The sequence below is a fragment of the Cryptomeria japonica genome, chromosome 3, assembly GCF_030272615.1.
Source record: "Cryptomeria japonica chromosome 3, Sugi_1.0, whole genome shotgun sequence".
In the NCBI taxonomy this organism is placed as follows: Eukaryota; Viridiplantae; Streptophyta; class Pinopsida; order Cupressales; family Cupressaceae; genus Cryptomeria; species Cryptomeria japonica.
The window spans coordinates 169564518-169636606 of record NC_081407.1 but is presented as its reverse complement, the minus strand read 5'-3'; the positions used below and the strand labels follow the sequence as shown (position 1 = coordinate 169636606).

General features: G+C 34.1%; 1 protein-coding gene across 3 annotated transcripts; it reads left to right on the top strand.

Moving 5' to 3' along the window:
* The first annotated feature begins 39516 nt into the window (after positions 1 to 39516).
* LOC131029195 (F-box/kelch-repeat protein At1g55270) lies at positions 39517 to 40812 on the top strand. Of its 3 annotated transcripts, XM_057959590.2 has the most exons (3): positions 39517 to 39681; positions 39822 to 39920; positions 40004 to 40812. In XM_057959590.2, exons 1-3 carry the CDS (start codon positions 39524 to 39526, stop codon positions 40023 to 40025), a joined length of 279 nt encoding a protein of 92 aa, XP_057815573.1. In that variant the 5' UTR covers positions 39517 to 39523; the 3' UTR covers positions 40026 to 40812. The 3 variants fall into 3 exon arrangements, with proteins under 3 accessions (XP_057815573.1, XP_057815572.2, XP_057815570.2); XM_057959589.2 differs by having other exon boundaries at positions 39822 to 40812; XM_057959587.2 differs by having other exon boundaries at positions 39517 to 39920.
* Positions 40813 to 72089: the final 31277 nt, after the last annotated feature.

Below are 72089 nucleotides of genomic sequence, written 5' to 3'. Positions count from 1 at the left end.
AGATGAAAGATAGAAGAATGGTTAGTTGATTAGAGATATAGATAGGTGATGTGAAGATGATATTGAGATAGAATATGAGAGAATGAACCTTAGAATGAAATAGAACAGTGCTAGATGATAGAAAATGATTTAGAAAGACATGACGAGAGAAGGATGTTTAGAAAAGAATATGATTTAGAAAGAAGATGGGAAATCAACAAACTACCAAGAAACAAATGAGATGAGAATTAAATTGAATGAATCACAAACCTGTGTCACATAAGTTATTTTGCAATATATATTCATCACTGAGCCTTATTATTGAATAATGGAGCTTAGCCCATTAGGGTATAAGGAACCAAGATGTAAAGATATCTCATTGAAGAAACAAACACGTAGCAGACAAGGAACAAACAAAGAAAAAGATAATGCCCATCATTGCTCCTCTAGTCACTTGTGGACATCCCTGAGTAGCATAGGAACATAATTTGTTGCCAAATGATAAAAGATAAAGACTGACCCGAACAAAATTCAGCAGCTATACTGACTGTGTGCCTTCGTTCTCAATTGCTTGATGTGATGGTTGATAATGTCTGATCTCAGAAAGTTGCGAACCCCGTTTAAGACTGACCTGTCTGATTTCGAGTGTATCCTCTTCTCTTTAAGACAAGATAATGATCACTTGATATGGATATGATACGATTGATAAGACAGTTTGATCAGTTGATTGTAAATGCTTGACTGGATAGTCGTATCCTTTGTTAACTTCGTGCGAAGCGTTTGCTGGATATCTGCTAAGGTATTTGTTTCTTGCAAGACATTTTATTGCAATTTTTTTGATTGATTTTTTATTTTTTAGTTCTTTTCCAAGAGCTTTTTTATATTTTTGGATTATGTGGATTGATATTTGAATGTTTTTGGATTCTTTTCAAGATCGTATTTGAATGTTTTTTGCATTATACATTTTTCACTATTTTTGATATTTTGAGTTTTTCAGTGTTTTTGGTATTGATGAAGCATGACCTGCCATTAATTGATAAAGATAAGACTAACTTGGACAAAATCTAATAGTCATACTGATCTATGTCATTATTTTGATTTGTCTGATCATTGATAGGAATGTCTAGTTTGAGGGAGTGAATACCCTGTGTAAGACCGATCTGTCTGGTTTCGAGTCTACCCTTCCCTGTATAACACATGTTGATGTTTGATAGAGTTTAATCAATAAATTGATTAACAAGACATGTGATCAGTTTGATTGTATAATTTGAGAGTTTTTCTATTGTTGATTTGATTTGATGGATGGTCTATTCTTTCTTGCTTTGATTTTTTGATTTTTAAGGGTTTTTTCAGGACATTTTATGACTTTTTATTTTTATTTTTATTTTTATAGGATGTTTTCAGGACATTTTCTATTTTTTAGGATTTTTTCACGACTTTTTAGGATTTTTCAGGACTTTATATGACTTTGTTTGGATTTTTTTAGGACTTTATATGATTTTTTAGGATTTTTTCAGGACTTTATATGATTTTTTAGGATTTTTTCAGTTATGCCCCCAGTGTGCAAACCTGTATGACGTGATGATATGCATACTGCATGTGGAGATAATGAATTTTTGACATGACCTATGTTAATGCAATATGCATGATGAAGATGCATTTCCTACTCAAACAAGATTGACTATGTTTGTTTTAGCATTTGTGATACACCAATTGAAATGGAGGTGCAAAACATTTCATAAATAAGCGGTCAATCGATCCTTAAGGGCCTTTGGAACATTCAAATTAACACACTTAGTGACTAGGATTTACAAATGGAGATGCGAAAAACTTCCCCATTGGTTCTTGAAACTTTGATCTTCTTTTGCCCATGTGTATGCAGATGAGTTAATTCCTACTCTGTATTCACTAAAGATCCTTAGCATCCTACATGACTAGCTACATGGATTATCGTAACTTCAAAAGCATCCCGAATAGAGCCTCGCTGCCAGCAAGATTTTAGAGCTCTGACGAGATTATAGACTGTAATTTCTCAAATATTTCTCCATTGCCAGTAGGCATTCATAGCCCTGATGGAGTTACTTGCATGTTCCCATAGTCAAGCTTTTTGTCTTACTTTGTATGCATGATATTTCTATTATATATCATTTCTCTTTTGCCTTGAGATGAATATTTGGCATAGCTCTTTGTCTTTTTTTATTTTATTTCTTTGACTTGTAAGTAATGAAACCTACTTGGGTGTGACAATTACAGCAGTACTGAAGTAGAATTGTAGATTTTTCACTAGTCATATGATCAAATTAGGTGTCTAGAATGAATTAGAGATCTTCTTAATATGTTTTAGATATAGCAATTCATATATTTTGGGTTAACAAGTCTCAAAAAGTTAAATCACTACCCAACCATAAGTAAAGTGTTGTCACAGGGTAATGTTGAAAATGAATGACCTTAGGAACTCAAAGACTTCATGTTTGAATATCTAAGAAAGGAGATGACCCTTGCTTCTCTTAAATGCAAATAGATGATAAACTTAGACAGTTGCCTTGTGTTATTGGTGTTGCTATATGTAAATGCAGAAACTATATGCCATGAAATTTGTGAATGTGATGTGCTTGGAAAGAAAATATTTGTGATGCAGTTCTTTGAATAAAATGATATGCAATGCAGAAAGTAAAACCTAAACTAACTTGGCCCTTAGATATAATATCGTTTAAGGTGCATGTTGTTCATAGGGTCAAGGAGTTTTGTGTGGATAGTTCATTGGTATTTGTTTGAAGAGTTGGATAAAGATGTCTTTTCCAATAGGATATAAGGACTCAACTAAGTGTATATGTTCAACATCTCCAATGTTGATTTCTTTAGTTTTTGGATTTTGTGGATCATTAGAGGGAAATCCAGCTCTAGAACCCATGAATTCAGCTATAGCGTTATCATTTTTAAAGCAATCCAACTGTGGTAGATTCTCTTGCCCCCAATCTTTCAAGTGTGGGTATGTGAGGCAAATAGATTCTAGTTCTGAAGTTGTGACATGAGCGGGTGTTATGGTTGTTTTTATTGATGCACTTGAAGAGGATGATGAAGCCAACTAGGTGTCGATCTTATTAGTTGTTATTATGCTTGTGCTTGAAGAAGATGATGTAACAATTTGGGTGTTGATTTCAATAGCTAGTGCTATGCTTATTTTTGTCACGAAATTGGCATTTGATGATGGTACACATACAATTTTTGACAAGTTGCTCTATGTAGTATGATCTGGATTGGTGATTTCATTGATAAGGGGTTCATGAACAACTTGTGTAGAGGGTTTGGGATCATGAGGGCGACTAGGAAAAATGGTAAGTTCATTTGAGAGGGAATATTGTGAAGAACATGGAGGATTATGACATGGAGATGAAGGGATGGAGGGACCTTGATCAAGATTTGGAGAAATAATGAGATCTTGTTTAGGACATGAAGGTAAAGGTATGCTTTGATCTTGGTTTGTAAAGGGATTATTAGGGAGGATGGAAGGGATGTCTTGATCTTTCTTAGGAGGTGGATGTTGGATGGGACTTGAAAGGACACTTTGTTCTTGAGATGAAAGGGTGTCATTATGAATGGAATAGAAAAGAGTGAGGGGATCATCATAATATTCTTGGTCGGTGGGGTCTTGATCAAAAATTGGGTAGGATGGAAGAGTTTGTTCTTGATCTTTATTTATTTTAGGACTCGTTTCTTTTGATTTTGGATCATCCTCTTGACATGAGGAAGGAGTTTGGAAACGCATGGGATATTGTTGGAATGTTTCAACATTTTGGCCTGATGAAGAAGAATTTTGAATAAGATCCTTTGAATCGTGACTTGAATTAGCTTAAATTTGTATGATGGATAGCCCTTGGGAGGTTGTGTTATTAGATAGAGATTGCATGGATTGGCCTTGTGTGACTTCAGGGGATGATGAAATGGTGGATGGATATGGTTGATTTGGGCTTTGGTTGGAAGGGATCTGATTTTGGTTGAAAGGAGTATGATTTTGGGTGAAAGATGTTTGATTTTGGTTGAAAGGGGTTTGATTGTTGGGTTGACATGATTGGTATGATTGATATAGTGGGTTGAAAGAAAAAGAAGGTTTAAATGACTCTAATGTTGGTTGAACTGAGGTAGGAATAATTTTGTTGAAGAATGAAGGTTGGCATGTTTGAATGGTCTCATAAGAAGAAAGAGGTTGGCTTGATACTAATTTCCTCATGGTCATCACTTCTCTCATCATGTTTCCTAACTAGCCCCTATGGTTTTTAGGACTATTCATGTCTATCACTTGTTGTTGCAAAGTATTGATCTATTGAGCTAAGGTTTCTATGGATGGTGATGGAATAGGAATGAAAGGGATGAATCCTCCACCTTCCCTACTAAATGTATAATGTCAATCCATGATGTTTTCTTAATTGGTTTGGAACTAGGATCACAACATGTAAGATGTTTTCTCCATTTCTCTGTATGCGATAATGTTTAATTTGTTGAACTTGACAAACTTGTTTGAGTTGAGGTTGAGTTTGATTGATCTTGTGATTGTGATTTGGACGTTTAGGGTATGACTTTCTAGGATGATTATGCAAATGATGACGGACTAAGACAAACGTATATGAGGTCTATATGAAGACGTATATGAGGATGATAATGAGGATGTAAAATAGAGATTATGGAAGGACTAAGGACGATAATAAGGACATAAATGAGTACTATGCAAGGACTAAGGACGATAATAGGGACATAAATGAGGACTATGCAAGGACTAAGGATGATAATAGGGACGTAAATGAGGATATGCAAGGAGTAAGGACGATAATAGGGACGTAAATGAGGACTATGCAATGACTTCCTATGGTCACAAGTGTGTAAAACTTTGAGTTTGCAGGAATGTCTAATGTTTCAAAATGGACCTTGTTTTCAGTAATTTTGTGTGTAGGACACATTTTGTGGTTTTCCAAGTCTAAGAATAATTGTTTGGAGGTAGATATAGCTAACTGAACTGGTTTTTTTCAAACAATCTTAGAGAATTCAGAGATATGCATGATAGGGCCTAAAATAGCCCAAATAACTGACTCAATACTTGTCTGATACAACGATACATAAAAAAGCACAGAATACAATCTTAGGCTAGAAATTGGAAACCATTCAATGAGGCCCTTATGAAATATCAAAACAAAATGAACAAATAGAGAGTCTGCAGCACTGGCTCCACTTCACAACACACACTTCTCGGGCATGCCAGTCTCTCTTACCCCGAAGATCCAAAGATCTTATAACCGAGGGATTTCTATATCATAGTGTAAGGTACATGAAGGGTATCTATGGGGTATGATCCGCACTCTCGGAATCACTAAATGTAGAGTTTTGGGTTACTAAATTGGTTCTTATTGTAAAATTTTGAGGGGTCCCGATCCAACAACGGATTCTCAGAGTAAGCCACTTAAGACTTTAGTTGAGCTTATCGGTGCAGGGAAGGCCACCACATATGTTGAATTCACTCAACACTCTAGCCGCCTGACCAGTATATTTATATAGCGGCTCAAAAAACCCGCTTGAGAGTACGCTAGGAGAGATGATATCCCCAATGCATCCCAATTCGAAGTACCTCTGTGGGGTGATGAAATCCCAAGTCAAAGATACCCCTCACTACGTGGAATAAAATAAAATTGGATGTCGTTATCACCTCCTTCCTTTCTCCCAAGACCCCAAAGGCGGGTGGAAAGTTAGTTAATGCAATAGTAGGTCCACCCCAGACACGATAAAAGTTCTTTCCCTTAAGAAAATCAAATGTGATTTAATCTATATGTAGCCCAATTCATGTTCATTTTAAAGCCAAAATTGAGGTGTTGAGTACGCATGTGCATGTCCATTTTAAACACCAAATTGAATTGTGAAGGCATGAATGTCAATTTTAACCATTGTTGATTTTAAGCCCAAATCGAAGTGTTATACATGCATGTCAATTTTAAGTATCAAAAGATGAAGTGTGATATTATGCATGCATGTCCATTTTAACTATTGTTGATTTTAAGAACCAAAAGATGAAGTGTGAGATTATGAGTGCAATTGATCTAATACTAATACGATCCTTTCTGTAAATTCGCCACAGGCTGCAAACAAATGATTAGCAGTAAAATCGAATCAATAGAAAACATAGAATCAAAAATTGATAGAAGTGAATGTGTGATGATACCTGCCCGATTGTGTGACACTGGATAAGCGATTACGTAATTCTGTTAGGTTGAATGTGTGATCCTGATAGGGCGATCGTGTGACCTTAATAGGTCGATTGCGTAATGATAACAAGATGATTGTGTGACACACAAGCAGATAACGCAAAAAATAGAAATTGAAACTCAACTTGGTCAGAAACCTACAAAACAGATTGTGAGGCCCTAGCTAGATCTCTCATCATCCATTCAATGTTAATTAAATCATATTTAACTCAATATGAGAGAACCAAGATATTGTATTTGTCAATTGTTGGTTGGTCTTCCCAATCTTGTATTTTCTTTTCTTCTTTGAGAATCCTTTGATAGCATTTGGCATGTCTTCTTTGTTCCTTTGTCCTTCTGACACTTGAAATCCTGAATTGTACCTTACTTGCCATAAACTGTTATAATAAAAACATGTAATACAAATAATCTATTTCCAGATTTACTCAATTTCATGCAGAATTAAATAGATCAGAGAATAGAATAGGTATGAGAATAAAAACAACAGAACAATAATTTTCCCTAGAATGCGTGATACTAAGAGAGTGATTGCGTTACCCTGACAGGTCGATTGCATGATGGGTTCCGCTCAAATGCATAACCCTGTTTGGTCGATTACATAGCCCTGTCTATGTGATTGCGTGATGAGGTAAGAGCAATTGTGTGATGGAAATATCTGTTTTCAAAATCCGTGCAACCTGCAAAAAAAAAAAAAGAAGAAGAATAAATTAGTACGATTTGCGAAAATCACACAGAAAAACAAAGAGGTTAATTAGTTGTTGTTCATGCTAGGTTCACCAAAATGTGCTATGCTCAAATTCATCATTGCTAAATAGGAAATAAGAAAAATCACGAATTCCTTAACTATCTAAGCAATTCAAACATAAAACCAATGAAATAGATGCAAAATGGAATTAAATTAAACAATATGAAACTCCCTATTGTGCATCATGGCTTCCATTGTTCTTTTCCTCTCTGTGGTATGGTGGCTCTCAGATATTGCATTGGCAACCTGCAATTGACACAAAGATTCAAAGTTCGTGATTCAGAGGAATTGTGAGGATTGAATGCTCAATTTATAGATTTTTTGAGAAGATTGATTGAAAGGTGGAACAAAATGATCAAGAGGTGGAACTCAGGTGAGCTCACATGCTGATTGATAGTTGAACTATTGACTTGGAGGTGAAACATAATAGATTGATAGATTGAATAGATTAATTGAGTTAACTGATTGAGAAAAAGATGACTAAAGGAAGAAAAAGAATGATTGGAGGAAAATTAATTGATGGCAAAGCTAACTAGAAGATGGAAATAGAGATTGGAGAAATAAATGATTTAATTAATTGATTGGTTGAATTAATTAATTTAGCATGTGCTTGCACTTTAACTAAGATTTTCAATTTAATCTTTGCATGAGATTTTAATTCAAATAATTGAAATTATTCAATTCAATTTAGTATTTGAATATATTTAGAACTTGACTTTGATTTTCAATTTGGTTTTTGAAATCATGCACATGTATTTGAAATTAGAAGAAATTAGAAGAATTAGTTAAATGAAATTAGAATTTGAAGATTTGGAAATGGAATTAGAAGAATTAGTTAGTTAATTAAAACTTTAAAGAAATTATTTAATTATTTTGGAAATAGAATTTAATTAAATAATAAAGATTATTTAAATTAAAGGATTAAATCGCAATTAAGTAAATAATTAATATTTAATTAATATTTAGAAAAGGGTTAATGATTAGATGATTAGAGATAGAAATAGAAAATTAATTTATTTAAATAATGAAGAGTATTTAAATTGGGGAATTAATCAAAATTAATTAAATAATAAATATTTAATTAACATTAGAAAAATAGTTAAAATGATTAAGTGATGATAGAATAGGAAATAGAATAATTAGTAAAATGATGAGGAAATATGAATTTAGAAGAATAAGATTAATTAACTTAATTAAAGAATTAAAGAATTATTTAATCAATTAGATGAATAATTAGTACATGATCAATGAGACATTTTTAGGTGTCTATAGTACATATGAAGGATGTGGATAATCATGTGATTGACTACTATTGTTTTCTCGTCTGTCTATGGGTGAAAGGTTGTGGACTTTGTGAGTTTTGTATCCATCATTGCCCAAAGTGTTGACCAAAATTTTCCAACAAACCTGATATCTCTATCTGAGATGATGCTCTATGGTAACCCAAAATGGACCCAAGCATGGGTGAAGAATAGCTTGGCAGTGTCTTCTATACAAATTCCTTTCTTATAGGCTACCATAAGGGCCATCTTTGAAAACCTATCCACCACTACATACACGTAGTAATGACCATGCTTAGTATTGGGTAAACCACACATGAAATCCATGGAAACAAATTTCTAGGGTCTATAAGGAGTGGGAAGGGGCATATATAATCCTTTCTTATGATTTGCAAGCTTTGCAATTGCACAAGCTACACGTGACTAAATATATGAAGAAACATCATATTGCATCTTGGGCCAAAAGAAATACCTTTGAAGCACAACAAGAGTTTTGTTAATGCCAAAATGTCTTGTAGTGTGTCTATAATGTGCCTCCCATATTATCTTCCCCCTCTCTTTTGCAAGAACACATATATGACGCATATAGCAAAGAATGTCATTTTGTAGGTAAAAATTAGGAACATGCTTACCCTGTGTCATTTGAGTGTAGGATTTATAAAAATAATCATCCACGCCATACATACTAGGCCAAGTTGTTGTCTCATGTCCACAAGAGTCCAATACTATGAGTAGTGATGCAATTGGGGGTCTACTCAGGCAATCTACAACCTTGTTGTTGCTAATCTTTTTGTGATGAATAGTAATGTGGAATTGTTGCAAGTATGCTAACCATATTTGAAGTCTATTATTTTGCAACTTCCCTTGTGTTGGCAAGAATTACAAGGGTTTATGGTTTGTGTGAATGATAGTCTCTTTCCCTAGAATGTAGTACTTCCACTGTTTGCAGGCTTGCACAATCGCATACATCTCCTTATCATATGTCAAATAATGATGAACTGTATCAGAAAATGTCTCACTATGATAGGCCACCCGATGATAATGCTACATGAGGACTGCCCCTAGAGCATAATTAGATGGATCTGTCTCGATTTCAAAGGGTTGTTGCAAATCTAGAAGTGTCAAAATCGGTGTTGAACATAACCTACTCTTCAATCCCTCAAAAGCTCACTCTTGTGCCTCTATCCAAACAAATTTTGCCTTAGACCCACCTCTAAGTACTTCATTCATAGGTCATGTCAAATGAGAGAACCCAAGCATAAATTTGCGGTAGCAATTCGCCAATCCTAGGAAGCTGTGTAGCTATGCGATATTTGTAGGAGAAGGCCAATCCTTGATAACTTGAATTTTTGCAAGATCTACATGAACACCCCTCTTGTCCACAACATAACCCAAATATTGAATGCTCTCCAATTCAAAATAACACTTTTCTCTATTGGCATAGAGTTTGTGTTGTTGCAATGTTGAAAGTACCTGCCCAACATGTTGTAAGCGCTCATCCCATGTTTTACTAAAGAAGAGTATGTCATCTAGGTAGAGCACCACAAAAGAATCAATGAAGGGTATGAGAACATCATTCATCATCCTTATGAAAGTGGTAGGGGAATTAGCTATCCCAAAAGGCATCACCAACCATTGAAGTAACCCTTCTCTAGACTTGAAACCAGTCTTCCAAAACAGGATCAATTGGTACTTGGTGGTATCTATTTTGGTGAAGAACTTAGCCCCACGAAGTTGGTCTAGGAGATCATCAATTTGAGGGATTGGATATTTGTTCTTCATAGTGATATGTTTTAAAGCATGGTAGTCAATGCTTAGTCTCCATGAGCCATTTTTCTTCTTAACCAACACGATTGAGATAACACAAGGAGATGCACTTGGCTGGATATGGCCCTTTTGAATCAGCTCCTCAATTTGGCATTTGATCCCATCATTTTCTAAAACCGACCTCCTATACATTGGGCCATTTGGCAAGGGTGTTTCTGGATTAATGTCAATTGAATGCTTTACCTAAAAATGCTCAGGAACCCCTACTGGTGAATTAAAGATATTTTGATATTTTGCCAATATTGAATCCATTTGTTTATGTTGAGTAGAGGTGGTTGCAATTCTAGTGTTATTGTTGCCTATGATTTTCTTATCCCCTTCTGACCTTATCATTAGCAATGCAAAAGCACCAGTGTGGGCAATCAAATGTCTGCATTGTTTTGCACTAATTAAAGAAGCAAATTTTACAAGGCTTACCTTAGGAATCCGATAATTTTGTTCATTCACCCTAACAATGACACTGCGTGGCCTTAACTCATATACACCATGGCATTGATACATATATGGTTGTCCTAGCAACACATCACATACGTCTAATGGTGCTACATCATAAACAACCTCATATTTGAATGATTTGATGGAATGAGATAAGAAACACTACTTGTTTACCTGGATGTCCCTTCCTTGACTCACCTAGCCCATGGTTTATGGTTGTGGATGAGGTTTTGTCTTTAAGTTTAGTTTCTTTACTGCTTCAACAGAGATTAGATTCTTCTGACTCCCACTATCAACTATGAAATGTAAGGCCTTTCCATTCACCCACATCTGTGAATGGAATAAACACTCCTCATCTTCCTGGTGTATAATTTTTGTAGTGGCAATAGTGACATAAGGATATGCTTCAATAATTGTTTCACCAATTTTTTGTTCAAAGTAGTTTGTGGGCAACATGTCCGCCTCTTGTTCTACTTCATGTGTTTCTGTCATCAATGTTTTTTCATCCCTACAATCCTTTGTATCATGTCGAGAGCTTTTGTGGATATCACACCACATATTTGCATCTTTAGGTGTGTTTTTTGTTCCCATGCTCCATACTGGTGATTGAGAAACAGACTTTCTAGTGGCAACTTGTTTTCCTATGAACTTGTTGCTATTCTCCCCCTTGAATTTATTATTTGTAAAGACATATTTCTTCTCCTTTTCCTTGAACTTCTCCTCAATTTTTCATAGCATACTTATAAGTCCCCAATGTTTCTATATTCAAGAAAAAAATCTCTATTTGAATTTATCTATGCAATCCACTACGATATTTCAAAACTCGGTGCTTCTCTAAATGTTGGATACCAAGCTTTGTCAATAAAGCATGAAACTTATGGGTGTGATCTTGTATAGTTTGGTCATTCTTTTGCCGTAGTAATTTCCACTCCATATATTTTTGTTCATATGCATCTTTGGGAAAATACTCCTCTTTGATGAATTCAACAAATTTATTTCATATAGGGTCATTATCTATTATTCCATTCAATCCATTCTCCAAATTCTTTGTGGTGATTTTGTTTTCCCATGATTGCTTCACATGTGCCTTGGATTTTGGGAAAGCAAAGGTTATCTTTTTAGAATTCAAAAGGTATTCACAAAAAAATACCTATCCAGTTTTGTAATCCAATCCTCCATAGCGTCTGCATCAATTTTTCCTTCAAAATTTGGAATATCAAAATTTACTTTCACCTTGAAAGGGGTATGGGCACTGAATGATTTTCCTCCTTCATTTGATTGTTGGGGATTTTGTAAAATTTGTGAGAATTTCCTCATCATTTCTTCTCTCTTCTTATTCAGTGTAGTACCCCGTTTTGATCAGACTTATTAGACTGATTTTGTGTTTCAGTTTACTTTTCAGTTGGCACTTGATTGCTCGTCATTTTGCAGACGTATTTGATATTATATCATGTTTATCTGGATATTGGATGCATGAGTTACTTTCAGTATTTCAGTATTGGTGATTTCTAGTGTTTCGTGGATTATGGCTCGCACTGACATTTTACTTTATCTAGTTGATGTGTCATATATATATGTTGCGTGTTTGCTATTGTATTGGATGCAAGGGGACGATTTTCCTTCACTCGTTTCGATGAGACAGGGAACGTCGCGATTCTCCTTCATCGGTGTGCGTGCCGTGTATTCTATATCTATATGCATGTATGTGTGCTTCGGTGATGCAGGATATTGCAGGTACAAGTACCGGGTAGGTACGGGGTATCGTCTCCACCTGGCTTCACAGGTCTGAGCGTGCCTTATATGTCCGATGGGAGTGGAGGAGATAGCTTTTGACCCTAGTCCTTACCTCAGTCTGTTATTGTGAGTGCTGTCAGTCGGTCGTTCATCCCCTTTTGTCTGAATTTTGAGTCTTTTTACTTTTCCTCGATTTGTGTGCCTTGGTGGTTCGGTTAATTATTTAAGTTTAAGTTGTCATTATTGTTGACTTGAGCGATTCATTCCTTATTATGCCTTATGTTTTGAATCAAGCGAAATTGATTAGTTATTAAATTTTAACTGTTAGTTGCTTATTTGGAAAAGAAATCGTGTTTAGATCCAACGAAAGAAATGGAATAGATTAGTTAATTGCTTTTAAATATATTCAATTAAGTTAACTCATTGCTTTCCTATTTAGTAGAAAAATTGATTAAATTGCTACTTATGAAAATGTAATTTTCAAAAAAGGGAATTTTTCATTTATTGTTTTGAGAAATTTGAAAAAAAAAGAAAAATAGAAAAAAAAGAAAAGAAAGTCAATGGGGAATTTTAATATTTTTTTTAATAGAAATTTTGGGCAACCTAGAAAATTAGGTTAAGAGATTTTTCTTACTAAGCCATTTTGGAGGAGATTTTGGGGGTCATGCTTATTTTGGAGGAGGAGAAAGAAATTTTGGAAACTTGGCTTGAAGGGTGGATTTGGGTGTGAACCAGTTGGGATTCTTGCTTGGAAATCAAAAGGTTGGTTGAATCCTTGCTTATTGCAACAAAAAAATCATTGCTTTCCTTCCTCTTGCTGTTAATTGTTTAAAATCTTGAAGTGTTTGTTTGTTATGGGTTATGGAGGAAGAATTCAACTATTTTGGTTATCAAATTTAAACTTAATTTCTTCCCATGTAGTTTCCTTAACTGAATTCTTAATGTTTCATCTTTGCTATGCAAGAAATTTCTTGGTTTATCATGTTGTTTGTAATTAGGAATTTGATGGATTTTGGTAGTGTTATGCTGGCAAAATTTTGCCAAGCATTCATAAAATATCTCCCCTAAAAATTTCCAGTTTTAAAAATGATAGTTATGAGTTAAAATTCCTTGTTCATGCTTGATTTGAAACAAATAGTTTCAATTGGGGTTTGGGGATTTAGTCTATTCCCATTTAATTAAACTTTTAAAGCAAACTGGGCAAATTTGAATGAAATATTAATGCCCCTGTTTTGTCTCAGAAAATTGGTGATTGCTGGTAAAATTGTGACTCCTTTTAAGTTAATTATGTTTGTTTGTATGTTGATAAACTTGATGGCTGGGAGTTTAATTTTATTTATTGTGTTTGACAGAGGTTTTCACCTCTGTCTGTGTCTTGAGTTTCTGTTCTATTTAATCCTCTGTCGTTTTTATTTGTAAAGGTTTTTAACTGTTAAATTAAATAAAATTTAATTTGTTAAATTTAAATTTAAATTGTGTTGGGGGCGGTGGCGGGGAGCTGGGCTCGACCCAGCCACGCACCCCCCCTTTCCCTTCCTTTCCCCCTGCTCGCTGCATACCCAGCGTGGGAAAAGGCAGCAGCGCTGCTTTCCCCAAGCTGGGAATGCAGCTCGCTGCATTTCCCAGTTTGGGAAAGGCAGTGCTTGCTGCCTGTGGGTTCGTGGGGGCCCACGGGGCTTTAAAAATTGCTTATTTTAATGTTTTTTTTTGTTAGTTTTTAAAAAAAAACGAAAATGATAAAAAGTTAAGTTAGTGGTAAGTAATATAATTAGTGTTATGGTATATTTAATACTATATGATAAGATATTGTTATTTTATTAAAAAAATAATAATAATATGTTATCATGTAATATTAAATAACAATAATATGTTAAAGGTTTTTAATAAATTCTATGCGCGTTATTCGTTTTAGTATTAAGCAATAATATATTGTTATTTTAACAATAATAACAATATGTTATTATTTAATATTAAATAATAATAATGTGTTAAATATAGTTTACGATGATGTTAAGATTAATGAGTAATTCTTTTGATTTAGTAATGGGGATTAATTGATTGGTATCGTGAAAATAAATCAAATGATTTAGAGGTTAGTGGTAATGTTGGGATTAAGGAAAGTCGGATTAAATTTAATATTGGTGTTTGTTATCCAAGTATTATAAAATAGTTGTATGAGGATTGTATTCGTCAAATAGATGTTATTTTGGAATTATTTTATAATAGCTTGTATACATTTGTTCAATTTGATTTAAATGTTGACTGCTCCAAGAAAGATTGTTTGTAGTGTTTTTATCATTGCAGTCTAGTCGTTTTAATGTCATCGCATTATGTTTAAAATGGTCATTATGTTGTCGATGTTTGCCCTTGGTCAGGTGTCGTTGTTCAAACCTTGAGGAAGTGGGCTTTTATGTGATATGTCCCTTATGATTAACTCTGGGTTTGTGACTGTGAGTCCTACACCTGTGTTATGTCTGGATAATTTATGGTTGTAGTCCACCATAGAGTTCTCATAGATAGCCTTATCCAGTTAGTGACCTAGTAGAGAGAGTGGCTTTCGGGCGGGGGCCGCACCCAAAGTGGATGGCAGGATAACCCCTCGAAAGTCAGCTATTAAGTGATAACCTAATAATTGTTTAGGGGGTGGGTAGTTATTAATTTAATTAAGATAATACACCCCGTACACGGTTGAGTGCTTGTATAGGCTCAAGGTGTTTGGGAAGGCCTGGAATGGCAAACCTACCACCTTGTCTTCACGAAAGGATGGTAGGGTCCGCATGATGCTTAGATGGAGCCGGGGGTTCGGGAGAGGTTACCAGGATAACCCATGATGGGGGCCGGGACCTATGGAGACCTTCCTAGGGTAACCATGTTAAGCCATGTGATGACACTCTCTCTCTAGGGTCGCTAGTGTTTTGTGAGTCGAGTCACTTGTGTACTGCGGAGTCATGTGTACTGTTGTTCTTTTCTTGCTTGCTTGAGGGTCGTCTGCTATCTCCTAGCACGGTGGGGTGGTTCCATTTTGGGATCACATGGTCGGGTGGTAGTGCCACTTCCCATCGGATGCCTTGTTCCTACCTTCACGCGAGGATTGGCTTCGCCGGTGCATCTTGGTTCGTGCTTCTTGTAGCACTTATATTCTTGATTTCGTACTATTGAGGCCGTGTGGTCATTGTATCAACAACTTGTAAAAATTGTAATTTATTGTTCTATGGAAGCCATGTAATTTTATGGAATATTGTAAATTAAGTCATGGGATGTATATTGTTTCAGTTATCTTTCCTATTTGTATAAATGAATCTTTGGAAGTATGTATGTTGTAATTCTGTAAGCCTATCTTTTGAAGATCAATTTATGAATATGAATTATTTTATCGTTATTGACTTTCCTAAATTTAAATGGAAGATTGGATTAATATTGTGATGTGGTTTTTATTTTGAAGTAATCTTCGTTGGTAACCCTTTAGGATGTAGTGTTAGTCTTCCGCTTATGTTAATTATTGAGCAAGGTTATGATTATTTCCCTTAATCTTTAAAAAAAAAAAATTATTGCGCCTTTTAGTTGCCTTATTGTGTTGCTATCCTTTAGGGTTCCTGGCGGGGCATTACATTCAGGGCTTCTTCCACCAAGGTCTTAATAGAATCTACGTTTGGGTCTGTCATCTTTGGATGATTACGCCTCAAGGGAAGATAAATTGATGGATTATGTGTTTATAATCCCAACCTCTAATAACTAGACCATGTACGATGTGACATACAAGAGCGTACCAACTCTAATTCTCTGATACTAGTGATCTGAATTCAATGATGAATTCGTAACAATACAAGTTAAGCAGGAATCTATAAGTATTGTTGAATAAAATGGACAATAGAAAGAACTCAAAAAGCTAGAGTTGTATGCATCAAAAGTCACATAATATCATCCAAAACTGAGTTTTAAACAAGACATGGAATTCCAATAGTATCTAGAATCCAACATATTAAAAAATGAAGAGTCTATGCAAAATCAAATAACAAACAAATTACATTTTTTTCAAAAAAACTAGGAATTTAGGTACCCCAACTTGGCGGGGCCATAACTTTTAGCTCACAACTCAAAATTCAGAATGACTTACACAGTTGAAAAGGTCTCAAAGAGAAATAATTTCAGTCCCTCAACACCATGGCCTTTGGCTTATCGATTTAAGGGACTGGTGACACTTTCGACCCCAAATTCTGCTCTGAAGACCTTCGAAAATGTGATTTACTAAAATGTAGAAAATACCAAAAAAATAGCCTTCAATCATCTAAAATTAGTTATAACTTGGAAAGAGTGTTTAGTAATTTAGTTATAACTAAGTGCCTTCAATCATCCATTTCCTTTATATTAATAGTGGCTCAAGACTAATAAAACCCATGAATTTTGTAACTTACTTCTCTTTCTAGGGAAAGCTATCTTGTTACAGTTTATTGGAGCTCAATGTACTACTGAATGGAATATTTCAGTGCATCTATCATGACTCCATATTTAATTTCTATAGATAATGAAATGTATATACAATACTGTACTATAATTCCATTAAACTTGACAGAATTTCCAATAGGCACATTCACCTAGCCTTAGATTGATTTAGGCCTCATCATTTTCAATCCTTTTAAGATCCTTGAGAACAAAAAAAAGTCAATTTTTTGTTCCTCTAATTGGCCATTTTCAATCGATCTGAGGTGGATTTATGATTTTGCTAGATAATATAATCAATCGCTACTTTTGATAGATAATATGAGAAATTTTGTAGAGAACATGCAATTGAATCCAGAAACAGTTGATTGAGAGATCAATGTGTGGCATAAATCTAAAACTTTGAACAAATTTGTTATGTTTGGTGAAGTTGCATAAATTTGAACAAATTTGCTATTTTGGGGGAAATTGGCCGCTCTTGTTTGTCAATAGTTTTTAGTAACCAAAAAGTGTAATGTGAATATAATATTTATAATTGATTTATATTAAATCAAATTTCTTGTGCAATATGATGGACTTGTAAAGCACTAAGATGGGGGGGTGAATCAGTGACACCAAACTCAATACTACTTTAAACACTGACTGGTAGATATACTTACAAGTTTGTTAAACACTATGCATGCAATCCAAAATGATATAACAACATCCACAATAAGTAAAACATCCACCATAACACAAGTGTTTATATGTGGAAAACCCAAATGGGAAAAACCATGGAGAGATGGGACTCACAAGTTAACTATCTGCAGTAATAGATAACTCACCTGTTAAGGTCTACAAAAAGTTGCTCTGCTAGGAGCGAATCCTGTTAAAAGATCCCAAAGCTTAGTTAAAAGCTATACCGTGTTAAAGGTAGTACGTCCATGTTAGGAGTAACCTCAGTAGAGGATTTCTAAATCCAAACTAATGGATCACTTGGTTAGAGGATTTGTACAATGAATCTTGTTAGAGCTTACCCGGTTAGAGGATTTGACTGTTGCAGTGATTAGAAAACAACAGATGGTGTGATCTAGTAGTAGCATAGCTTGCTTGAATATATCCTCTTCTACGCACTCAAAACTTCATTACCAACATACTCTGCAACTTAACACTTCTACCTTCGTATCAAATCTTCTCATATCATATATCCTTTTCTCATATAAATAATTCATTGTGATGTCAATATATAGACATTTAGATTTCATTTCGGTCTTTATAAATCATATCACAATTTCTTGGGTGCAGTGTATTTGGTCAATCAATCATAACTCATCACAAAAATACCACCAAAACTTGTCAGTGAGGATAACTCAGCACATAATCAATGAGTATCGGTCGGAACAACAATATCGGTTAAAGTTAAACAAATAAACCATTTGTCCTTCGATGCTCCTTTGATAATCTTTGTTGGATCTTTAGGTTGATGTCGAGTTATGTATATCCATATATAAGTACACTCTGGTTGTCTCCATGTACCGGTTAGATATAAACCTCTAGTGTATCGGTTGCAATACAAACAACTTTGAAGTCACACCGATAGACAATATGTGTGTGTATGTGTTTCATCAATGACAGCATATAAAGTTATTCGTTACAATCATCATCAGGCCAACACAATATTCAATCTATAAAGTAGGCATATTTTAAAAAATTGTATATTGTTATAATGAATTAGTCATTCACTTAGCTATTTCTAGAATGTGTTTAGATTTGGATGTTGAAGATGTCATTTTATGTATTTCTAAACAAGTAATTGATAATCAAATTCAAATATCAATTAAATAAAGTAGTTTCTTATACAAATTGTTAAAAAAAATAGAGAACACTTCAAAAGAATATATAAAATTATTTGCATTAGGAACAACTTTAAAAAAAAATAGGCGTAAAAAATTATTTACCAAAAGGAACACACTATAAAAAGAAGGTCAAATGGCTAACAAAGGACAAGAAGCTACTTAACCCTATCCGCTAGCACAAGCTGGTCCAACAAATCTAAATAGTTCATAGGTAATTGGTCCTTATGCCAAATATTCCAATCCTGCATATGATCAGAGACCCATTTGGCCAAACAATCCACCACTGAATTCCACTCATGAAAAATATGAGAGAATATAACATAATCTAAAGATCTACTCAATCCGACAATTTAGTTGGTAACCATGACCAAATGCCAATTCAGATCATCCACTCGTTGAGCTTGCAATAGATTCACCACCACCTGAGAATTAGATTCACAAACAATCCTCTACCATCCCAAAGCATGCCCCCTTTCCAAAGCATATAGAATGCCTAAAGCTTCCATATAATTGTTTGTATGATATCCTTTATAGATGGAAAAGAAAAACTGCACATTCCCAACATTATCCCTACCAATACCTCCAACCCTAGCATGACCGAGATTCCCCCTAGAGGATCCATCGGTATTAATTTTCAAAACACCTTAATCTTTTGAGCCAACTGTGTACCTCTATTCCTTCTAGATAACTTACAAGCATCTCCTTGCCTTGAAAATAAGAGCATCTACAGGGTCCACAACAATTGAAAGGTCACACTTGCTGAAATTTTTTCTCGAATCATAAGCATAATTTTCCTCTGAAATACTTTATATCAAATTGTAAGTCCAAAGCTACATATTGAAGGTTGTGTTTGACACAATAAATTAGTCTTAATAATACTTGAAGGTTATGCATGGCACAATAAATTAATCTTAACTCAGTAATACTTGAAGGTTATGTATGACACAATAAATTAATTTTAACTCAATAATATGAAGATTGTGTATAACACAATAATTAATCTTAAAGATAATAACTATTATCTATTGAGTGGTAATGAATTCATTACATGTAACTTTTAGTTGGAGAAGTATAAAAAAATAAGTGTTGATAAGGTTGTAGATGCCATTTTGTTCCTTATAGAAATATAATTTATTTCTAACTGTGGGAAAAATTGATTAGTTTAGTATATTTTTCTGGCAATGCAATGAGATTTGAACTTAAGACCTCCCATTTGGGAGACTTGCAGCTAGTTGTTGTTGTAGTGTGGGATGATCCCCTAATTGTTTTAAATTGTTTAATTTTATTTATTATTTTATTTTATTTATAATAATTTCAAATAAAATCTAGTAAATATTTTATTATATATATATATATATATATATATATATATATAGAGAGAGAGAGAGAGAGAGAGAGAGAGAGAGAGAGAGAGAGAGAGAGAGAGAGAGAGAGATTTTATTTATTTATTTAAGTTATTTAATTTAATTTTTTATTTTATTTACACTAATTTGAAGTAAAAGCTAATTTATATTTTATTGATTTCTATTTATACTCTATAATAAAAATAATTAAATATTTAATTTGAGAACTCTAATTATAACCGGTTGACTGAATTAAAAATATGTAAATTAATTTTATTGAAATTATTTTAATTTTTTAATTTATTTATTATTTTATTTGATTACTACTATTAAATATTAAATTGATTCTAACGTGTTATTGTTAGCATTTGGCATTTCAACAAAGATATTGAGAAGGTTGTTGATGATTATGGATATAACTGATTAAGGATGTTTATTGTCTTAATATTATTATTTTGTCATTTATGTCAGGAAATTGATTTTCTAATTTAGTATGATGTTGCCATATCTTGAGAAGTATGATTTGAAGAGTATAAAGATGTCAGTAAAAGACACAGAAAGATTATGATGAATAAGATGAATAAGGTATTCAATGGGCAACTATTACCGAGTCAGACAATGATGAGATCGTGATGTTTAGATTGTTTTGACATCATACATATGTTGTAAATTGTAAGGTTAATACTATACTATGTTACCAAGTAAAGAACCTAGTCGATAAACCCTAAGGAACCTAGTCGGTAAACCCTAAGGTTATCGCTATCGGTTAATGAAGGTGGAATGTCTACCGAGTGAAGTTTAGTATTTACCGAGTTGTTACCGAGCTGTAACTAAATGCATTAAATGTTTACATGCGTTATTTAATGAAAGAAGTTGATGAGCTGGAATTGATTAAATGATTGGTATGTCGTAAATATAGTTTGTTAAGAATCTATGGCAATGGAAGATCGGCAGGAAGATCTACAGCTTAGATTGAACCGCAATACCCTAGCACAAGTTCCAAGAAATATATGCAAGTTCCAAGGCGAGGTAAAACATTTTTCAGATCGAAAGATGCATTGAACCTGGTCAAGCATGAAGATCTGATGGCTATGATTCATCATGGGAAATGTGATCAAGGAGATTAAGCAGTTAGCTAATTGTTTATAAATAGGGAACTATTGATAAACAATGTATGCGAGCAAGTGTATGCACAGGGATGCTACATAGTGATTACCAAGCATAGAAGCTTGAAGACCTGTTTGAATAACAGAGTATAGAAGCCCAGCAAATGGACAAGATTAGTTCTATGTCTAGATTGTATTGAGAAAATAAGAATCTGCTTTAGCATTTTAGATGTGAAGTTGCAGATAGATTTTATTACTGTTATTTTGTGAAAGTGACAGAAAATCTCTTAACTGAGTGGACTTAACAGTCTTATTTGTAAAACCCTCTAGCAAGGTGACATTCGGATTGAGTGTTTGAAATCCTTTAACAAGGTCACTTCTAACAAAGTGAAGATCCTAACAGATTTGAGGGAAATCCCTTAACCGGGTCACATCTAGCAATGTGTTTGCAATCTTTAACAGGATTTGCTTTTAACCAAGCATACTCTAGAAGAGTATATTTCTTAGTGGGTCCAAAATCCCACAATGGTTTTTTCCTATTTGGGTTTCCATGTTAAATCTGGTGTTATGAGGTTTATGATGGTTATATGCTTTTGAGTTTGTATGTTTAGCAGTTTTGTTTATATTACCGAAGTATATGTTACCGAGGTTGAATCTGATGTTTTTATGGAAGATTAAGTTTGTATGATTCACACCCCCCCCCCTCTCATCTTGTTGGCTATTGGATCTGTACTTACATTAAGTATGAGAACTATCAGTTACAATACTACATGTGCAATTTATTTTAATTTAGATTATTTAAAGTTATTTAATTTATTTTTAGTTAAGTAATAGTAAAACTAATTGTAATTATGAAGGGTGTCAATTTTAATCATAGGGGGTTTTTAATCATGCATATCTATCAATCCATTATGTGAGTATTAATACGCCTCTCAACATAATGATACATTTGAAAATGTTTAATATAAATTCATATAAATGAACATAAATTAATTTATTTATAAAATGATTAAAATTTTAAATAAAAATATTTAGAATATTTTCTTAGAAAAATTAAATCTTTAAAATTTTATATTCTTTTTTATTTAGGAAAAGAATTTCTCATAAGATTCATAAAATGTTTTTCTTAAATTTATATAAATAAATATATTAATATATTTATTATTAATAATGAAAATAATGTTACAATGAAATTATTACAATTTATATAAAAATATATATTGTGATTATTTTTATTTTTATTATTAAAAAATAATATTCTATTTTTAAAATATTATTATAATAAATCTAAAATTAAATAAAAAAATATTTTTTAAAATAAATTTAAAAATAACAAGTGTCACATAGTAACAAGTACTTGCCTTCATAGTATTGTGATAAAATATTTGTTGTGATTCTTAATTAGTATAATTTTTAATTATTGTTCATTTTTAGAAATGATAAAGAGGATTTGATTTGGGGTGGTTCAGTAAAACTTCTTGATGGCACAAACAATAATGTCTAATGCATGGTTCTTCTTGGCAAACTTAGGCCATGCAAAAGTAAGAACCTACAAAACATCGACATTGAGGGGGAATCTTTAAATATGGTGAGAGTAGTGATGACAAAATCTCCACAAAGTTGGAAATCATAGATGTGGATTGAAAGAGATTGTAATTTACTAAAAGAGGTTGAATAATATTCGATCACGTACATTTATCTTGAAGCAAATTTCCTCTCGAACCATAGAATCAACAAAAGCGTACCATCAATCATTTCAAATGATGTCTCGGTTTGGAAGGGATGGCAAGTAACTAATGTTGGGATTAGGAAAGAGTATGCCTCCACTACGCAGTTCTAAATTTTAGCAAGGTCATATTCGAGAAGGAGCCAACACAACAAATCAACGAAGTTTTGAATCTATTGCTAATATTCATGCTTTGAGATCACTAACAAGTTAACTATAGGTTGGGGACTGAATTTGAGTTGTGAATTGTGGAACTGGTATAATAGCAAGCTTGAAGAGGAAATGGGATTTCATCTCGCTGCCAAACTATAAGTGTACCTACAACCAAAAGTTGGTCAGTGATTAGTTTAATGGTGTTTTTTCTTTCACAGGGGACATTGAAGAAGATGTTATCAAAGCCATTGTAGGGGAGAAGAATATGTCAAGGGTACACATTCACAACACTAAGGTCTTGGAGAGGCATGTCTACAAGATAGTTTGCACAACAGGGAACCAAAAATACACAGTGGATGCCATCAAATGATTGGTGCTTCCATAGTTAAAAAACATGGCTCTAGATGCGGTGAAATGCATTTCACTGGAACTTGAATTGGGGCTTATTAGTGATGCCATCTGTACCAAATCTTGGAAGGAGATTGAACAAAACTATGATTAAAAAAAATATATGATTTTTAAAAAGTATTAAAAAAAATCATACAAAACTATAATTATAAAAGATAAATATTTGGGTTTATTTTTTATAATAGAAACATTTGCTATGTAATGAAATAATTTAATTATATATTTAAATTTTTGTTGTATTTTATTAAAATGGTGTTAATCACACCCCATACAACAATTAATTGATTTTATTACCTATATTTTAAAAAAATAAAAAATAAACTTATTATAATTTATATATATTTATACAAACTACTTTATTTACAAGAGCATCAATAAAAAATGAAAAAGATATTTAAAATAAACATTTATTTTTTTTAAATATAATTAAATCTAAGAAAAAGGCTATAAAATCTCTCATTTCTATAAATTTGCTTTTATAACACCAATTTTTTCATCCAATTGTAGATAAATAATTTTTAATTAATAAAATAAAGTTTTGAGCATAATCTATATAGACAAACCACTTCTCATATATAATAAATATTAATCTTTTAAAAAACTAAATATAAAATTTACTAAATAAAAAAAGTTTTTAGAAAAAAGAAATTAAAGTTAACTTGAGAAAACTAATAATAAAAAAGAAAAGAATTCAATCTGTTTATTAAAAATATATATATTTAAAAAATAAAATATGAAGAAGAAATTAAAACTAAATTAAGAAAATTAAAATTTAAAAAGCAATAAATCTACTCATAAATGTTAATCTTGTAAAAAACTCATTTTAAAATTTACCATATAAAAATAGTGTTTGAGAAAATTTTGTGAAATATTTCAGTGCATCTATCGTGTGAAATTCCATATTTTAGTGCATCTATCGTGTGAAATTCAAGATTCCATATTTAATTTTTATAGACAAGGAAATGTATATACAATAATGCAACAATATTGTACTATAATTCCATTAAACTTGATAGAATTTCCAATAGGCACATTCACCTAGCCTCAGTTTGATTTAGGCCTCGTCATTTTCAATCCTTTTAAGATCCTTGAGAACAAAAAAAATGTCAATTTTTGTGTTCCTCTTATTGGCCATTTTCAATCCATCTGAGGCGGATTTATGATTTCAGTGCATCTATCATGTGAAATTTAAGATTCCATATTTGATTTCTATAGACAATGAAATGTATATACAATAATGCAATAATATTGTACTATAATTTCATTAAACTTGATAGAATTTGCAATAGGCACATTCACCTAGCCTTAGTTTGATTTAGACCTCCTCATTTTCAATCCTTTTAAGATCCTTGAGAACAAAAAAGCATCAATTTTTTTGTTCCTCTTATTGGCCATTTTCAATCCATCTGAGGCAGATTTATGATTTTGCTAGATAATATAAGCAATGCTACTTTTGATAGATAATATGAGCAATTTTGTAGAGAACACACAATTGAATCCACAAACAACTGATTGAGAAATCAATGTGGCATGAATATGAAAATTTGAACAAATTTGTTATGTTTGGTGAAGTCGCATAAATTTGAACAAATTTGCTATTTTTGGGGAAATTGGCCGCTCTTGTTTGTCAATAGTTTTTAGTAACCAAAAAGTGTAATGTGAATATAATGTTTACAATTGATTTATATTAAATCAAATATCTTGTGCAATATTCTATCTATAAAGTACGCATATTTTAAAAATTTGTATATTCTTATAATGAATTAGTCATTCACTTAGCTATTTCTAAAATGTGTTTAGATTTAGATGTTGAGGATGTCATTGTATGTATTTCTAAACAAGTAATTGATAATCAAATTTAAATTATCAATTAAATAAAGTAATTTCTTATTAAAATTGTTAAAAAAATAGAGAACAATTCAAAAGAATATATAAAATTATTTGCATTAGGAACAACTTTCAAAAAATAAAAAAATTGGGGTAAAATTTATTAACCAAAAGGAAAACACTATAAAAAGAAGGTCAAATGGCTAACAAAGGACAAGTTACTTAACCCTATCGGCTAGCACAAGCTGGTCCAACAAATCTAAATAATTCATATGTAAATAGTCCTTATGCCAAATATTCCAATCTTGCATATGATCAGAGACCCATTTGGCCAAACAATCCACCATTGAATTTCACTCATGAAGAATATGACAGAATATAACAGAATCTAAAGATCTACTCAATCTGACAGTCTAGCTGATAACCATGACCAAATGTCAATTCACATCATCCACTCGTTGAGTTTGCAATAGATTCACCACCACCCGAGAATTAGATTCACAAACAATCCTCTGCCATCCCAAAGCATATACAATGGCTAAAGCTTCCATATAATTGTTTGTATGAGATCATTTATAGATGGAAAAGAAAAACTGCACATTCCTAACATTATCCCTACCAATACCTCCAACCCTAGCATGACTGAGATTCCCCGTAGAGGATCCATCAATATTAATTTTCAAAACCCCCTGAGGAGGTGGAAGCCATCGACCAACCCTATTAATCTTTCGAGCCAACTGTGTACCTCTATTCCTTTTGGATAACTTACGAGCATCTCCTTACCTTGAAAATCAAAACAATTGAAAATAAGAGGATATATAGGGTCCACAACAATTGAAAGGTCAAACTTGTTTTGAATCTTTCTCGAATCATAAGCATAATTTTCCTTCAAAAAATTGTTTATCAAATTGTAAGTCCAAAGCTACATATTGAAGGTTGTGTTTGACACAATAAATTAATCTTAATAATACTTGAAGGTTATGCATGGCACAATAAATTAATCTTAACTCGGTAATACTTGAAGGTTATGTATGAGACAATAAATTAATTTTAACTTAATAATATATCTTCACTCAATAATATATGAAGGTTGTGTATGACACAATAATTAATCTTAAAGTTAATAACTATTATCAATTTAGTGGTAATGAATTCATTACTTGTAACTTTTAGTTGGAGAAGTATTAAAAAATAAGAGTTGATAAGGTTGTAGATGCCATTTTGGAGAGAGAGAGAGAGAGAGAGAGAGAGAGAGAGAGAGAGAGAGAGAGAGAGAGAGAGAGAGAGAGAGAGAGAGAGAGAGAGAGAGAGAGAGAGAGAGAGAGAGAGAGAGAGAGAGAGAGAGAGAGAGAGAGATTATTTTTATTTAAGTAAAATCTAATTTATATTTTATTGATTTCTATTTAAACTCTATAATAAAAAAATTTAAATATTTAATTTGAGAACTCTAATTATAATCGGTTGACTGAATTAAAAATATCCAAATTATTTTAATTTTAAATTTAATTTATTATTTTATTTTTATTTTAAATTTAATTTATTATTTTATTTTTATTATTACTATTAAATATTAAACTAATTCTAACTTTTTACAATACTACATGTGCAATTTATTTTAATTTAGATTATTTAAAGTTATTTAAATTATTTTTATTTAAGTAATAGTAAAACTAATTGTAATTATGACGGGTGTCAATTTTAATCATAGGGGGTTTTTAATCATGAGTATCTATCAATCCATTATGTGAGTATTAATACGCCTCTCGATGTAATGATACTTTTGAAAATGTTTTACATAAATTCATATAAATGAACATAAATTAATTTATTTATAAAATGATTAAAATTTTAAATAAAAATATTTAGAATATTTTCTTAAAATATTTAAATCTTTTAAATTTTAAATTATTTTTTATTCAGGAAAAGAATTTCTCATAAGATTCATAGAAAATGTTTTACTTAAATTTATATAAATAAATATATTAATGTATTTATTAGTAATAATGAAAATAATGTGTCCAAGGGATTGAGCTTAGTTGGTTAAAGCATTGAGTTCTCAATGTGGAGACCCAAGTTCAACTCCCATGAGGGACACCTTTGTGTAGAATTCTAAGTTGTGACTCTTGGTCTTCCATTGGTTGTTTGAAGTGGATTTCTAAGTTGTGACCCTTGGTCTTCCAATTGTTGTTTCTAGTTTGGTACTAGATAAGTTTGTAACATGGATGCTCGAATGAGCAAAAAATGAACTTTGTGATTCTATGATACTTAATACAAAAATAATGAAAATAATGTTACAATGAAATTATTACAATTTATATAAGAATAAATATTGTGATTATTTTTTATTTATATTAGTTAAAAATAATATTTTATTTTTAAAATATTATTATAATAAATCTAAAATTAAATAAAAAATTATTTTTTTAAGTAAATTTAAAAAATAACAAGTGTCAAGTAGTAGCGAGTACTCGCCTTCATAGTATTGTGATAAAAATATTTGTTGTGATTCTTAATTAGTATAATTTTTAATTATTGTTCATTGTTAGAAATGATAAAGAGGATTTGATTTGGGGTGGTTTGGTAAAACTTCTTGATGGCACAAACAATTATGTCTAATGCATGGCTCTTCTTGGTAGACTTAGGCCATGCAAAAGTAAGAACCTACAAAACATCGACATTGAGGGGGAATTTTTAAATGTGGTGAGAGCAGTGATGACAAAATCTCCACAAAGTTGGAAATCATGGATGCAGATTGAAAGAAAACTTGTAATTTACTAAAATAGGTTGAATAATATTCGACCACGTATATTTATCATGAAGAAAATTTCCTCTTGAACCATAGAATCAACTAAAGCATACCACCAATCATTTCAAACGATGCCTCGATTTGGAAGGGATGGCAAGTAACCAATGTTGGGATAAGGAAAGAGGATGTCTGCACTACGTAGTTCTAAATTTCAGCAAGGTCATATTCGAGAAGGAGCCAACACAACAAATCAACGAAGTTTTGAATCTATTGCTAAAATTCATGCTTCGAGATCACTAACAAGTTAATTATAGGTTGGGGATTGAATTTGACTTGTGAATTGTGGAATTAGTATAATAGAAAGCTCATCAGCAAGCTCAAAGAGGAAATGGGATTTCATCTCACTCCTAGACTACAAGTGTAGCTACAAGCAAAAGTTGATCAGTGATTAGTTAAATGGTGTTTTTTCTTTCATGGAGGACATTGAAGAAGATGTTATCAAATCCATTGTAGGGGAGAAGAACATGTCAAGGGTACACATTCACAATGCTAAGATCTTGGAGAGGCATGTCTACAAGATAGTGTTAGGGTTCCCACAGATACTGAGAGGGGGGGTGAATTAGTATCTGACTGGTAGTCAGATTTTCTTAAGTTAAAACATATAGAACATAAAGTAGCAGTGTACCAGTATGCAAGAATTAATGTACTAAACAAAATCAAAAACATCCACATGAAAAGAACACCATAACACAAGATGTTTAACGAGGAAACCCGATGTGGGAAAAACCTCGGTGGGATTTGTGACCCACAATATTCACTTACTGGCCAATAAGAGAATATTACTTACAATAGGGGCCTACACATGCAGGAAGGCCAATTGCCTAGAGCTCACTGCTCAATGAGAAGTCACACTGACTTACAATGAGGATTATACTAATCCAATGATCTGTATTGCTTTACAATAGCATCTCCAATGCCAGATTCAGTACTGGTTCTAACTCTATTCTTTACATATACCCTTGACCTATAATTCGCACATTAGGTCTGCCTAATAATTTTCCTTTTTTGTTCGCTTACTTACCTTTTTAATTGTCTACAATGATCTTCTTTATATACAAGAGTCATTTTAAAATTTGCCAAGTCGGCTTACAATAATAAACAAAATATTACATATCAAAAAATTATGTCGGCCTCTGTGCCGGTATACATCTTTTCTTCTGTGCCTGTGCCGGTGCTAGTGTAGAGTGATCTTGTTGATGTCGGTGCACTGTCTTGCTTGAATAATGCTTTGCCGATATGATGTTTTTCCGGTGCCATAGGATTGCAAGGTTGCCATCAATGACAAAACCTTCAATCACACACAATGTCTCATTGGAGTGTCCATATGCCAACAATCTCCCCCTTTGGCATTGATGGCAACACTCATGAGAAATTTCAAAAAGGTGTCCAAAAATGTGTAGACCAAAAAATTTACCAAAAATATGAGGGGCTCCCCCTGAGCATATGATTCCTGTCTTTGAATTTTCTCATCCTACTACTCCCCCTTTGGCATCAATGACAAAGGTTGTCAAGATGTTAGTAGAGTTTGTAGTTATACCGGTCCATATCCTCAACCTTGTAGTTGGGTAGTTATTATCTGAAAAAGATTGCCCAAAATTAAGTTTATACTATCCATAAACTTTTTGCTATCTTTTATTGTTGTTTCAGTCCTCTTCACAGTACCAGTGAGATGTTGTAATTGCTCTGCTGGTGTTTTACTTCCCGGTGTTAATGCCTCTGAGATTTCCTTCCGTAGAGATGCTAGATAGTCTAATCTTGGACTCAGTTTAGATCTCAAGTGTTTTGCCTTATTTATTATTGTCTCTTTCTCTTTCTCTTGTTTAAGTAATTCTGCCTCAAAATTTGCTTACTTATCTTCAAAAACAGATAGTGAATCTGGTGAGTTGACAAAATTGTCTACAAGCTTGTTTATCTCTTCCTGTGTCTTGCTTATTTTCTTGTCTATATCTACAGTCAGGAAGTTTGTTTTGCATGTGTCTTTGTACAGGTTTTTGTACTCTTTTAACAAACTTCACAGTTCCGGTAGAAGTGTGTCAAAGTCTCTATTACACTTCTTAATTTCTTCCTCAAAGAATTTCTATTTCTCCTTTTCTACAACGTCCTTTACAGATTCTAACTTTATTTTCTCAATATTTCCAGAAATGTATTTACATAATGTATCCAACTGTCCTCAAGAATCTTTATTATTTATATTACAATCAGGAGCGATTATCTTCAAAATTGGTATTGAATCATCTATTGCTTTGTAAGCTTGAGAACTATAGTCAGTTATTTTCTTGATGGATTCAAGTAATACCTCAGTCACATTTGTTGACTTTGATGGTGACCCAACAAACTGAGTATCGGTGGAAGTGACCATGCTTGTATTGACCTCTGGCAGGTCAGTTTATGTCTGCATTTCCTTTAGCACTGGTTTTCTTGCTTCATTGCTTAGCGGTGGCATCTGTTCTGGAGCCTTTAGCTCTGTCAGTTTCTCTATTTGTGCTTCAGATTCCATCTTTTTCCCTGTATCTGCTGTCGGTTGCTCTGTATTTCCTGTTATCGGAGGCTCTTTAGCCATATCTAATTTTTCACTTGGGTCTTTATCAACTGTTATGTTGATCTTTTGAGTATCAACATTTAGAATGAATAGGACTTCAGGATTTGTATTGCTTTCCTTTGCATCCATGCTTTCAGCTGCCGGTTGGTTTCCAGGGATTGCAATTTTTACAGGTGGAGGTAGGTTATCTTTAACCTTTATGCTTCGAGGTCCACCAATTTTCCCTTTCCCTTTGTCCTTATCCTTCTGATATACCTTAATAGGCTTGGGATTCTTATATTCTTCTTGTTTCTCTTTTTCAACCAAAAATATGTCCCAACCATCTTCTGTTTCCTCTGAAACCTCTGTAACTCTACCTGCCATCAGTGAAATTTGCCGGTGTGCAGTGGAAAAAACTATCCGGTTAGCCTAAGCTATCAGATCATCAATTTCTTTTGGGGAGTTTACCGGATATACAGCAAGTAGTTTTTCTATTTTAATTTTCTTGTCCAGTTCAATTACTCCTTGCCTTCTGGCCTCAAGTCTTTTGTATAAGTCATCAGGAATTTCATTTATGACTTGCATCAAAAACTTTTTAAACATGTCCATGTGTAGTATTACACTCTCCTCAACTTGCCCTTTCTCATCAGCCAATAGGGTGTCATAAATTTTCCCTATGTTCTTCAGTTTTCCTTCCTCTATGATCTCATTTAACAAAATGTCTAGAGGTGCCAAGTCATTTTTTGCCTTTTTCTTTTTCTTAGGGGTCAGCTTCTTTTTGGGTGTGACCTTTCTGACTGGAGATCTCACAGCTTGTTGCTTTTGCCTTGTCCTTCTAGGTGAAGGAGTGGTTGTCGGTGAGGGATCTCTTTTCCTAACAACTCTTTTAAAGGTTGTTGGCATGTCTCCTTCTGAAGAAGTACCTACCGGTGATAGATGAGCTTCAGGTTGTGAGGTTACCAACTCATCTTCAGTAATGCCGGTTTTCTTTAATACATCTTCCTTAATGGCTTTTGCTTGTCTAGATCCTTTTCTCACAAAAGCTTCTACCTTCTTCACTCTTTTCTTGGATTGTATTTGTTTTTCTATTGTTTCAGCACTACCAAATGCTGCCTCCTTAGGTTCATTGGGGGCTTCCAGAAGTGCTTTGGCATAAGTTTCAACTATGTGGTCATTTATTTCATAGCCCATTTCTGTTACCCAGATTGTCCTTGGGATGACTGCTTCCATCCATATTTCATCCTTTTTTATAACAAAGCATATATCATCTTTGTATTTATCTACAATTTCCTGAGATAACCTTGTCCTTTTCTTCATTTTCGTCTTTAGTGCTTGGAAAAACTCATGAATGTTGTTTTCCTTATTCTCACCCATGGTATTGAACAGTTCTGTCAGTTGCTTTCCTACCAGTATGTCATATCTGAATTCTTTATATCCTATACCGGGAACTTGTTTTGTTATATGAAGCATTAGACACACTAACAGATTTCCAAATCTGAAGGTTCCTTTCTTATCCTTCTTTATCTTTCCAAGGTTGTCTATCAGTTCATCCTTTAGCCATTCACAGATGTCAATTTTTGCATTGTTGGTTATCATGTCATCAGCACTCTTAATGCATAAACTTGAAACTAAGTTAAGTCTATTGGCATGAGTGGCTTTGTAACCTAATATCATGCTTATGAATCTTACATTTGTATCGTTTACATCATTAACCCTTAAAGATCTTTTATCAAATGTTGCACCTATTAGGTCCGTGACTAAATCATTTGAAACTTTCTTGTTTTCATCTGGTCTTTTACTGGTGGCCAGTAACCCTGTGACAACCTTTACTGCTTTCTTGGTGATCTTATGAATTGCATCTAACTAGAAAAATTCTTCATGAACTATGCTTAACACTATCCTAATCACATCCTTAGGAAATTCAAGAATACCAAGGATTTATGTGAATCCTAGGGTTTCAATGATTTTGTGTTCAGCTTTGATATTGTCAGTATCATCACATATCTCGGTTTTGTACATGGTTTTGATTTCCTCATCTCCTAGCTCTTCAATATTGCAGTGAATATACATTCTAGGGTCTTCAGCATATACAACACCTTTAGGGATTTGAGAGAATGCACCTAAGGTATCATCCTTTTTTTCTATTTTGGGGACCAACTGAAATACAGGCCTGGGTCTTTTAATTACTTCCACAACAGTAGGGTTCGCTATGTATTCAATTGCAGAGGTGGATGCCATGATAAAATACCTTTTTCCGTCTTGGATGGATGATTGCTTGGAGTGTGCTTACTTCTTGCTCGAAATGCTTTAGCTCAAAAATCTTCACGCTCTCTGAAAGTTTGAAATCACGGTGAAATGAAATGGAGCCAAAACCTTATTTTATAAAGTCTTTTTCACTACCTACCATATTCATTGCATGTCGGTTATGTATTCACTTAACTTTATTTGTCGGTAATAAGTGATTTTCAACTTCTTTTCTCTAACTGAGGGAATAATAGCATGTGTCATTAGATTGCCAAACCCTCAAGACAATTTTCTTCAATTAGATGAAGAACTTCCTGCCGGTGGAGCACTGCTCTGTCCTGCCGATGGAGCATCACATTGTCCTGCCGGTGGAGCATTTGATGGTTCTACCGGTGGAGGAGTATCCCCAATATTTAGATCAGCTTTTTTAATCCATTGCTTTGAGAATTATTGCTTAACGTCTTCAACGTTTTCTTTACCTTTCAAGCTAGCACTTTTGTTGTCTACTGGTGTACTTTTACTTCTACAAAATTTAGCTATATGCCCAATCTTGTTACATGCATAACAAGTTACATTATTTTTCTAAATAGCTTTCCCATAACCCATGCCGGTTTGTGTTCTGCATTGATTTGATAGATGTCCAAATCTTCCACAAACATAACATCTTACATTCATTCTGCAGTTTTCAGAGTTATGACCAACTTTGTTGCATTTGGAGCATTGACCGGTAGGAGTATTGATATTCTGATAATTCCTAGATCTACATTCATTTGCCCTATGACCATATTTATTACAGTTAAAGCATTTTCCATTGAATTTATAAGTATTAGGTGGTCTTACCAGTTTGCTATGATCCTAAGTATTTGCGGGTACCGGGCTTTCTCCAACTTCAAATCCTATTCCAGAAGTGTCACCTTTGCGTTTTTGATTCTTCAATAAGGAACCAAGTTCTTCTGAGCTTTTCTTGAATTTTTCTTTATGTTGATTTGCAGTTTCCAATTCCCTTTCCAAGATTTCTTTTTGTCTCATTAGTTCATTTGAGTCATTCTGAGTATGCATCAAATCTGTCTTCAACATGTCATTTTCATAGCTAAGTCTTGTGTTCACATTTGCTGCATCACTTAGTCTTCTGGTCAATTATTCTTCATTCATCTTTCTGTCCTCAATCTCTTTGCAAAATCTCATAGTCATATCCTGCATTTCATTTTTTGTTGTCATGATCTCTTGTTTCAACTTGCTTATCATATCATTAAAGTGATTCCTTTTCATCATTCTCATTTTGCAATTTTTCACAAAGTTCTCTTCTCTTATTTCTTGTAACAGTAAGATTTTCTGGAAGTGCCTGAATGATATCCTGAGCTGCTCTTAAATCATCTTCTAATTTGATATTTTTCAGCTTCTCTGCATCATAGTCAGTAAGAGCTCCTTCAAGTTGCTTCATCAGATTTTCCATCTTTACCGGTGTCAAGATCTTCCTCAAGTTGTTAGGCTTCTGAAAATAGAGGACTAGGTTGTGATACCAATTGTTAGGGTTCCCACAGTTACTGAGAGGGGGGGTGAATTAGTATCTGATCGGTAGTCAGATTTTCTTAAGTTAAAACATACAGAACATAAAGTAGCAGTGTACCGGTATGCAAGAATTAATGTAATAAATAGAATCAAAAACATCCACATGAAAAGAACACCATAACACAAGATGTTTAACGAGGAAACTTGGTGTGGGAAAAACCTCGGTGGGATTTGTGACCCACAATATTCACTTACTGGCCAATAAGAGAATATTACTTACAATAGGGGCCTGCACATGCAGGAAGGCCAATTGCCTAGAGCTCACTGCTCAATGAGAAGTCACACTGACTTACAATGAGGATTATACTAATCCAATGATCTGTATTGCTTTACAATAGCATCTCCAATGCCAGATTCAGTACCGGTTCTAACTCTGTTCTTTACATATACCCTTGACCTATAATTCGCACATTAGGTCTGCCTAATAATTTTCCTTTTTTGTTCGCTTACTTACCTTTTTAATTGTCTACAATGATCTTCTTTATATACAAGAGTCATTTTACAATTTGCCAAGTTGGCTTACAATAATAAACAAAATATTACATATCAAAAAATTATGTCGGCCTCTGTGCCGGTATACATCTTTTCTTTTGTGCCGGTGTCAGTGCCGGTGTAGAGTGATCTTGTTGATGTCGGTGCACTGTCTTGCTTGAATAATGCTTTGTCGGTATGATGTTTTGTCGGTGCCATAGGATTGCAAGGTTGCCATCAATGACAAAACCTTCAATCACACTCAATGTCTCATTGGAGTGTCCATATGCCAACAGATAGTCCGCACAATAAGGAACCAAAATTACACAGTGGATGTCATCAAATCGTTGGTGCTTCCATAGTTAAAAAACATGGCTCTAGATGCGGTGAAAGGGATTTCACTGGAACTCGAATTAGGTCTTATTGGTGATTCCATCTGTACCAAATCTTAGAAGGAGATTGAACAACTCAAGGAGGTTTTTGAAATTTTGTAGGAGGCTCTCGAGGATAACATAATGGATACATATGCCTATCTTGTATGTTTCAATGGTGAAGCTTTATCCCCGATATAGATCAAACAACTTTAGGAGATCATTGAAGCTATTTGAGTTATGATATATGCTCTTTGTGAATAAATATGTAATCTCTTTTTTTTCAATTAAAGGAATGGAGCTACCCCCTATGGTAGCAATTTGTTGGGAAAAAATTGAATTATTGTTATTTTAAAGCTATATTATTTTAATTATATTTTTAAACTATAATTCTCACTTCAATAAAATAATATTATTAATTATAATATAAATTAAACATAACAGTGAAAACATGCATTTTTCTTAAGAATATAATCCTAATTTAACTATTAAATATATATATAATTATAATAATAAAATTATTTCAAAACTTAATTACTAATGTCCAAGCGGTTGAGCTTAGTTGGTTAAAGCATTGAGTTCTCAATGTGGAGACCCAAGTTCAACTCCCATGAGGGACACTTTTGTGTAGAATTCTAAGTTGTGACTCTTGGTCTTCCATTGTTTGTTTAAAGTGGATTTCTAAGTTGTGACCTTTGGTCTTCCAATTGTTGTTTCTAGTTTGGTGCTCAAAAGGAGCTAGTATTTGTAATAAGTTTGCTCGAAAGGAGCTGGTATTTGTAATAAGTTTGTAACGTGGATGCTCGAATGAGCAAAAATGAGCTTTTTGATTCTATGATACTTAATACAAAAAAAACTTAATTACTAATTATTAGTTTAAGATTATATATTTTTAAATTATATTTATGTAATGTTAATTATAATTTATCTTAATAAAATAACTATTAATAATTATAACATTATATAATATAAACAATAAAGTGAAAATGGGTAGTTTTAATGACTAAATCAAAAATATTTAAATTTATGATTAAATGTTTTTTTATTAGAAAAGAAGGGATTAAGGGCCCTGACCCTTTACATCAAATAGAGGTGTTCACCTCGAAAACTAGAAGAGGCCACTAAAGGCACTCATAACACGCGGATCAAAACACCCATAAAAAACAACCCAATAGTTGCAGAAGGAAGGAGGCCCCTGAAACAACTTGCCCCATGGTCAACAAGGCCCAAAAACACATAATCAAAAGGCTCCTTGCAAAAAATAGTAAGAAGACAACCCACAGAGTGGGGCAACCTTACAAGGGGGGTAAGAGGATCCCCAAGTCAACCAGAAGATCACAGTGGTTGCCCCCCAACAGGATGTCCAACCCCCTTCAAAAAAACCCCTTTTCACCTCAATAGAAAAGGAGCCCACCTTGATAGGAGCCAAAAGGGATAAGACTGACTAAAAGGAGAGCCAACTAAGAGTCCATCTAAAAGCCAAACTGCCACAAAGAAGAGAAACCACCAAGAATAGCCATCAACCTCTTTCACAAAGCTAGTCACCACCTCAATAAGGGACGCGTCCACATCCATAGGAACTGCGAAAGAAGAAGAAGTGAATCGACAAAGCCAAATTGTCATCTTTGTGAATGAACCACACCCCACCTCAAAAGGGCCAAAAACAACCTCTAAAGTAGCCTCAAAGGTGAGCAGAGCCCCATCTTGAAACAAATGTCAATCCATAACCAAAAACTAACATAGGTCAAAGCGAGCCCTTGAAAACTAATAGAAAACTCCAAACTAGCAAAGATAACAAGCCTACTGTCCAAACAACCCAAAATGGACAGTATCACCGAGAAGACAAAAAACAATCCAATGGTGTTGGTAGCAACCACCACTACCCAACTCCAAGAAACATAGCTCCTAACACTTGAAACAGGACATGCACCATCAAAATTAACACAACTAAGAAAACACTTGGGGAAGAAGATCCCATTCAAGAGGAGCCACCCGCAGGCCTGACGAGTTCCATGCGAGGCATTCCCCTTCTGCAGCCCAACATATAGAAGGCCTTTACCATAATACAACACCCAAGGACACAAAGTGAAGTGCCTAAACATCAACATGGGTCTAAAGAAACCACTACAACACCATCAAGATCATCCATACCAAGCTCGGGATCCTTAGACTGCAAGTATTCACACAACAAGACACCAACATGAACAAGGACATGCCATATCTTAATGTTAGGGCCACCGATCTTCAAAATATCAGAATCCACTGAAGATCTCTGCACAAGAAGCCACATCCACAAAATGATTCTCCACCAGAAAGGTAATAAGAGAAATCCCACCACCATAGGGCTTTTGGAAATGGCCAAGGCAGTAGAGCCAAGAAAAGAAATTGCCCTCGGAGAGAAGGGTGAAAAAAAAAACTCTGGGAACCATATAGATCAAAGGAGGGCCACAAAGTAGCATACCAAAATAAAGCTTGAGCTCTTAGCACTGAATCAGGGGTTCTACGAACATAAGCCCCAACCAGTGGCCACAAACACCACTGCAGACTGTAACCATGGAGACATCTCTTCCTCGCAGAAAAGGCCCAACACCAACACTGATTTCCATGATGCTAAGCATCTATATGGTGAAAGATCCATTTGGTGGAACTTGCGTCGGGCTGGTAAACCCCTGGCTCTTTCCCAAGGATGCTCTGCTAGGTTGTGGGGTAAACTGGGAATCTCCCAGCTTGCTGATCTTTTTGAAAATGATAAACTCATCAATTGGGATGAGCTCAAGAACAAATTCAATATTCCGGACTCCCAAAAGAAGACTTATAATATGATTGTCAAGGCTACTAAGGACCTGCCCTCTGACTGTCATGTGGACTCTCATAGATACTTAAAGTGCAAATGGCCAGATGGGGTCATCATGGTTAATCTCAAAGCCAAGAATATCTATAGAAACATTGATCATAATGAAAATATTATTAATCATATCAATACTGTTTGGTACTCTTCTCTTGATGCTGTGTCTTGGAAAAAGTATTTTGATATTCTCTGGAAAGGCCCTGTTGAGCCTAAAATCAGATGTTTTAGGTGGCTGATTTTGCTTGACAGACTCCCTATTAGACAAGATGGTCACACTACTGACATTTGCAGTCTCTGCAGGCTTCCTGAAACGAGTAGACATATCCTCTTTGATTGCATCTTTGCTAAAGAAATATGGAATATGTTTGGTATTTTTTATCCTTTAAATGTGAACATTCTAGAAATTGTTACTGGTCATATTGATGGGCTTAAAAAGGATGCTAATTTATTTTGGAATATGTTGTCTTCTAACATCCTCTGGCAGATTTGGAAGTGCAGGAACGAGGAAAGGTATCAAAGCAACCCTAGAGTTCTTACTGAGTTTTTTCAAAAACTCACTTTTTTTAAAATCTTTCTACAGGTCCACACAACAATGATGATGGAGAAAGACAAGCTGAGGAGATTCTTGAAAGATGGGCATGCCACTGTTTTCGTCTATGAGCTGAAGCATGGTCGCGAGTGGAGGAACTTCGATGACCTTCAAATGTTTGAATGAACTTGCAAAATGCTGAACCAAGAGATCGGGAAGAATATTAATTCAAGGAAAAATGAGATATTCATGCTTACGCAAATCCGGGAGCGTAAGATCATAGTTTGGATGGAGGGTCCTCTTGGTTGGACTACTTGGGTTGATACCCATTATGATGTCTTACACTAGATTTCCTTTAGCTTCTTCTTTAGTCTGTTTACATGATACTCTGAATTCGTGGTGAGGCTGGGCCTCTTTTTTGATACTATCGTTGGATGTTTTTGTATTTGATCTACCTATTTTTAATATAAAATATATATTTTATTTACAAAATCAATAAAAAATGAAAAAGCTATTTAAAATAAACATTTATTTTTTAAAAATATAATTAAATCTAAGAAAAAGCTCATTTCTATAAATTTGCTTTTATAACACCAATTTTTTCATCCAATTATATTGTAGATGAATAATTTTTAATTAATAAAATAAACTTTTGACCATAATCTATATAGACAAAGCACTTCAAACATCTAATAAATATTAATCTTTTTAAAAACTAATAATAAAATTTAGTAAATAAAAATAGTTTTTAAGAGAAAGAAATTAAAATTAACTTAAAAAAACTAATAATAAAAAAAGCAAAGAATTAAATCTGCTTATAAAAAAGTTGTATTTAAAAAATAAAATATGAAGAAGAAATTAAAACTAAATAAAGAAAACTAAAATTTAAAAAGCAATAAATCTACTCATAAATATTAATCTTGTACAAAACTAATTTTAAAATTTACCATATAAAAATAGTGTTTGACAAAATTTTGATTTTTTTAAAAAATAAAAACTAAATTAAGAAAAAGCAAAAGATTTAAAATCTACTTAAATGCAAAGGGCGTGGAATATAATTAGGCATTAGGATTACAGAGAGAGGGCAATGGCGATGGCAATGGAGATAATTCCAGGTCTTCCAGATGAGATTGGGAGACAGTGTTTGCTAAGGGTGCCATTAACCTCACACTACAAGCTGGCCCGTGTCTGTAAAACTTGGAAACATATTGTACACAACCCGCTCTTCTATCAAGACAGAAACAGGTATGGCCTGTCTCAAAATTTGATCATACTACCTTGCTGGGAATATACAAAAAAAAGCTGGAGAATAAAGCTTTACGACCCCCTCCAAAACTCGTGTGAAACCCTGCCGCAATTTCACTTTAAATTTCCATATCTTCCAGGTTGCTCTTACCGTGTTTCCTTGGACAACAAATTGTTCGTCATAGGCCTTCTTCGCGACAACTTCACAAATGCACTTGTCATCTACAATTTTTCCTCTGGTATTCCCCCCCTGCTTCTTTCTTTTCCTGCACTCAATACTATTTACTTTGTTCTGAAATTCCCCTGTTTCTTTTTGTCTCAGGAAAATGGAAGCGTGGCCCTAACCTTCCCGACGGCAGAGATTACTCGTGCTGTTTGGTGGATTCAGCTAACGGATTGATTTACATTGCTGAAGGATGGGAGGATGATGGGAGGGAAGTGCAGACAACCATAGTTTATGATATAAAGAAAGAGAAATAGGAGTACCTTCCTCCCATGATTTGAAGCAGACAGAGCGAGACGTGGCACAGTGTGTTTAGTGATGGGAAGCTATATGTTCTCAGCCATGTGATGGGGCGGATACAGAGTTATGACCCCAACACACGACAATGGAGCGCCATAACCCTTTCCTCTCATGTCTCTCTGTACCCTTCTTTTTCTGAATTCCGCTGGATTTATCACGATTTCCACGAATCAATTGTAGAATGGAATTATCTGGTAAAGCAATTTCTGCCTGTTCCTGGAAAATGCTCATTTATAGGTGCCACAATGTGGAAGCAGCAGATATTAATGGCTGTAGAAGGTGAGGAAAAAACTAGGGCTTTTTATCTGTTTGAGCCTTCAATACCGGGAGAAGCATGGAAAAAAGAAGACAACTGGACTCTGCTCACTACTTTGTCTGAAGCAGAGCTGCCAGACGTCATTAAGATTAGAGCTCTCACTTTGTGATTCAATTTTAGTTTGTTCTGAGTCTCTGAATCTTCATCAAGTTCAAGTTCAAGTTCAAGTTAAATTTAGCATGTCAAGAAGACTGGTGATGAAGAAATGGATGAGTGAAGTTTAAGTCTGTTTTGCGAAATAAAGATTGTTGATATAATTTTACATAAATAAATAAATGACAGCTTGTGGAGATGTAACATGGCAATGGGCATTAGATTTGGCACCCTTTTTAATTAGCACTACTGAGTGATGGAATTGGCTATATAACCACTTAAAACGTCAATTGTATTTTCTCATTGGTCCACATTTTATTTGGAAGTTCCATGAGCTCTTGTTTGTGGAAGATGTCATGATTGTAGAACAATTTGATCTTCTAGTAGGTTGTATGATTAAAAAAAGCCTACAAAATCTTGTGCAACAAAATTTTATTATGTTAGAGTCGAGTTGTAAGGGTCTTTTGATAACTCTTGTTTATAGAGGTGATATATCTATTGAACATGGTGTTGTCATTGATGTTAATTAAGGATGATTTTAGAAGATGTTTGATGCCAAGGAAGCATGAGGAAAATATCAAAGGTTGTCTTGAGTTTGTTGAACAAATTTTGTTGGATAAATACTATCATTGTTGTCAAAACAGAATGTTAGTTGAACAATGTTAACGTTATTCTTATAAAAGCAACAAAAGGAATTCATGTCAAAATCAACCACTTTTTAATGTCTTACACATTTTGTAAGTGTCTACATTAATTTTTTAATGATTGTTGCTTAGTGGTGGCAATTATACCAAGTTACATTATTGTTATTTTTGGTACTGGTATTCTACCACAGTTTGTTGGTTTGCTTACAATTCAGAAGTTAAGTTAAGGCTACACATAAAGCACATTATATTCAAGTTTCAAAGACTTTCTCTAGAAGACAAAAAATAGAAATGGTAGAGTGCACATTGTGTTAGTTTGTTTATTGTGCAAGAGTTTCTATTGGATGTACTAGAGAAAATAAACATGTGACAACTAGAGGAAGCATATGAAGGTAAAACAGAACCAACTAAGCTTATCTTTGAATGTGCATTGCATGTTCTTAATCTTGTGTTAACACATTTTATTTGGGGTTGAGCTAACTACACATTTCATATTGTTTCAAACTAAATATTTATCCTTGGCCGACATGGTGAATCTTAGATGATGTAAATTAATTCTAGGCCGACTTGAATATGTTAATAATACAATAGAATGTATACATGTTATTGATCGTTAAATTATACAAGTTACATTTAGTGTAAGGTGGTGAGTGAATATGCGTGGTAAATTGTGTGACCGAATATGTACTATACTATTTACACTATGTTTGCATTATGAAGCAAATCGAATCTATCACATGATGTTGATTGAATTTGAAAGGTCCACATGGTAGTTTCTTTTGTTGATATATCTTCTTGGTAATTAAGGTTGGTACCTCATAATCAGAGCTGGTGCTCAATGGTTAGGTTAATACATAGTTTTGATTAGGATATTGGTGTCTCCTATAGGTTGGTGCATGCAAATCATATTCCTTCGTGAAGCTAAATTTGGGTGGTAGATCCAAGCAATTATTCTCACCATGGTTTTTTCCCTTTTGATGATATTATTGATGCAGTAATGCTATTGATGGTGATAGTGTGTTCTGAATCTTCATCAAGTTCAAAATCAAAATATTCTATTTATTGGCAATTGTGGATTTATGAGTATCAATATTCTTATAGTTCTATATTGATACATTTAATAGTTTTTAATTTTGATGTTTGAACATATATATAATATATGTATACATATACATACATATATTTGTGTGTGTATATGGATGTACATGTACCTGTACTCAAGGATTTTTTTTGTTGTACCCTAAATCCATACCCATACATGTACTCTAATTGGTGACTTAGGTTTTGTTTGAATGTGATTGAAATATAATCTTGTTTCTATCTTATAGCACTCTGCACATAATTGGATTTGGGAATATAATGCGCCTTTTGATCTTTGTGTTATTGCTATAAATTTCCCTTCTGGTTTTATATATATGTTATATCTTAAAAAAAATTACGCCCCTCATTAATATAAAGTATTGATTTATCTCATTTTAAATTTCTTCCAGATGTAAAATAAAATTTTGTTGTTGCATATAATTGTCTGAGCATGTTGTAGTTAGATAAATAATTTAAAGTGAAATTTGTACAAAGTAACACCCATAGTGACATCGCATGTTAGGCATAGGAGTTTATCTGAAATTGTGTATGTTTGTTTCTAAACTTTTCTTCATAGATTTGTAGGGAATAGGTTTCAATGAAGTTTCTCTGGACTCTAGAGACATCAATGTAAAGTTAGTGAATATTTAGCCTATAACTTGTGTAGAGGCCTTCAAGGTTATTTTGGTTTGCTTCTTGCTTATGATATGGATCAATAACCACTACTTAAGATTTCACATTATCATTAGCTTTTCAATGATTTTTTTTGAATTTTTTAATCATGCAGACACATGAAATTAAAATAATGCTTAACATGATTGAAAATTGGACACGAGATGTTCTAAAACTTTATTTGATTGAGATATCGTGCAAGATAATTGATCTTTTGGAAGTAAGTTCTCAACTATTTTTTTTCTTGGTTATATTTAGCATTTTAAGCAACTATGTAACAAACTAGTTGTTTCTTTGCTTATATCTTTCGTATTTTAGACAATCATGTAACAAATTATTTGTCATCTCTTTTCAAAATAGAAATCAAAATTGGATGGTGCGAGAGGCCACTTTGGCAACTTTAGTAGCTTTCAACAAGTACTCAAAACAAAAAGGTTTTGTTTAAACTTTTAGCCACTAAATTCAATTCTCATGTGTAGGGTATTGTCCTTTTCTTAACAATACCAATATGCTTGCAAAATGAATCAAACTCCTTAGAGAAAAAATCCCCACTATTATCTCGCCTTAAAAGTCTTTTGATTTTCTTATCCGTTTGATTCTTTGCAAGTGCTTTAAATTCTTTAAATTTGTAGAACACCTCAAACTTTTTGCTTGATAAAATACACTCAAACATGTACATAATAATCATCAGTAAAAGAAACATAATACATGTACATAACAATCATCAGTAAAAGAGACATAATACTTGGACTTACCAATTGAGTGCATATCTACAAGACAGAGATCATTGTGGATCACTTTCAATATCTCCCTTTTTCTTGCTGAAGCAAATTGCACTTCATTTTTCTTTTCAAACAAACAATGTTGATAAAACTCAAATTCAATAGAATAGTTTGAAAGATGTATCATATTTTACTTACCAAGGCCTTTTAAGTCTTGTTCTCCTATGTGACCCAATTGGTGATGCCACAACCCCCTGATTTAGGTGTAGACTTGTAGTAACATTAATTGAGATATACAATGTTGTTACTTGTAGACTAAATAGTGTCCATATTTATTTAAAACGGATAAATCGATCCTTATTATGCTCAAAAACAATTTTTTTTTGGTAAAATCTTTTAAAATATATTTTTGGTTGAAATTATATTGTAGATGTTCATGTCTAATTGTCAAGTATGTAAATTTTTCAAACTTTAAGCCTGCATTTTTTATTATTTATTTTTTTAATGTAAATTCTCATAGTCTTGAAATGATATATATTTTTATTTTTAATAAATTTGACTTTGAAATTCTTTTAAAAAAATGTATTTATTTGCCCAAGCACATCATGCTCTACACACTAAAAAAATCATGGTATGATTATTTAAGATCAAATTAAGTGAGTTGTACATGGAGGGTTTGAGATCTATATTTTAATTCTACTAAGTAATCAATTAAAAAACAGTTGATAAAAAATTTTAAGATGACATCCCAAGCCTCAATATCAATTGTGTTCCCAAAAAAAGATTACAAAAAATGCTTGGAATTTTTTTTAAATCACTTTTATACATCCTTTACTTACCAATTTTTATCATTTGAATATTAGAATAAATATCATATTTAAAATTAAAAACAAAATATTACATTTCATATTTTTATACCATTGTAATATTCTATATAGCATTGATTGAAATATTTATTTAAGTACTCTAAATACGTAGAAACTAGAGTCTTCCTTCTCTCATCCATTAAAAACAATTAAGACAATTTCATCTTTTTCTCAACCAACTATTCCAAGAGGTATTTCAACAAAAATCAGGTAGCACACCAATTTACCTTGTTATCTAAATTTTGTGCTTTGTGTTTGGATCTCATTACCAAGGTCAATTGTAATCACTATTAACTAAGCCTAACCAATCCACTTACTCCAGGAGTATGAAATATCAATACTAGTTTAAGAAATGTTATGGACATCTGTGCAATTTACAGCAAAATGGCCTAAGGAGCTATAAAAGTGTGTACCGGTTTAGAAAATTATTTCAAAATAACTCCCAAGCATTGGGGGACTATCTTGATTTAATATTTCATGTATTTAGTTATGGTTGTTGCACATATCTTGGAATTTATGTCTAGTGATAAAAGAGAAAAAGATTTGGCCACACTAAAACAATATATAAGGAGATGTAAAAATAAGTTTATGTTTATGTTTAAGGAGAATATTATGGGTTTGTACCAGTAGAGAAAGGGAAAAAAAAGTTAAAGTTTAAATTAACATTTGTATCTAAAGGCATATAAGAAATTTATGTAAAACTGAAATGTATTTTAATATTATATAATTAATTATATAATATAAATATTGTTTTGATTATAAATCTGAATTTTGATTTATATAAATAATTGATAGAGCTATCATGATTAACCTAATATAATATAGAATCTGAATAAGCTATTTGTTTAGACTTCACAGTGAGCCTCTGAGATGCTAAAAGACAGTTTAACTCTTGACTGAATCATTAAATATTTAAAATGGTATCAAAGCTCAAATTTTCATGGTATTTTCCTTGCTTGAGAAAGTCACATAGTGTAGTTCACTCGACCTTAAGAAAGTCCATGGTACAGTTTACTCAATCTTTCATGTTTTCATAGTCATTTTTTAACTTCAAGCTCATGGTAAGGTTTGTTTCTGCTTATCATGATATTAGTTTAAAGTTGGATAATTTATTGTATTCTTTTTATACATGATAGGTGGAATATAGCCCAAATTTTCATGGTATCAAAGCTCAGATTTAAATCAACATAGTTAGCTTACGTTAAGATCTCCAAACAACTGCAATGTGAATCAAGAAAAAATGTATTAGAAATCTATTGATTTAAAAAAGTTGAAGGCATTTCTTTTGATTCTTAGTTTGCTTCCTTGAGAAAGTCACATGGTGCAATTCACTCAACCTTAACAAAGTCACGTGGGCTTAACATGATATTAGTTTAAATTTGCATAATTTATTGTATTCTTTCTAGGTGGAATATAATATATTTTGATCAAAATTGTACAACTTTTGTAAAGATGTAGTTCAATATTTTCATCAATTCTTTTCTTACGTATATGTGAAACATTTATAAATTGAAATCAGAACATTGATAACTTTCAAATTGTATTGTCATTATCAGTTAAGAGTATAATCATGTTTCTTTACCCATTTGAAATGTTTATCCTTATTTTTATTATAGCATAGCTTTTCTACTTACATAACAAAACAAAGACATGTTTCTTTACATACAGGGATGAGGAAAATCTATTTTCTAGGGATATCTAAAACTATCCTAAATTTAAATTTTATTTTTTATTTTTATTTTTTAAAGGTTTTCAATAACTGCATATAATTATTTACTTCTTCAATGTTTTGAACCAGACACTGTGATCTGTTCTCAGGAAAATCAAGTTTTAAAAGGGTTCTTAAACCAAATCACAGTTTTCTAGAAGAGAAATGATCCAAGGAACTTAAAATGTAAGGTGCTAAATTTTTTTGGTACCTGAAAAGCTACTAAAAATTAAAAAACAAATTAAATGATTCAATCTAGACTAGGATGGCCTTAACCTATGCCTTGCATTATGTAACTATAAACCACAACCTCAAGATAATCCATACATCAGTGGAAAATGTAGATGTTATGAACAAAAGGTGTAGGAACACTTTGCATAAATTAAAAAGGACTTTAGAAAAGAAATGGAAGAATGTGAAAAAAATTGCACATTTCCAGAGATTTATTACAGCAGAACTCAGAAAAGAAATGGAATACTGTGAAGGAAATTTAATTGGGTTTGTATGCAATTTTCAAAACTCTTTCAGCAGGGAAAATATATCCCTTCTTCACGTTAAAGAATGAAAAACAAATGAAACAAAATGCTGAAAAGAATAAAATTTTGAACAGGTTCAATCACCTCAACTATACTCAGTCAAATTAGGTGAAACAAAATGCCCATATGAATAAAAAATTGAACAGGTTCAGTTGCCTCAACTATACTCATTGAAATTCGCAAAGGGAAGAAAAAAAACAAGGGCAAAAACAGTTGTGAAAGGAGATAAAGCAAAGTCAAAAAGAAAAATGAGACACAAATAAAAGATTTCTTTTACCTGGCGTAGCAAAAGATTTCTCTTTGATTTATGTCTGTCACCAATGTTGTAGATTAACACCTTGTTTTCTATGCATTCAATGACACTCTGCCATATTCAATGACGTCTGTCATATTCAATTTAATTATTTTTCCGGCAACACATATCAGGCTGGGGCTATTCTAGCTCCAAAACAGATCTTTTCATACAGCGTGTTAGTGAGGTTAGTCAATCGCAGCGTCACTGTCTAATTAATCAGTTTAGTATTTATTCTAACTGTGGGAAAAATTGATCAGTTTATTATATTTTTTTGGCAATGCAATGAGATTTGAACTTAAGATCTCCCATTTAGGAGACTTCCAGCTAACTGTTGTTGTAGTGTGGGGTCATCCCCTAATTTTTTTAAATTGTTTAATTTAATTTATTATTTTATTTTATTTATTATATATATATATAGAGAGAGAGAGAGAGAGTGAGTGAGTGAATTTATTTTTATTTAATTTAATTTTTTTTAATTTTATTTACATTAATTTGAAGTAAAATCTAATTTATATTTTATTGATTTCTATTTATACTCTATGATAAAAAATATAAATATTTAATTTGAGAACTCTAATTATAACTGGTTGACTGAATTAAAAATAAAAATATCCAGATTAATTTTATTGAAATTATTTTAATTTTTTAATTTAATTTATTATTTTGTTTTTATTATTACTATTAAATATTAAATTGATTCTAACTTGTTACAATACTACATGTGCAATTTATTTAAATTTAGATTATTTAAAGTTATTTAAATTATTTTTATTCAAGTAATAGTAAAACTAATTGTAATTATGACGGGTGTCAATTTTAATCATAAGGGGTTTTTAATCGTTCATATCTATCAATCTATTATGTGAGTATTAATACGTCTCTCACATAATGATACTTTTGAAAATGTTTTATATAAACTCATATAAATGAACATAAATTAATTTATTTATAAAATGATTATTAAATAAAAATATTTAGAATATTTTCTTAGAAAATTTAAATCTTTTAAATTTTAAATTCTTTTTTATTTAGGAAAAGAATTTCTCATAAGATTCATAGAAAATGTTTTACTTAAATTTATATAAATAAATATATTAATGTATTTATTATTAATAATGTAAATTATGCTACAATGAAATTATTATAATTTATATAAAAAATATATGTTGCGATTATTTTATTTTTTTATTAATTAAAATAATATTCTATTTTTAAAATATTATTATAATAAATCTAAAATTAAAAAAAAATTATTTTTAAAAATAACAAGTGTCACATAGTAGCGAGTACTTGCCTTCATAGTATTATGATAAAAATATTTGTTGTGATTCTAAATTAGTATATTTTTTAATTATTGTTCATTGTTAGAAATGATAAAGAGGATTTGATTTGGGGTGGTTTGATAAAATTTCTTGGTGGCACAAACAATTATGTCTAATACATGACTCTTCTTGGCAGACTTAGGCCATGCAAAATTAAGAACCTACAAAACATCAACATTGAGGGGGAATCTTTAAATGTGGTGAGAGCAGTGTTGATAAAATCTCCACAAAGTTGGGAATCATAGATGTGGATTGAAAGAGTTTGTAATTTACTAAAAGAGGTTGAATAATATTTGATCACGTACATTTATCATGAAACAAATTTCCTCTCAAACTATAAAATCAACTAAAGCGTACCATTAATCATTTCAAATGATGCCTCAGTTTGGAAGGGATGGCAAGTAACTAATGTTGGGATAAGGAAAGAGGATGCCTCCACTACGTAATTCTAAATTTCGGCAAGGTCGTATTCGAGAAGGAACCAACACAACAAATCAACAAAATTGTGAATCTATTGCTAATATTCATGCTTCGAGATCACTAACAAGTTAACTATAGGTTGGGGATTGAATTTGAGTTGTGAATTGTGCAATTGGTATAATAGCAAGCTCATCAGCATGCTCAAAGAGGAAATAGGATTTCATCTCGCTCCCAGACTACAAGTGTAGCTACAAGAAAAAGTTGGTCAGTGATTAGTTTAATGGTGTTTTTTCTTTCACGGGGGACATTGAAGAAGATGTTATCAAAGCCATTGTAGGGGAGAAGACTATGTCAAGGGTACACATTTACAACACTAAGATCTTGGAGAGGCGTGTCTACAAGATAGTTTGCACAACAGGGAACCAAAAATACATGGTGGATGCCATCAAATGATTGGTGCTTCCATAGTTAAAAAACATGGTTCTAGATGTGGTGAAAGGCATTCCACTGAAACTCGAATTGGGGCTTATTGGTGATGCCATCTATACCAAAGCTTGGAAGGAGATTGAACAACTGAAGGAATTTTTTGAAGTTTTGTAGGAGGCTCTCGAGGATAACTGAATGGATACATATGCCTATCTTGTATGTTTCAATGGTGAAGCTTTATCCTTGACATAGATCAAACCACTTTAGGAGATCATTGAAGGGAAGCGATTCAAGTTTTGTTATATGCTCTTTGTGAATAAATATGTAATCTTTTTTTTTTTGAATTAAAGGAATGGAGCTACCCCCTATGGTAGCAATTTGTTGGGAAAAAATGAATTATTGTTATTTTAAAACTATATTATTTAAACTATAATTCTCACTTCAATAAAATAATATTATTAATTATAATATAAATTAAACATAATAGTGAAAATGTACATTTTTCTTAAGAATATAATCTTAATTTAACTATAAAATGTATATAATTATAATTATAATAATAAAATTATTTCAAAACTTAATTACTAATTATTAGTTTAAGAAGAGTTTACATTCGAGATCAGCTCACATGGGGAAAGGAGATTTTTGGCTTCTCACACACTCCCTCGGCTGCGCTAATGACAAATGTTAATGCAAGAAATTTTGAGTGTGGTTTTCAATAGTCCAAGTAATTATTGAACACAAAGATTGTCTTAATGCAATCCCTATTTTTGTGTGGCAAGCTGCTTTTTTTTTATGAAAGGAAACTTGTCTGCATTAGTTCATAATTATCAGCCGAAGTGTTTGAAATTTTTAGCAATTCATTGAGTGGCAAAATGGAGAATTTTTCTTGCGAAGGTTGCAGGCAATTGCACTAGGAGTACATGCCATGGAACGACCGAGTGGCAGTGAATATTAAAGAGCCCTCTATGGCATTTCATGGTCACATTGATGATGGGGACCTCGACCAACTATTTCATTTGCAAAACCCGCGACTAAGGAGAGCAGTTAAAGACTTCATTGGTGAGGAGATATTGTCCCCTCAAGCCAAAAGAATTTTATTTCCCTATCAAATTCTCAGTCCTTTTCTGTCCAATGCTTTTGGTCTCTTGCAATCGATTCCTTTGCTCGAAATAGTGTTTTCTAAGTTGGTAAGGCAAGATGTGCTTGAATCTGCCAAGTTATATGAAGCTTTGGCCAACTATAATCTGTGGTAGGGCTCGACTCTCCTAGGGTGTCTTCTAATTCTGGCAAAATACTCACTAGACATGAGGTCCAGCCAAGCTTTGGTAGCATTGGCCTCATACTGCCTATCTACTCCCTTAACTAAGAAATTCTAAAAGCAAGACAGTATCCTACCCCAACAATTTAGAGATTTTCCTTTTCAATACTGATAAAACCTCAGAACTCAAAGAAACATGACTTAGGAGGAATCAACTAAACTTACCCGTTACCACCATGAAAACTAGAAATTCTTCTAGAGAACAGAGCAGGTTTTACCTTCGGCGCCTCCAATTTACTCAACTATAGTAGTTGTGACCTTCTCAAATATGGAAATAAATTCATACAACTTCCTTCAATCAGACAGATAAATATCTATAGAGCCACACACGATTCATCATGATTTACCCAAGTGTGTGAAGTAACAGTGAAATGACAAAAACTAACACCTTCTTAATTATCCATCACTTCCGCACAAGTAATTTGATGTTCTCATGATTAGTTTCCATATTTAGAGTTTTAAATTGCCAAATAAGGGAATATTCCTTCTTGTTGTGCCGCTTTTATTTTCACCAAAAAGCCTTAGAGTAAGTTTTGAAATGAACCTATGAACCTTGAACCATTTGACAAAAGGTTCATCGGTTCAAGTTCACTTAAGAAATAGAACAGTGAGTGGGCGGCACGCACAACAACACCAGGAACGAGCGATAAAAAAAGGACTATTTAACATGAACCTTGAACCTTTTGAATGACTTGAGATTTGGTTCAAGGTTCAAGACTGCATATCAACTCAAAACATAAGGACTCATGCTCGTTATATAATGATACATTGTCGTGACTCACAAAAGGCATTTTGAACCTTGAACCTTTTGAACCATTTGAAATTGGTTCAATGAGTTCAAAACTTCAAAGACCACAAACAAAAGCGAACTTGTTCACACGAAGACAAAGACCACAAATGACTCTTTTACTAAACGCGCTTTGAACTTTGAACCTTGAACCTATTGAAATTTTTAGAAATATTTCAACGGTTCAAGTACGAAGGAAAACAAACGACCCGACAAAAGAGAAAGGCACAAAAGGCAACCCGCGAGTATGAACATTCAAAGGAAAATAATTGTGGGGGAACTAACACATTTAAAATCAAATTTATCATTCGGTGTCCTTGTAGTGTGGTCCTAAATGTTGTGTGGCTTGTCTATGAGCTTTATGACTCAAACTGCAACATGAGCCGTAGTCAGGAGGTCATCCAGGTGGATTTTTCCCTCTGATCGTTACAGTCCTCCTCTACCCAACACCATGCAAGGTGGGAAATCATTTGATCCCAATGAGTTTTTAACCTCTCGCAGTTTGAAATCTATTATGGTTGGGGGGCCTTCTCCTTCTAATTCGCAACCTAATCCCACTAGGAGTTCTACCCCATCTTCCCCTCCTATAGTCGATCACAATTTTGCGGTCACTATAGACTTTGAAAAGATCAATATGTTGGAGAAGAATCTGAGAGACTTTGAGGGTTTCTTGAACAGAGAGAATGTTCCCGCGCCCCCCGGGCTGGGAATGTTGTAGGTACCTTGAGAAACATGTTAATCTCTAACAAGAGAGGTCTGGAGATGTAGAGGGATTTGTCCATGATTATTAAAAGCCATGTGCCCTTGGAAAATGTACCCCCTATGGATAATAAATATGATCCTTTTAGTTCCTAGGTTATTGTTAACATTCTAGGCCTGGGTGCGCACATGGTGGATTCCACCATACCTAGTGTTAGTGCTTCACTCACTCCCTTGGGCTACACAAGCATGGATGGTAGTTCAACCTCTACCGATGCTCAAGTTTCAGTAATCAGTGCTATCACTACATCTATTGGTAGCACTGGTCCTTCTGGAGGTTCTAATGGAGGTGGTGGCATATTTGGCCCACCTCCATCTCCTCCGCCTTTTAATCCTGTCATGAATACAATCTTACAAAACATGGGGCAGTTGCAGTTGCAGCTAATGAACTTAGCCTTTGCCTCTAGTCAATCATTTGTGTCTGCATATTACAAAAAGAGTCCCCTTAACATTACCATCCTGAATACTAACTTTCCAATTGTTGCCAAATCCTTGAAGTTTGATAGGTTCAATGGTGATGGGGACTCGAACGTGCATATAGATTCCTTTATGACTATGTGTAGTGAATACCTTTGTCTAGATTTCATCATGTTGAAACTGTTCTCGCGTTCCCTCAAGGGGACAATGTTAGAAAGGTATAGCTCCTTACCTGACCATTCTATTCGTACCTTTGATCAGCTTATGGATATTTTCCTCGAGCAGTTTTAGGTGAACATTGGTAGCAAGGTCACTATCATCGACCTTTTTCATTGTAAACAGAAGCCCAATGAAAAAATCATTGATTTTATTTTGAGATATGAAGGTATCTCAACCAAGATCCCCTTTGCCCTACCAGATAGTGATCTATAGAGGATGTTTATCGGCAATCTACAGCTAACATTGAGGGAGAAACTATATCTTAACCAATATCAAAACTTTGCTAACATGTGCTCTACTCTCACTGATTACCAGCACACTGTGTCGTAGTTCGGAGATACTTCTTCTAACCCTCATGGTGGGTCCTTTGTAGGCGCGATTACGGATGGGTCCTAGAAGAATAAGGTTGTCACTAATGTTGTGGCTATTCCTTCAATGGCTATTGCACAAGCCCCGAAACAAAATAGTCTTCACTAAGCTCAATGACTCCTACTTGAGCATAATGCAATGGTTGTTGAAAGACAACCTTATTACCATTCCAGAAATAAAACCTTTGTCTAATAGTCAGCCTTATCCATGTTGGTATGATGGTTCAAAGTTTTTTCATTATCATTGTGTGCCTAGTCACGACACTGAGCGATGTTATCGTCTTTGACATGTTGTCCAAGACCACATCGACAATGGTGCGATCAAGGTGGATACACGGAAGCACAAATCAAACAAGTTTGTTGACAAAACCAATAACGACTTGCATATTTAGACCGATCCTTTCCCTCCACATTCGGCAAAATTTATTTTTGCGTCGGATTCTTCTTCGAATGATAGTCCATATGTGAACATGGTCACCATCACCCCCATTAGCTCACCTCCAACTCAGAAGGGGAAGATATCTGACTTGTCCTTTTCATTTACCCCTTTGGATACCTCGTATTGCAGAGAGCCTGCTCCTATGTGTGTACCTACCAAGTTGAATGGTCAAATTGTCACAAGTGTGGTGGTTGACCCATCTATTAGAGTCGATATTATAACAGAGGAGACTCTCTTTGTGAATGGATGGCATAGACCAGTGTATGATGAATGTTGCGCAACTTTTAAGATGTATGATGGGTTCTCTATCCACCCCTTGGGTAGTATCATCTTGATGGTCCTCGTAGGGCCTAAGGCAATGTTCTTTGTGTTCGTCATCATTCCCGCATCGAACCTCTCCCAACCAAACTCGACATTCCTTGGTTGATTGCAATGGAAGTAGTCCCCTCAGTTGTGCACAAATGTCTCAAGTTTCCCATGAGGGAACAGTGCATGTGATCTAGGACATTGGATGCTGACCCCTGATTGCCCGTGGGGATTTTTCGTTGGACCACTTTTGTCCTGCACTAGTGGGAATCGTGCTTCCTTGCGGTGATTTAATGTACCGCACTTATTATTAGTATAAAATAGGGGAGTCGGTCACTACATTTGTGTAGCCTAGTGTTTCATTTCCACCTCCTACATCGACTTCTCCTCCATCGATTCTGGTCTTAGAGAGGGTGATGCCTCATGTCTCCTCATCATTAGGATTTGAGGCTAAGCCTGCTCCCTCAAAATAGACCTATGTGTCTACCTAGGACCGCACAACCTCCACCGATGTCTATTGTTCTTGTAGCTACGCCTAGCACAACCAAGGGAAAGGCACTCGTGTTGTCGAAGTCCGTGACCTGCCCTCCCTTTGAGCTCCTGATCATGGCTAATATTTTGTGGCCCTCTTGTTATGAGAAAAGGGAGTGCTCTCCTCGTTTCCCTTCATCACAGCCTGCACTGGGACCCTTTGTTCCTCCGGCTGCTCCTTGAGTGAAATGAGGTCAGGTGCCCATTGTTGTGGATGTGGTTCCTCTCCAGGATGCACCTCCTATCTCATCAATTGGGCCTTCTCCTATCATTGCCACAATTTTGGAGGCCTCTCCAATGCAAAAATGATGCTCTTGAATCCTCTTCGGCTCTAGTTGGTGGTCCTCACCTTCGTCGGAATCAACATGCTCATGAGCGTAAACTTTTTCAACAAGCCCAAGCTCGTGAGTGTGATGTTGCCTTACAGTCTGCTAGAGTGGCTCTAACACCTAGTGTTTTTGTTTCAGAGCATGTTCTCTCAGTTCTTCCCATCTCTGCACTTGTTTTAGTCTCGCTCCCTACTACTTTAGGGGTTCTCGATCAGCCTCCCTCTAAGCGAGTGTAGGTTTTCATTGCTCCTTCTTTGGAGCCACCTCTTATCAATTCTTTTCCAGAAATGTCTCTCTTGTTCCATCCCCTTATCATGTCACATATGTGGGCGGTGCCTAGTGCATCTTTGTCTATCTTGCCTACTTCACTACCGCTCCAGCATCTAAGTTTTCCTAGGGTCCTTTAGCCTTCTATGGTTGATAGGAGGCCTAACACTCTTATCTCGTATAAATGTAAGTTTGAGAAAGGCCATGTTCTATATTTTTTATGGTGCAAGTCTTCACAAGTATGTTCTTCATCCCTTTCTTTCCTTGTCTCAGTGCTTGTTGGTTTGTCTATTTCTGTTTGCATGATCGAGAAGGCCCTGGCTTCTCGTGAGTTCATCACTGTCCCTCTTCTAGAGGTCGACAGTCTTGTTCTTGTTCCATCTTCTCCAAGTGAGTCAGTTGCTTCCTCCACATAGGCCTACATGTTCGGCTCCTTAGAGGACATCTCGGCCTTGTCTACGATATTCACACGATCATTGACCCTCGTCTCCTCTAAGCCTATAGATGAAGACGTCGTTGTTGCTTCGTCTCTTGCTCTCGTTGCTGGTGAGGCATCCGGTGTGCCCCTTGCAATAGTCCCTCTCCAAGCTCACCCCCCTTCTCCCTATGACCTCGATTGGGAGGATGAGGCTCTTCTTGAGGATGATGATCTCGTGCAGTATGATCCCATCATAAGGGTTGATCGTTAAGACTTTTATTTTTCATCTACATCTGCTTGCATGTGTGTGTGATTGTGTCCCCCATGCTTGCTTTATCTATTTGTTCTCTCAGAGGACCCAGGTCACTCCGTAGGTACTTGGATATGGGAGGTTGACTATCTTTATCCGTTGTGCTTTCCTGAAGGACCCAAGTTAATTTGTAGGTGCTCAGATATAGGGGATTTTTTGTCACAGACATTCCTCTATTTTTTTACCTCTTTCTTCGATTTTTCATATCTTGCTTTTCGATGTTCGATAACAATGCAAAGCGTTGGGGCCATTCTTTGCCTTCTTCCATGTTGACTCGAATTTTTATTTTCTCTTTGTCTTCATGTGCTCTTATTTAGATCCAAGAAATTTGGCACTATGACGATACACCCATTTCACAGTGATACTATGTGTCTTTTTGACACTGTTATGGGTTCTAATGCCAAATTATCGGATTCCCCTATCCTCTTGCATTTCCTCTTTTGATGTTGTGGACATTTATGTGTCACTATCTTTTGGTGGCATTCCATGGTAACATCTCGTTATGTTGGCGTGCCACAAATCTTCTTCTCCTTAGAATGACATGTCTTCCATGCATATCATTCTAAGGGGTGGGGGGGGCATCATATCTGCATTTTATCTTTTAGCTCTTGCATCGGTTTCATTTGCCAAGTTGCTTTTTCATGTTTGCCTAGGTTGGGGGCAAACCACTTGATATTTTTCATTTAAAAGATTTCCTAGGTGAGGGAAAAGCCACTTGATCTTTTCCAAAGATTGCCTACATGGGGGCCAAACCATTCTTGATCTATATCTCTCTTGTTTGCCTTGGTAGGGGCCAATCTACTACTTACCAAATTCATCTGCCCTATCTCATGGCTATCTAGCGTGTCCGAAAAATCTCTTTATTTGTCCTATCACATGGCTATCTAGTGTGTCGCTACTCATTCTAGCAAAATTTATCTTTGTTTGCCCTATCATATGGTTATCCATATCGGCATATCATGCCCTATCGTATGGCCATCTAGCATAATGCATCTTGCTACCCATACTAGTGTTTTTTATACCAATGGCAACTGCTCATCTCGTATCTTTTCATAGCTAGGGGATTTCCTCCAAAGCGAGGTTTGTTTTTGTTACACTATCTTATCCATTTCTTTATCTTATCATACATCATGCTAGTCTGCAACTAGTGTGTTTGAGATGTACCAAATATCAACATCTGTACCAAATATCGGCATCATCTCGTTGGGGGCAACCTCATCTGATCAATGAAAATCTGCCTCCCCATCGCGAATGTTCTTTCTCTGTATCTTCCTCTACTTTATCTTCACATACCTCGGCAAAGGCACACTCACTAAAGTGGGGGAAAAATGTAATATCAAAAATATTATCCCTTGTAATTAATGTGACAAATGGTGTTTTCCTCCTTGTCATCGGAGGTCATGCTCTATCATCTTGTCCTTTTTCCCACTTAGATCATCATTGTCAGCTCTAGCCAAAGCATTACCAACTCCACCAAGTTGTCACCTTCGTGGACATACACGCGACGCGGAGATGTCCACATGGCATGCTAGCATCTCGCGAATTTGACAATCTGCAAGTGGTCACTTGAGCATTACACCTATGCCCAGAAGGAATCATAACGCCTCTGCATGCATCCAACGACGTCCGAATTCCTTCCTGGCTCTATATTTCTCACTTAGGAAGCATTTTGGGTGATCTTTTGGCAATTTGGTTAATTGTTTATTGCATTTTGAGCTCTTGGAGAGAACTTGAATCCATTCCACCATTGTTGCAGCATTACCAAGCATTCCAAGTACACCATTCCAAGCACTTCCAAGTGTGGGATGCAAAATTCATCTTCTATTAACAAAGTAATCAATTAGAAACAAGGGAAATCACGAATCCCTATCCTAATAGGAATTTAACAAACAATACAATGAAATAACGCAATTAAGAAATAGGAATTATAAATCATCAATTCAAATCAAAAACTCCCTATTCCGTGACTGCGTAGAACTTCCATTGCTCTTCTCCTCTTCGTGGTATGATGGCTCTCAGATATTGCGCTAGTAACCTGCAAGTGACACAAAGATTCAAAGTTCGTGATTTCTGAAAATGGAGATTGGATGCTCAATTTATAGAAAATTAGAGAAGATTGATTGAAAGGTGGAACAGAATGATCAAGAGGTGTGAACTCAGGTGAGCTCAAATGAAAATTGATAGTTGAACTGTTGATTGTAGGAGTGAAACTCAATAGATCGAATGGATTAATTGAGTCAATTGATCGATGAAAGAGTTAACTGAAGGGAGAAAAAGGATGATTGGTGGAAATAAGGAAGATGACACAGAGAGCTTAATTTAGAAAAAGCTAACTGAAAGATGAAAATAGAAGTTGAAGAGATAAATGATTTAATTAATTAATTGATTGAATTAATTAATTTAGCATGTGCTCGCATTTAGATTTAGATTATTAATTTTATCTTTGCATGAGATATTATTCAAATAATTGAATTTATTAATTTAATTTAGCATTTGAATATATTTAGAACTTGACTTTGATTTTCAATTTTGTTTTTGAAATCGTGCACATGTAATTGAAGTTGGAAGAAATTAGAAGAAATAATTAAATGAAATTAGAACTTGGGGATTTAGAATTGAAGAATTAATTAGAATTAATTAATTAATTAATTTAAAGAAACTATTTAATTATTTTAGAAATGGACTTTAATTAAATAATAAAGATTATTTAATTTAAAGAATTAATCACAATTAATTAAATAATTAATATTTAGAAGAGGGTTGAATGATTAGATAATTGGAGATAGAAATTGAATAATTAGCAATTTATTTAAATAATAAAGATTATTTAAATTGGGGAATTAATTAGAATTAATTAAATAATAAATATTTAATTAATATAAATGATGATAGAATAGAAAATAGAATAATTAGTAAGATTATGAAGAAATATGAAATTAGGAGAAAATAGAAGAAATAGAAGAATTAGAAGAATAAGATTAATTAACTTAATTAAATAATTAAGGAATTATTTAATCACTTAGAGGAATAATTAATACATGATCAATGAGACATTTTTAGGTGTCTACATTTGCCCCTCTTTGAGACAATGTTGAAATGACATTGTTTCAGAGAAAATGAAAAATAAATTTGCCCCAGTATGCCCTGGTGATACTTAGGGTGTAATGCCCCCTTGAGAGATTGTTTGTGCATTAAAGATATGAATGATGTCTCAAAAAAAGAAGAATGTGAGATGAAAGGAAGAAAAATGGTTAGCTGATTAGAGATAGGGATAGGTGATGTGAAGATGACATTTCGATAGAATATGAGAGAATAGATTGATGAAAGAATGAAATAGAACAATGTTAGATGATAGAAAACAATTAAGAAAGAGATGATGAGAAAAGAATCAACAAACTAGTAAGAAGCAAATGAGATGAAGATGAGAATGAAATTGAATGAATCACGAACTTGTGTCACATATTTTATTGCGTCAATATATATTCATCACTGAGCCTTATTATTGAACAATGGAGCTTAGCACATCAAGGTATAAGGAACCAAGATGAAAAGATATCTCATTGAAGAAACAAACGCGTAGCAGACAAGCAGCAAACAAAGAAAAAGATAATGCCCATCATGGCTCCTCTAGTCACTTGTGGACATCCTTGAGTAGCATAGGAACATAATCTGTCGCCAAATGATAAAAAGATAAAGATTGACCCAGACAAAATTCGGCAGCTATACTGACCTTGTGCCTTCGTTCTCAGTTGTTTGATGTGATGGTTGATAATGTCCGATCTCATAAAGTTGCAAACCCCATTTAAGACTGACCTGTCTGATTTTGAGTGTATCCTCTTCTATTTAAGACAAGATAATGATCACGTTGATATGGATATGATACGATTGATAAGACAATTTGATCGGTTGATTGCAGATGTTTGACTGGATAGTCGTATCCTTTGTTAACTTCGTGCAAAGTGTTTGTTGGATATATGCTAGGGTATTTGTTTCTCACAAGACATGTTATTGCAAGTTTTTGATTGATTGATTTTCGATTTTTAGTTCTTGTCCAAGAGCTTTTTTTGATGTTTTTGGATTATGTGGATCGATATTTGAATGTTTTTGGTTGTTTTTTTCAGGATCGTATTTGAATGTTTTTGGTTGATCTTTTCAGGATTGTATATGGATTTTTTTGGTATTTTGAGTTTTTCACTATTTTTGGATGTTTTTTAGGACTTTATTTAATTTTTTGGATTTTTTTAGGATCATTTTCGAATGTTTTTTATATTTTTTCAGGATCATATTTGAATGTTTTTAATATTTTTTCAGGATCATTTTTGAATGTTTTTGGTATTTTTTCAAGATCATTTTTTAATGTTTTTGATATTTTTTCAGGATCATATTTGAATGTTTTTGGATTTTTTTCAGTTATGCCTCCAATGTACAGACCTATATGACATGATGATCTGCAGAATGTATGTGGAGACACATGAATTTTTGACATGATCTATGTGAATGCAATATGCAGGATGAAGATGCATTTCCTATTCAAACAAGGTTGACTGTATTTGTTTTTGCATTTGAATACACCAATTAAAATGAAGGTGCAAAACATTTCATAGACAAGCGGTCAATCGATCTCTAAGGCCCTTCAGAACATTCATCTCAACACACTTAGTGACTAGGATTTACAAATGGAGACGCGAAAAACTTCCCCATTGGTTCTTGAAACTTTGATCTTCTTTTGCCCATGTGTGTGCAAATGAGTTAATTCATGCTCTTGTGTTCACTAAAGATCCTTAGCATCCTATACGACTAGCTACATGAATTATTCTAACTTCAAAAGCATCCTGAATAGAGCCTCGCTGCCAACAAGCCTTGAGAGCTCTAATGAGGTTATAGACTGTAATTTCTCAAATATTGCTCCACTGCTAGTAGGCGTCCATAGCCTTGATGGAGTTACTTGCATGTTCCCATAGTCAAGCTTTTTATTGCATTTGTATACATGATATTTCAGTTATATATCATTGCTCTTTTGCCTTAAGATGGATATTTGGCTTAGCTTTTTTCCTTTTTATTTTCTTGCCTTGACTTGTAAGTAATGAAACTTACTTGGGTGTGATAATTATAGCGGTGCTAAAGTAGAATTTTAGATTTTTCACTAGTCATACGATCAACTAGGTATCTAGAATGAATTAGAGATCTTCTTAATGTGTGAGATATAGCAATTGATAGATTGTGGGTTAACAAGTCTCAAATAGTGAAATCACTACCCAACCATAAGTAAAGTGTCGTCATAGGGTAATGTTGAGAATGAATGACCTTAGAACCTCAAAGACTTCATGTCCAAATATCTAAGAAAGGAAATGACCCTTGTTTTCCTTAGATGCAAACAGATGATAAACGTGAACAGTTGCCTTGTTTTAATGATGCTTCTATATGAAAATGTGGAAAATTAATAAGAATGTGATGCATCTAAAAAAGAAACTACATGTAATGTTGTGTTTAAAATGATATGATATGCAATGCAGAAAATAAAACCTAAACTAAACAACCCTTAGGTATAATATCGCTTAAGGTGCATGTTGTTCATAGGGTCAGAGATTGGATCTCCCTCCATGGTAGCCAAATTATAGGCTCCATTGCCTATGACCCTTATTATAAATGAAAGGACCTAGCCAGTTAGGTTTGAATTTCCCTGGCCTTTCTCATTTCGCTATGATTCTCTTTAAGTACTACATCTCCCACTTGAAAAGTTCATGGGCGAACCCATTTATTATAACTTCATCTTAGTCTATTTTGATAGCCTTGTAGATGGTTAAACGTTGTTTGTCTTTTTTCATCAAGGGCTTTGAGTTCTTGTAACCTTGCTACCCTGTAGTCTTCCTCTGATATGATGTTCTGTAAGGAGACTCTTAGAGACGATATTTCTATTTCAATGGGGAGTATCGCTTATGTCCCATAGACCAAGGAATATGGTGTTGCTCCTGTAGGTGTGCGTACTCCTATTCTGTAAGCCCAAAGAGCGGGATTTAACTAGAGATGCCAGTCTCATCCTATGTCAATGACTACTTTCTTAAAAAATTTCAATATTGTTTTATTAGTAGCCTCTGCTTACCCATTACTTTGTGGATAATATAGCATGGCAAATCTCTATTGTATGTGGAACTTGTCACACAACTCTTTCACTTCCTTGTTTTTAAATGGATGCCCTTTATCTATAACAAAGCACATTGGAATTCCGTATCTACATATAATGTAGTTGAGCATGAATTTTTCTATCTGCTTTCCAGTGGTGTATGTTAAAGGAATCGCCTCAACCCACTTAGTAAAGTATTTAGTGACTGTCAAGATAAACTTGTGACCATTAGAAGAAGTAGGGTTGATTTTACCTACTAGATCTAATCCCCATTGTGAAAATGGACACGGTGATGTGATGGGTTGAAGATCTTGTGATGGTGTATGAATAAAGTCTCCATGCATTTGGTATTGTTTACACTTCTGTACATATTTGTAAGCATCTTTTTCCATGGTTGGCTAGTAATACCCTATTCTCAGCAATTTCTTTGACAATGGTGGACCGCTTTGGTGAGCCCCACAGATTCCATCATGGACTTCTTTTAAAGCAAGGTGTGCTTCATTCTCATCTAGACATCAGAGAAGAGTTCCATCAAAACCCTTTCTATACAAAGTATTAGCTATAATGGTGTATCTAGATACCTGACGAATAAAGGTCTTCTTTTGATTTATGGATAGATCCGGTGACATGTATTGGGTATGCAAATATGTATATATTTCATTGTACCAAGGTGATTCTGGACCCACAATTTCACATACATAGTCTGATAGGGGGTTCTTGTATGCAGGTAGCATTAACTCTTCTATGATAAACTCAAACTAAGTTTCGTTAGTAGGCATATTCAGAAGAGATTCTATGGTTGCCATTGCATCTGTTGCCTTGTTTTGTATTTTGGGGATTTGTTCGAAGGTAATTTTTCTTAAGTGCTCCTTGTAATCTTCGACCAACTTCTTATAAGGCATGAGTTTGTCATCCTTTGTGTTGTAATCATCATTGACCTGGGTTACAATCAACTGTGAATCACCATAGACCTATAACTCTTGTATTCTCCATTGCACAGTTGTACGAAGCCCTATGAGGAGAGCTTCATATTCAGCCATATTATTGGTGCATGGGAAATTGATCCTAAATGACTTAGGTATAACATCCCCTTGAGGAGTAATGAAGAGAATACCTGCTCCAGATCCATGATTTGTATATGACCCATCAAAGTATAACTTCCACATTACTGAGGCAGTTAGTGTTGTAGACACTCAAAATTGTCATGTCTAATCAAATAAATATTTTATTTATTTAATTATCTAAGCCTATTTCTTCTATTAATTAAATAAATTTTTATTTATTTAATTAATTCATTTATCCTCTTCTAGCCTTATTTCTCATTTAAATAAATACATTTATTTATTTAAATTATCCCTTTCCTAAATTAAATAAATATTTTATTTATTTAATTGTCCTATTTCTTCTATTAATTAAATAAATCTTTATTTATTTAATTAATTCATTATCTTTTTCTACACATGACACATGTCATTCATCTCTTAATTCATACACTACCTACCTCTTTCATTATTTTGGTATTTCTTTTACCTACCCTCTAATCCTAGCCGACCTCTCTTTTTACACCTCTCAATCTTAACCCTCCATTTTTCATTGTGTCTTCTATTTAAGGAGATGCTTTCTTCATTGTCAAACCCTAATGACCTAATCACTCATGCTAATCAAGCATCCTAATGACTAATGACTGATTTTGGAGTACTTGGCTACACTACGATCCTACTTGCAACCACATTCCGTTCTTTGTTGAGCTCTTGTGCATATAAAAATCTGAGAGCAAATATATCAAGCAAGATCAATGGAGATAGGAAGAATGGAGATCAAAACCCTATTGGACATGTGATGGTATAATCTTTGTGATTTTGAGTTATTTTGCATTGTCTTAGGTTATCTTCATATGTTATGGTGGATCTTTGTTCATTGTTAGGCTAGGGTTTAGTGGTTGGATTCATTTAGCCTTTCAATATTTGTTATTATTGTTATCCATTTTCACCAGATACAAGTGTAAACACGGATTCGTCTGGAAAGTCTATCAACAACGGATGACTATCCTGTATAGGAGCCTCTGCTAATTGATCTTCTATGATTTGTCCTTTGATGACTTTTTTGTCTATGTATTCTATATCAAACTCACTCAAGATCATGACCCACTTAGCCAATCGCCCGGTCAATGTTGCTCTGCTCAATAGATACTTGAGTGGGTCAAAGCGTGCAATGAGTTGTACCTTATGACTCAACATGTAATGTCTGAGCTTTTGGGATGCAAAGATTACTGCTAAGCATGCTCGCTCTATGGGGGTATAATTAAGCTCATAGCCGATCAGAGTCCTACTTATATAGTAAATGGCTCTTTCTTTTCCATTTTTGTCATGCTATGCCAATAGAGCTCTGAGAGCTGAGTTCATTATTGATATGTATAACAGTAGAGGTTGTCCTGGAGTAGGGGATATTAACACTGGTGTGTTCAAGAGATAATCTTTTAGAGCTTGGAAAGCTTCCTGGCATTGTTCTGTCCATTTAAAAGTAACTCCTTTCCTAAGTAAATGTTGGAATGGGTGACACTTATTTGCCAACTATGCTATGAATCTCCTTATGGATTGCAATCTTCCTTGTAACCCTCTGAGTTGTTTAAGTGTTGATGGAGGTTGCATATCAATGATTGCCTTGACCTTAGTAGGGTCTATTTCAATTCCTTTGTTTGATACTATAAACCCTAACAGTTTACCTGTTGTTACTCCAAACACACATTTCTTCGGGTTTAATATGACATTATATTGTTCCAACCGATCAAATATCTGTGTGAGAACTACAAGGTGACTTTCTCTAGTTTGTGATTTAGCCAATATGTCATCTACGTAATCTTCCATTATGTTATGGATCATGTCATGAAACAACGTTGTCATGGCTCTTTGGTATGTTGCTTTGGCATTTTTAAGACCAAATGGCATCACATTCCAGCAATACGTTCCCCATGGGCAGGTAAAGGCCATTTTATGTTGATCTTCTGGTGCAATTTTAATCTAGTTGTATCCTAAAAAACCATCCATTAAGGATAGCATCTCATTTCTAGCTGTTAGGTCAACTATCATGTTGATATTGGGTAGAGGGAAGTCATCCTTAGGTCAAGCTTTATTTAGATCTCGAAAATCAGTATAGATTCTAATTCCTCTCGTGGGCTTAGTCACAGGTACCATGTTTGATATCCATTCCGCGTAGTCAATAGGTCTGATAAAACCTACATCCAGCAACTTTTGTAATTCTATTTTAACCAGTAATGTGATACTTGGATGCATTTTTCTCAATTTTTGCTTGTAAGGTTTAACTCCTAGTATCAATGGTAAGTGATGCAACACTAATTCAAGATCTAAGCCCGACATGTCTGAATAGGACCAAGCAAAGTTGATAGGTTGTTGTTTGAAAAAATGAATAAATTTGTCTTTTTCTTCTTTGCTCAGTGATTTTGCTAGATGGATGTTATGTACAACTTCCCCTTCTGCTATATTTACTTCTTTTGTTTCTTTTGTAAGTAATGTTGAACTTTCTCTTTCCATAGGAAGATTACCCAAGTTGCTTTTGTCATTATGGGTAGTTTGATCCTTATCTTCTGTTTGAGAAGTACTTTCTTCTCCAAAGTATGTCGTCTATTTAGGTCTATAGAAAACCCTGCTTTATGATCACCTTGCGGAAATCCCTCTCTGACTCCTAGAAATTCTGAGATTGCTTTGTCATTTTCAAACCAATCTAGCGTTGGTTTTCCTTCTTGCCCCCAATCAATCAAGTGTGAATGTACGAGGGGTAAATCATTACTCCCTTCTTTAGTAGACTTGGATAACATGAAGACTTGATTGTTTGACTGGCTTTGTGTATCTTCATCATGTATAAGCTTTATTTGATTCCATAATAGTATAGTTTCTGATGGGCTAGAATCATGGAGTGATAAGAATTTGTAATCATGAGAGTTTGTCTCACTTTCAATATATGTTTCATCATATGAGTTATCATCACTTATTTCTTCTTGTTCTTGTCCCTGATTTTTTTGTAGATTGACTGGTCTTCTTTGTCCATTAGTGACCCTTCTTAAACCTGGTATAAGCATTTGCAATCTTTCTTCATCTGTTTCGTTAGGTTGAGCCTGAGTTACTTCTCGTGGTAGAAGTAGTGACAATAACCATGGGTGGGATTCAAGGGGTGGGGGTAATCTTGCATCTGTTGCCACATTAGCCTGTACTGTTGAGTCAATAACTGCATCATTTGTAATCATGAGAGTTTGTCTCATGTCTTCCCCGTCTGATTCTGTGCTTGGTGACATAGGTACTTGATTACTTGTTTGGGATGAAGATGGAAGCGCCTGTGTGGACAAATTCCTTTGTGATATGTAATCTACTATTTTGTTTGGTCGATTTAGTATATCCAAAGTACACTATCTTGCTTCGGTAATATGTTGTACATGCTTGTATCCCAATCCTTGATTCCCTGGATTATCATTAGGAACAACAGGTTCTAGTCTTCCTTGTTTCTGTAACCCAAGGCCCTTGGTACCATCATATCCATGTCTTTGGAGTATTTTGAATCCATTGCCATACTGATCTGTGTGTATTCTGGGTTTTGTCATATGATCTTCTTCTCTATATATCCAATGGTTAACATCTTCATTCAAGGATTCTTCCTGTAAGTCACCCCATCTAATGAAAGAGCACGAGTCTATGTATTTGACAATTTCTTTTCCTTTATCTTGCTTTTGCACTGCAGTGTGAGGTTTCCCAAAGGACTTAGGAGAAAGAGACAATTGTTTCCCATTTAAATTATTTGCAATAGAGTACTCTCCACAACCCATATCCTTTATTTGTAAGGAGGATGTTGTAGGCATATCTTTTTTTGTTTATGTGATCTTTAATGCTTCCAACTGTGTAGTGAGAGGTACGGCCTGATTGATAGGTATCTGATTATCCACACTGTCTTTCAGATAATTGCAATGTTGGAACCGATTTGGATCACCCTTTATGGTGATTTCAATACCATTGTATGGGAATTTGACACACTGGTGAAATGTGGATGGTACTGCTTGCATGGTGTGGATCCATGGGCGGCCCAATAACATGTTATATCCCAGTTCTTTGTCCAAGACTTGAAAAGTGACCTCTGTTGTTACTAGTCCTACTTGTACAGGTAAAGTTATAATGCCTTTAGATGGATGTTCTTTGTCATCATAAGCCTTGATATTTATCCCTTTGGAAGAATCCATGTGAAGTTCAGAATATCCCAGTGCTTTGACCAGTTTTAAAGTACAAATGTTGAGACCGGCTCCCCCGTCTATGAGTACTCATCTGATTCTTTTCTTATGAATGTAAGCTTCCAAATGCAGTGGGTCATTATGAAGCAATTTATCACTAGGAATATCTTGTTCTGTGAATGCAATGTGTGTGCCTTGTGTCAAACTTCCTACCATAGAATGGAAGGCATTTTCATCTATATCTTTGACCACTACTGAATCTTGCAGTGCTCTATCTAGTATAGCTCTATGATTGGGTGAAATACACAATAGTTTGAATAATGATATATGTGCTGGAGTTTTCTTAAGTTGTTCAACTATATTGTAAGTCCCTACTGCTGGTGGTTGACTTTGTGGTATCCATTGTAAAGTTACCTTTGACCTGCGAGTAACTACTGCACAGTCTCTGTCTTTGGGAGTAATTGTGATTGTAGCATTTGTATCATTTGTATCATAGGCTGTTTTATCAAGATTTATGTTAAATCCCTTTTCATAGTCTTTATGTGTATGTTTGACATACATAATATGTCCAATGAGTTCATCTTCAAACCAACTTGAGTGAGATGGTTGATCATGCCCCCAGTCTTTGAGACAAAGATTTGTATCATCATCATACTTTGGTGCTTCAGATATCATGCAAATTTGGTGATCATCTCTATGAGTATCTTGATATTGGTCCTCTTGAACAGGTGTTTCTTGTGAATCATTGTTTGTTGTATCTCCTGAACTAATGGCATGAATAGTATAGTCATATGAGACCTTTGTGTAGTTAGCCGTATTGTCTTGGGTACCTAATGTGGTAGCTTTTCCCTTGTCATGCTTAACAAAAGGATCCTTAAAAATTGTATGATTTGTGTTTGCTGAGATCTTATCGGTATCAATTGTGATGTCCCCTTGGTCTATCATATCTTGGACCAAGTTTTTCAATTTGTAGCAACTTGTCGTTTTATGACCTTTAGTCCTATGATAATCGCAAAAATCATTATCATTCCACCATGTGGGTTTGAAAGGCCCTGGTTCATACACTCTTACTTCAGGTAAAGTGATCATGTTTGTCTGTATTAACTTTTTGAGTACTGACTCAATTGGTTCTTCCAAAGGTGTGTAATTTCTTCTTGGAGGGTTTACCCTGGGGTATCTTGTGGTATCCATTTCTTTATCTTATCATACATCATGCTAGTCCGCAACTAGTGTGTTTGAGACGTACCAAATAGCAACATATGTACCAAATCTCGACATCATCTCGTTGGGGGAAACCTCATCTAATCAATGAAAATCTCCCTCCCCATCACGAATGTTCTTTCTCTATATCTTCCTCTACTTTATCTTCACATACCTCGGCAAAGGCACACTCACAAAAGTGGGGGAAAAATGTAATATCAAAAATATTATCCCTTGTAATTAATGTGACAAATGGTGTTTTCCTCCATGTCATCGGAGGCCATGCTCTATCATCTTGTCCTTTTTCCCACTTAGATCATCGTTGTCAGCTCTAGCCAAAGCATTACCAACTCCAAGTTGTCACCTTCGTGGACATACGCGCGACACAGAGATGTCCACATGGCACACTAGCATCCTGTGAATTTGACAATCCGCAAGTGGTCGCTTGAGCATTACACCTATGCCCAGAAGGAATCATAATGCCTTTGCATGCATCCAGCGACGTCCGAATTCCTTCCTGGCTCTATATCTCTCGCTTAGGAAGAATTTTGGGTGATCTTTTGGCAATTTGGTTAATTGTTTATTGCATTTTGAGCTCTTGGAGAGAACTTGAATCCATTCCACCATTGTTGCAGCATTACCAAGCATTCCAAGTACACCATTCCAAGCACTTCCAAGTGTGGGATGCAAAATTCATCTTCTATTAACAAAGTAATCAATTAGAAACAAGGGAAATCATGAATCCCTATCCTAATCGGAATTTAACAAACAATACAATGAAATAACGCAATTAAGAAATAAGAATTATAAATCATCAATTCAAATCAAAAACTCCCTATTTCGTGAGTGCGTAGAACTTCCATTGCTCTTCTCCTCTTCGTGGTATGATGGCTCTCAGATATTGCACTGGTAACCTACAAGTGACACAAAGATTCAAAGTTCATGATTTCTGAAAATGGAGATTGGATGCTCAATTTATAGAAAATTGGAGAAGATTGAGTGAAAGGTGGAACAGAATGATCAAGAGGTGTGAACTCAAGTGAGCTCAAATGAAAATTGATAGTTGAACTGCTGATTGTAGGAGTGAAACTCGATAGATTGAATGGATTAATTGAGTCAACTGATTGATGAAAGAGTTAATTGAAGGGAGAAAAAGGATGATTGGTGGAAATAAAGAAGATGACACAGAGAGCTTAATTTAGAAAAAGCTAACTGAAAGATGAAAATAGAAGTTGAAGAGATAAATGATTTAATTAATTAATTTAGCATGTGCTCGCATTTAGATTTAGATTATTAATTTAATCTTTGCATGCGATATTATTCAAATAACTGAATTTATTAATTCAATTTAGCATTTGAATATATTTAGAACTTGACTTTGATTTTCAATTTGGTTTTTGAAATCATGCACATATAATTGAAGTTGGAAGAAATTAGAAGAAATAATTAAATGAAATTAGAACTTGGGGATTTAGAATTGAAGAGTTAATTAGAATTAATTAATTAAATAATTTAAAGAAACTATTTAATTATTTTAGAAATGGACTTTAATTAAATAATAAAGATTATTTAATTCAAAGAATAAGTCACAATTAATTAAATAATAAATATTTAATTAATATTTAGAAGAGGGTTGAATGATTAGAAAATTGGAGATAGAAATTGAATAATTAGCAATTTATTTAAATAATAAAGATTGTTTAAATTGGGGAATTAATTAGAATTAATTAAATAATAAATATTTAATTAATATTTAGAAAATGATTAAATGATGATAGAATAGAAAATAGAATAATTAGTAAGATTGTGAAGAAATATGAAATTAGGAGAAAATAGAAGAAATAGAAGAATTAGAAGAATAAGATTAATTAACTTAATTAAATAATTAAGGAATTATATAATCACTTAGAGGAATAATTAGTACATGATCAATGAGACATTTTTAGGTGTCTACACCAAGCATTTCAAACTCCGTTCATGATAAGGGAGTTATCTTAATCCTCTTTCTTGCATATTTATCAACTTTATTTCCAATTTCATGCTACATTGTTATTATCTTTATCATTTCTCTTTTTCATGGATTTCTTGGGTTGTTCGTGTAGGTGGAAACACCAAAACGGGGGTCTGACTTAGGCAGGCTCCAAAACACAACCCCAACATTTTCCCTTCTTGCTTTTGTGTAGGTTCATGGAAGTGAGAGGATCATCATTTAGCGGGAGGCTTCATAGCATGGACCTTTTGTTTGTCTATTTCCTTCCATTCTATCTTGGTTATTGTGTATATCGTGTTTACTAGCTTAGTTTCATTATTTTTTGTACTCTTATTGCATCATAATCGCACATAGATATTTTTGTATGAACTTTGTACCTCATCCATACAGGATGACAGTGCTTCATGCTGGTGTCCCAGATCCACGTGCTCATCTTGAGGACAGAGGCTCTGCAAAGTCATCCAGAAACGCTTCTCAGGTATCCGACACTTTTTGCATAAATTTGTTATCCCCTGGCTCATCTTAGCACTAGTTCACAGAGGTAATTGGAAGGACAATTTAATCTCAAGGATCCATCATCCTTGAGGTGGAAAATTCCCTCCATTACACATGCCTTAGGAGACTAGTTTAAATAAGAAAATGTGTATGTCCTTAGAGAGTTTCATTGGTGTATTATGTATCCATAAGCATGAAGAAACATACTCTTATCTTAGTGTATCACCTCCCTTTTTTATATGCATTCTTTCTCCATTTTCTATACAAGTGGTTATAATAGGATTAGGAATAGGATTTAAAGTGTCGGGTTGGTTCAACACTACACCTTGATTAGAGAGGAAGTTGGAATTCTCCAAAGATTCAACCTCACAATGTAAGGTCCCACACTTGGAGGATGTTTCCATGTTTCGCAAGGTTGCTAGGAATACGTAATTGGCAAGGGTAAAAAAAATGGTTACATACAACAAGGGGCACAAAAATATGGTGTGGATTGTACAGGGTTACAATCTATGAAGCTACATCTAGCCCCTACTTTAATGGGAGTATGAGCCTATGCGAATACTCACAATAAAGTAGAAAGACGGGGAAGGGAAAGATAGGTAGATGAGAAACTAGGAGCGAGATCACAAAGAGATGATACATCACTAATTTTGAAGAATCAAGCCTCCAATCTTAGGATCTTAACTCATACAATCACATGCAAGGATACACAAAACAAGACAAAGCCAAAAAAATCCAAACAAAGTCAATCAAAGTCAAAAGAAACGCCACAAATGGGTTATTACTAGAACAAAAAGCTCTGAGTCAACTAGTTGAAGAGACATCAATAGTCAAATTGTCTCGGCCACTAGTCTCATTCTCAAAATGCTATTACAAGAACAAAAATGGTCACATGGAAAGAGAAAGAGAATACATCAAGTGACAAACCATGGTCCAAAAACTAGAAAAGCTATGAGCTCATGGGTAGGAGAAAGGAGAGAACATGGGCTCCACATGCTAGCAAGTTGTGTTATGCTAGCTGATCCATGAGAGAGAGCAAGAGGGAACATGGATTCCACAGGCTAGAAAGTTGTGTTATGCTAGGTGATCCACAAAAACATGAATTTGTTGGACATAGCTGCTACTAGGATAGGTTGTTGTTATTGATGTAAATATATTCTTGCTCCAATGACTGCAGATTGGTTTATTGGGATCATGGTTTGATATTGTTTTTATGATTAGTGCTTTGTAGAGTTCAGTATTTCCTCTGATATATTCTAGTGTGATTATATCTTGAGCTAA

Excerpts from the sequence above, each read along its gene's own strand:
- LOC131029195 (XM_057959587.2), top strand. The coding sequence starts at position 39,524 with ATGGCGATGGCAATGGAGATAATTCCAGGTCTTCCAGATGAGATTGGG. Across the intron at positions 39,921-40,003 it reads CATCTACAATTTTTCCTCTG|GAAAATGGAAGCGTGGCCCT; the intron begins GTATTCCCCCCC and ends TTTTTGTCTCAG.